This window comes from Bubalus kerabau, chromosome 6, assembly GCF_029407905.1.
Source record: "Bubalus kerabau isolate K-KA32 ecotype Philippines breed swamp buffalo chromosome 6, PCC_UOA_SB_1v2, whole genome shotgun sequence".
In the NCBI taxonomy this organism is placed as follows: domain Eukaryota; kingdom Metazoa; phylum Chordata; class Mammalia; order Artiodactyla; family Bovidae; genus Bubalus; species Bubalus kerabau.
The window spans coordinates 61,246,090-61,318,178 of record NC_073629.1 but is presented as its reverse complement, the minus strand read 5'-3'; positions in this window follow the sequence as shown (position 1 = coordinate 61,318,178).

Genomic DNA, 72,089 nt, shown 5'->3' with positions numbered 1-72,089 from the left:
AAGTGACATATGTTTATCTCACTTTCCATTCAAGCATCACAATTGTTGTTTTACTTATACATTCCCATCTAATCATTAAATAACCACTGAGGTGGTTATTATGAACCCTATGTTATATATCAGAAATGTGAAATTCAAGAAGTTCTACTAATGAGGCCATTTACTTATATGACATTATTTACTGAGTGTTTATTATGTTCTAGGCATTAAGCCAAGAGCCATGGACACAAAATATAACTGTGCTGGAATTTCTGCCCTCTATGAAGTCTCAGTCTCTAAGAGAGAAGGTCACTACACAGAGTTAATAGACACTAATAGAAGCCAAGTTCAGGAGAGGCAAAACTCTCTGGCAAGTTTATTATAGCAGCCTGACTCATATTTGGTGGTAGACTATCGACCTCACTGGCATCCACCTTTATAATATAACTAAGATCCAACATTTTCCTCTGGATTTGTAGACTCCTTATTTGGAGATATATCTCTTCATGATAATACCATCCCCAGACCATAGTGTTACACTTTCCATACAATATGGTTTCATCTCTTTGCTTGGACTCACCCACTCAGTCCAAATATACATCAAGAACTTCCTATGTATCAGGTCTTATGCTATGCTCTGAGGAGAAAACTATATTCATAAGGATAAAAAAGAATAAAAAGATATCTTTATAATCACCACTTTTGAGAAGGTTAAGACAAAATAAAGGAAGACTGTTACTGAACAGATAAGAATGAAACATTGTACGTGCTGGGATAGAACTATAAAAGACAAAGTGAAAGAGATAAAGTCTGGTCTATATTGCTTGCTTAGTATTAGGGTGGGTTAACCAGACCACCTGACCTGCCTCTTGAGAAACCTGCATGCAGGTCAGGAAGCAACAGTTAGAACTGGACATGGAACAACAGACTGGTTCCAAATAGGAAAAGGAGTACGTCAAGGCTATATATTTTCACCCTGTTTGTTTAACTTATTGCCGAGTACATCATGAGAAACGCTGGGCTGCAAGAAGCACAAGCTGGAATCAAGATTGCTGGAAGAAATATCAATAACCTCAGATATGCAGATGACACCACCTTTATGGCAGAAAGTGAAGAGGAACTAAAAAGCCTCTTGATGAAAGTGAAAGTGGAGAGTGAAAAAGTTGGCTTAAAGCTCAACATTCAGAAAATGAAGATCAAAGCATCTGGTCCCATCACTTCATGGGAAATAGATGGGGAAACAGTGGAAACAGTATCAGACTTTATTTTTTGTGGCTCCATAATCACTGCAGATGGTGACTGCAGCCATGAAATTAAAAGACACTTACTCCTTGGAAGGAAATTTATGACCAACCTGGATACCATATTGAAAAGCAGAGACATTACTTTGCCAACAAAGGTCTGTCTAGTCAAGGGTACGGTTTTTCCAGTGGTCTTGTATGGATGTGAGAGTTGGACTGTGAAGAAGGCTGAGCACCGAAGAATTGATGCTTTTGAACTGGTGTTGGAGAAGACTCTTGAGAGTCCCTTGGACTGCAAGGAGATCCAACCAGTCCATTCTGAAAGAGATCAGCCTTGGGATTTCTTTAGAAGGAATGATGCTAAAGCTGAAACTCCAGTACCTTGGTCACCTCATGCGAAGAGTTGACTCATTGGAAAAGACTCTGATGCTGAGAGGGATTGGGGGCAGGAGGAGAAGGGGACGACAGAGGATGAGATGGGTGGATGGCATCACTGAGTCGATGGACGTGAGTCTGAGTGAACTCCGGGAGTTGGTGATGGACAGGGAGGCCTGGTGTGCTGTGATTCATGGAGTCGCAAAGAGTCGGACACGACTGAGCAACTGAATTAAACTGAACTGAAGGTAACATATGAAGGGTTCAATTTCAATATGTTGTGATTGTGGCATAGGGAAGGGTCATGCCCAGGTGGATATTTAGACCTTGAGCTCAAGGGAAACATCTTATTTATAGATACACTTTTTAGAGTCCATCCTAAGTGAATATCTCTTGAAGTCATGGGAAGCTAGATTTCCCAGAGAGATGTCTAGAGTGAAAAATAAAAGGTCCCAAAAAGGCAGAGCTGGAGGAAAAGCAGTGTTAAGGAAGAGTAAGGGATGAGTGGGACTTGGATGCCAGTTCCTGTGGAGGACTGCCTCCTCATCTACTATTGAGAGAATAGATTTCATCAAAAGTCTCCCAGTTTTGCAAGCAGTTTTTTGTTAAAAAATCAAACCACACACCAGAAAAGACTTGGGTAAAATCTATTCACAATACTGTGTAAAAACCTCACTGAACTGAAAATCTGATCAGGAAATTTTTATAGAACTTTTATTAAAGCAAATGAGAAAAAATAGATGAATGAAAAATAAATATCGTTCAGTGGATAATGGATGAAGAAAATGTGGCATATATACAAAGAAATACTATTCAGCCATAAAAAAGAAATTCTTCCATTTATAAACAACATAGTGAACCTGAGGGTATCATTATACCAAATCAATAAGCCAGATAAAGAAAGACAAATATTGTATGGTATCACTTATATGTGGAATCTTAAATAGAAGAAGCTGATTTCATAAAATCAGAGACTAGAATGGTGGTTGTCAGGACTGGGAGAAGGGAGAAAAGGGGAGATATAGATCAAAGGGAACAAATTTTATGTTATAAGAAAAATAAGTTCTAAGGTGCTAATATACAGAATGATTGCTATAGTTAAAAATACTGTACTGTCTACCTGAAAGTTTCTGAGATTAGATCTCAAGTATCTCACCACAAAAGTTAATTATCTTGATCTTGGTAATCATTTCAAAATGTGTGTGTGTGTGTATATATATATATATATATATCAAATTGCCATGCTGTGCACTTTACAAATATACAATTATATTTGTCAATTATTCCTCAGAAGAGTTTAAAAAAAAAGAAGAAAATGGAATAAACTCACAAATTAAACACCTTATCTTAATATCCCACAAGAGCTTTATTTTGTGTGATAATTAGCAATATTTTATCTCAAGGAGTATCTTCAAAAATTTTAGAAATATTATTAGATTCAACTACCTACATGATTCTATAGTTGCTATTCAACTAGCTTTCTCATACAATGAATCTTTTTCTTCCCTCATATCATCAGCATATTAGAATACTATAGTGATTACTGATCTATCTAGTTCTGTTCTCAATTTATTTTAAATAAATATGCTAATCTTAAAAGACAAAATGATACATTATAATTCTCAACTTTCAGTAATTAAAACAAATAGTTATATTTCTGCTCTATAATTTTTTTTTAATTTGAAAACTCATTCCTAAGGAGGAAAAATGGTCTTGTTTCAATTTTTTTTTTTTACAAAGACCCAGCTCATGAGAGAGAATTATAAGAAAGAAGCCAGCAGGTGTTTGTAAAGATTGTTCAATGAAGCAATTCCTATAAAGTGATACTCTGACAATATCAAGAGACAGTGTTAGGGGAATGTGGAAGCACAGTTCATGGCCAAATAATTTTGGAAAACCCTTCTTTAAATTGAGTTCAAGAGAGTTTTTTCTTACTATAAGACTTATAAGAGCCTTTATTGAACTTGTTTTCATGCTTAATGCTTTAGGGGGAAAAAAAATACCTTAAATGCATTAACGCAAGGAGCACAAAAGACACAGGACAAAATATGTCAGCGATCAGGATGGAGGTGATGCAGAGTGCCCTAGCTGTGCTAACTACATCACACCAGTCAGAAAAAGTGAAAGTGAGAACAGAATGAAAACTCTAGCTCAGGTATGCAGCTGGAGGGAAAGAAAATAAGTGAGGGGGAAGATAATGTTCTTTTGTATTACAAATAGAGCCTACTATTGATTTTCTGGGAAATTGCTACTTGCCTCACCAAAATTTCTCTTGGTGTCTGTTTCCATTTCCAAGTAGCGGGATCTGGTCTCTTGCCTGTCACTGTATCTCCAGTGTGTCAAGCAGTGTCTTGTCTGTCTTCGAGAAAGTGCTCAAAACTTATTTATCAAATAGTAAATCAGTGATGGTAGAACCACAATAACTAAACTTATATCATTTGGAAATTTCCCAATGGTTGGCTTATGTGCAGAAGCCCAGATTTCCAGATGTTTCCTAACCCTGCCTCGATGTTGAGAGATTACACCTGAGGGGTTCCCACAGGAAAAGTTTGCACAGCCTCGGCAACCTGCCGCTGCACAGGAAGGCACAGCCGGGGGTGGTATTAACGAAAGACAATACAATTTAAAAGGCTGTGTCCTTTGTGCAATATCTTCTTGCTTATTATAGAATGTTTATTATAAATCTAACCCTAAAACTTGGATTTTTATATGAATAAGGCCTCATACTTATAAAACAGTTTTCAACTCTTCTAAACTGATTAACTGCATTAATCCTGAAAGCGATGACAAGTAGCCCTGTGTAGAAAGAAAGGAAAAAAAAAAAAAAAATGAAGCATATCAGATGAATTTATTGTCGAAGTTCAAATTACTTTACGGAAGACTCAAAGTTAAAACCTAGGTCTTCAAACTTCTATTCCTTATAACACAGAGAAGAGTAACCATTAATTCTATCTGGTCTGAGAAATTCCCTGACTTGTAATGGAGTGGAAATTTTCTTTTAAAAATAACCTCTAAAGAAAAAAAAAAAGTAGACATGACTAATTCTCCTAAAATAATAAAACAATTATAAGACCACATAAAAGTCATCTAAAAAGCCGGGTGAAAAGAAGATCAAAGATGCTTATGTAAGGACAAGATAGAAGCCAAGCTTCAGAATTCAAAGCTTTTGTGAGCTCTAATCATTTCTCTTGCATTCATAAAATCTTAAACATTTTCTCTCCACTTTTTGATGTATAATATTCAATCAATTGTAATGGAATATAAGTGGATAGTGCTTGCAATGGCCCCTGAGCATGAAAGTGAAAAGTGTGACGGATGTACAGCACCGCCGCCTACAGGGGAAAGTGGGCTTTTTTCTTCACGGTCAGATGCTTTCAGAAAAGAAAAGAGAAATAAATGGCTGAGCGTGGTGCCATTTTTAGTCTTTTTCTTCCACGTTAATTAAAATAGAAGAATTTTTGTTTTTCCTCTTTTCTACTCTAAAGTCAAAGGCAATGACTAGAATTATTGCTACAAAATATATGTATATCTCCTTTTCCAATTGATTAATAAGCTCTGCTGCTGCTGCTGCTGCTAAGTCGCTTCAGTCGTGTCCGACTCTGTCCGACCCCATAGACGGCAGCCCACCAGGCTCCCCCGTCCCTAGCATTCTCCAGGCAAGAACACTGGAGTGGGTTGCCATTTCCTTCTCCAATGCATGAAAGTGAAAAGTGAAAGTGAAGTTGCTCAGTCATGTCTTACTCTTAGCGACCCCATGGTACTGCGGCCCACCAGGGTCCTCCGTCCATGGGATTTTCCAGGCAAGAGTACTACTTTAAATAAATATAACAGATATAGATATAAAAGGAATCGAGGCTCCTGCCATATCTTCTTAGGGAAGGGCATTTTCCTAATTTATTGAGATTTTGAATTGTAGGTGGGGCTAAAACTTCATCACTGACCCAATTCTCATGCTACCGCACACCAGCGCAGAGTTAGCATTAAAACTCCAGGTGATTAAAAAATTCATAAGTGCTTTAAAATTGTATATTTTGACAGATGAAAAGAATACAAAAATATTCACACACTACTTAGCTAGTGAGCTTTTAACAGGAAAAGAAAATCAAAGGCAGCATTTTTCAAAGGATTAGTTGTATGCAACCACTTTCTCAATTTTTCTGTTGTATATTTATGAGATTAAATATATAAAAGATGAACTCATGTTTGGTGGTCTTCAAATAGTTAAACAACAAGATTATGTTGAGAAAACATTTTGTAGCAGCAAAAGAGCTTTTAATCCCCAATTCTGTAAATGGGTGTGTGTAAGCAGCATTTTGGGTGGTAAGAAACGGGTCAAAGACAGAAGGAACATTTAAATAATAGTACAGAGTATATAGCATAGCGCCCAGCCTAGAAGATATTCATTTCTACCCTTAAATGTAAGGAAAGCCATAAAAACCCTGTCATTGAAGTCTCAGAAAATTCTCAGAAAGAGCATGGGGTTTTCATAAAGAACAAAATGAGTCACATCTCCTACATTTCCTTCCTTGTAATATTTATATTACAGCAGTTAAGAATAAACATCAAAATAGTTTCTAAGTTGCAAATAGTTTAGGCAGAAAGCTTCTATATTAATGCAACTTAACAGTGAATCACTGCTGAGAACATCCTGTAAAGAGTAGGACTCCTTGTCACAAATAAAATGTTGGTTCATCCTGTGCCACCATGGGATCGAGAACTAGCACATTTAAATAAGAGAATATGCAGAACGAGGAGAGTGGAAGAAAAAGGCAAGAGCAGAGAGACAATCTCGCCAGTCATCAAAAAATGGGGGATGGTAATTGGCTTCAATTTTAGAAAAGGCAGAGGAACCAGAGATCAAATTGCCAACATCCGCTGGATCATGGAAAAAGCAAGAGAGTTCCAGAAAAATATCTATTTCTGCTTTATTGACTATGCCAAAGCCTTTGACTATGTGGATCACAATAGACTGTGGAAAATTCTGAAAGAGATGGGAATACCAGACCACCTGACCTGCCTCTTGAGAAATCTGTATGCAGGTCAGGAAGCAACAGTTAGAACTGGACATGGAACAACAGACTGGTTCCAAATAGGAAAAGGAGTATGTCAAGGCTGTATATTGTCACCCTGCTTATTTAACTTATATGCAGAGTACATCATGAGAAACGCTGGACTGGAAGAAGCACAAGCTGGAATCAAGATTGCCGGGAGAAATATCAATAACCTCAGATATGCAGATGACACCACCCTTATGGCAGAATGTGAAGAGGAACTAAAAAGCCTCTTGGTGAAAGTGAAAGTGGAGAGTGAAAAAGTTGGCTTAAAGCTCAACATTCAGAAAACGAAGATCATGGCATCTGGTCCCATCACTTCATGGGAAATAGATGGAGAAACAGTGGAAACAGTGTCAGACTTTATTTTTCTGGGCTCCAAAATCAGTGCAGATGGTGACTGCAGCCATGAAATTAAAAGATGCTTACTCCTTGGAAGGAAAGTTATGTCCAACCTAGATAGCATATTCAAAAGCAGAGACATTACTTTGCCAACAAAGGTCCGTCTAGTCAAGGCTATGGTTTTTCCTGTGGTCATGTATGGATATGAGAGTTGGACTGTGAAGAAGGCTGAGTGCCGAAGAATTGATGCTTTTGAACTGTGGTGTTGGAGAAGACTCTTGAGAGTCCCTGGGACTGCAAGGAGATCCAACCAGTTCATTCTGAAGGAGATCAGCCCTGGGATTTCTTTGGAAGAAATGATGCTAAAGCTGAAACTCCAGGACTTTGGCCATCTCATGGGAAGAGTTGATTCATTGGAAAAGACTCTGATGCCAGGAGGGATTGGAGGCAGGAGGAGACAGAGACAACAGAGGATGAGATGGCTGGGTGTCATCACTGAGTCAATGGACGTGAGTCTGGGTGAACTCCGGGAGTTGGTGATGGACAGGGAGGCCTGGGATGCTGCGATTCATGGGGTCGCAAAGAGTCAGACACGACTGAGCGACTGAACTGAACTGAACTGAACTGAATTGGCTTCAAAATTAATAATAGTTGTACTACATTTCATATTCAGCTCTTCTTGATTAATCTCCTGTTGTGTCTTAAAGCTCCTATTTTAAAAAATGCCCTGTGAATGTTTATTAAAGAAAGGTATTGCTTATTAAAAAAGGTGGACCTGGCCAACATTTGTGATTTCTATCCTAGTACCTTGAGTGAAAAATCACATAAGCATATCACTTAGAGAAAGATGTCTACACAGAGTCTATTATTACTTGAATGACTTCAGTCCAAAGTACCTCGGGAACTGTACACAGTCATAAATTCTGTTTCTTCATAAAGCAGAGCACTACAGGGGAGATACTTCTTGCTCTATGGGAGAAGTCACGACTTCTGCTTCTGCCACCCTTTGACCAGCTATGTCTCTATGGGATGGTCACTTGTAATCTGAAGCTTTTCTTTTCTTATACAGAAGAAACAGAAAATAATTATTGTCTTCTAGAACTACACACAGAGACTGAAATCATACATGTGATTATTATTTTTCCTATTAACATAAATTTATAATAACATATTTCATAGTAGTTATAATTTGAAAGTACCATAAACAATTTTATGCCATTTAATTCTCACCACTCTCTGAAGCAGAAAAATGTCTCCATTTTTCTTATGAGGAAAAGGTCAGCACCTATGTCAAATGATCAGGAAAATGAAGTGCCAGGAATACAATTCCTATTTTCTGATGTTCAACAACAGTGTCTGCTGAGCAACTGTCTGCTATACCAAGCAATTTCATCATAAATATTCTTGTTTCACTTATGAATAATTCCAGCAATGAGGAAGTTCTCACATCCAAGGAAATCTATTTTATTTTTCAATACTCTCATTTTTAGAAAGATCTTCTCTTTGATTCATAATTAACCTCTTCATAACTTCCTTTTATTATCTTTATCTCTGTAAAAAATTCAAAATAAATGAAATTCTTAAACTAAAGGACTCAAAACTATTTCATAGTATTATCTGTTCTAGAAACTGTCTTTCCAAAATATTCAAAATTTTCAGTTTCTAGTCTCCTCACCATCATGATTTTCCTAACCCCAGAAATACAAAAACTGCCAAAGATATCTTTTTTCTTGTGTCTGGTTCAGTGCTTCTAATATGGCATTTGATTTTATGTTTACTTAACTATCTTTTCTATTAGATTAAGTACTCATGTGTGTGTGTGTGTGCATGTGTGTTGAGGAGAAGGTGTTCATGACAATTTTCTTGCTTGTTTGTTTCTTTGAGAACTAATATAGATCTTGGAATATAAAAATACTAGTATATAACTTGTTAAACTCCAAAACTACATCTGGTCCCATCACTTCATGGGAAATAGATGGGGAAACAATGGCAACAGTGACAGACTTAATTTTCTTGGGCTCCAAAATCACTGATTGCAGCCATGAAATTAAAAGACGCTTGCTCTTTGGAAGGAAAACTATGACCAACCTAGACAGCATATTAAAAAGGAGAGACATTACTTTGCCAATGGACGTCCATCTAGTTAAAGCTATGGCTTTTCCAGTAGTCATGTATGGATGTGAGAGTTGGACTTTAAAGAAAACTGAGCACTGAACAATTGATTCTTTTGAAGTGTGGTGTTGGAGAAGGGTCTTGAAAGTCCCTTGGACTGCAAGGAGTTCCAACCAGTCCATCCTAAAGGAAATCAGTCCTGAATATTCATTGGAAGGACTGATGCTGAAGCTGAAACTCCTAATCCTTTGGCCACCTGATGTGAAGAACTGATTCATTGGAAAAGACCCTGATGCTGGGAAAGATTGAAGGCAGGAGGAGAAGGGGATGACAGAGGATGAGATGGTAAGATGGTATCATCGATTCGATGCATATGAGTTTGGGTAAGCTTCGGGAGTTGGTGATGGACAGGAAAGCCTGGCATGCTGCAGTCCAAGGGGTCACAAAGAGTCAGACAGAACTGAGTGACTGAACTGAGAATATTAATTGAATTTGACACTGTTAAACAGCTTTCAAAAAGTTGATCTTTAACAATAGAAATTAAATTTCCAGAGTAAAATGGTTATAGTTCAACTTGACCATTTATTCTGTCAGTGTTCTTGTATAAGGAAGGACTCTTAAATTACAGAGGAGAGGGAGACACTTACTTCTAACCTGATGTAGAATTCAAATAGATGTCACCTGAGAGGAAACAGGTCATCAGTTTTCAAGTCTGGAATTGGGAGAACAAGTATGTTTCCATACAAAGCAGAAGTGGTAAGAAAAATCCAACAAAATACATCAGGATATGTTATGGAAGATTTGGGATATCACAAGAGGTCAGGATTTCAACCACCAGACAATAGTGGCCAACAAGTTTTCTAAGCAGAAAAGTTGAATGAACGTATCTATAGTTTGGAAAAGGACGCTGAAGGGGTGTGTGTGTGTGTGCGTGTGTATGTTTAGTCCCTAAGTGGTCTGACTCTTTGCCACCCCACGGACTGTAGCTCACCAGGCTCCTCTGTCCATGGGATTTTCCAGGCAAGAATTTGGAGTTCGTTGTCATTTCCTTCTTCAAGGGATCTTCCCTACCCAAAGGAAGATCAACCCGTGACTCCTGTGTCTCCTGCACTGCAGGCATATTCTTTTACTGCTGAGTCACTGGGGAAGCCCATACTAAAAGGTAGTAAACCTATTATAAGTGTTTTCCAGTTGTCTCCAAAAAAAGCTATGAGCACCTGAACTAGAGCATTGATGTTCTGAGTGGGGAAACAGAAGTAAAGACAGCTGGCATAAACAAAGAGGAAAGAGGAAGTGCAGGGCCCTAATACATCTTACCTGGATTAGGGGTAAGAACTAAATACCAGAGGGCTTCATTAATCCATTTACTCACTCTACAAATATTCTTAAGTGTATATTGTAGATATGGTTCCTGTTCTTATGCAGCTTACAGTCTGGGGCAGGACGGGGTGGGAAGAGGGGGGATTCAATTCAATGGGAATAAAAATAAAGTAGGATAAATTATAAACAGAGCCAGCTTCATAGGAATGAGGCCAGTACAGTGACACAGGGTCATTTGCTCAGACAGCCAAGCTCCCAAAGTTTAAAGCTCTGCAGTGGCTTCCTGAAATGTTTAATACTTTTACCTTGGATTTGATGTTGTGTAAATTAAGTCCAAGGGGACAATAGGGTTTGTGCCAGTTCATCTGCAGTTTGATGCCTCACTGCTTCTCGCACCTCCCTAGGAAGGTTCTTAGTTCCCAGCTTTCTTTTCTCTGATGCCCCAAATCACTGCTGCCCTCTATGGAGATTCTAACAGGGCTCAAGGTGCTTCACATCCACCCTACATCAAGACGTGTCCAAGGGCAGAGAATCCAGTTGTTTGCAGGCTACCTATCTACCTTGTGTGGAGATGGCAGCTCATGAGAAAGGGAGCTTGATTTCCCCTGATGCTTCTGGGGCCCTGCATTTTCATTTTACACAAGGACCTGCTAATGAAAAAGCATGTATGCTGTGCTAAGTCACTTCAGTAGTGTCAGACTCTCTGGTCCCAAGGACTGTAGCCCACCAGGCTCCTCTGTGCATGGGATTCTCCAGGCAAGAATACTGGAGTGGGTTGCCATGCCCTCCTCCAAAATGATAAAGCAGGCCTTGGTTATAAAATGACTGAGCTGTGGACATTCTGTGAGAAATGGAATATTTCCTGCCACCAGGAAGTAAAGGATGCAGCCCTCCGAGGCTAGCTGGAGAGCCCTGAGGAAAAGGATTGGGAAGGAAAAGAATACCTGCTATCTAGAAGCCATCAAACTACAACTACTCCCTGCAGCCAGTCCCCTGGTGAGCCTTGAGGAAACTCAGGATGTGAAAATCTGTATATTGGCCCCAGGTAGCTGAGATGCATATCAAAGGAATTCAGTGAGCCCAAATTCTTGCATCTTCCCCAAAAAAAGCAAAGAGCTAAATTCCTTTACTGGATATATCTGGTTTTCTTTAATTTACAATAATCTTTCAGTGTTCAGACTACTTACCCTTTGTTGCAAAACATCTATATAACCTGAAGCATTTCTCTCAGGTTTACTTGAGATACTGCCTCCCAGATTTGAAGTCCTAAAATTCCCTGCCAAATAAAACATAACTCTCAACTTTTAGGTTTTGTGAATATTTTTTTAAGTCTACATCTCTAGGCACATAACCTGGTGGGGGTGTAGAGACCTGGTAGCTTTCTCTGGCATTTAATCTGAGACTTTGACCAAGTATCTCTTGCAAAAGAACAGGATGCAGAAAGTTTCAGGAAGAGGAAATAACCAGACAAGGTCCATGGTCAAATCAGAGCACAGAAAATGTTCCAGAAAGTAAGAATGTAAATGTGGGTGTTATGACAGTGGGACCAGAAATAGCAAAATATTGAGTCACTGAGAGGAGGTCAGGAGCTCTGTTCAGCAACAGAGGGCTGGAGAAGTATCTGGAAGAGTTATACAGTAAAGCAGGTATTTTCTCCAGACATATCTTTATTACACTGTACATGTAGAGTCAAATTTTGACCTTTGATTACAAGATGTTGCATCATTGTTTGTAAAATTTTACCTCATAAAGAGGTAAAATTAACACACAAAAAAGCTAAAATTAACACAAATGCTATTGCCTCCTTGCCACCATCTAGGGAGAGAAACAGGATTTCCAGGTAGCTCAAGTGGTAAAGAATCCACCTGCAATGAAGGAGACACTGGCTAGAGGAGGTAATGATAACCTATCCAATATTCTTGCTGGGAAAATTCCATGGTGGGCTACAGTCCATGGAGAGTTAGACGTGGCTGAGTGACTGAGCACATGTACACATGCACGAAGAGAAACGCTGTGGCTGCTCCACTCAAACTCTCCTGGAAATTCATACGAAAACAAGTGAGTGAGTGGATCCCAAGGGCATACAATATAGCCTCTCGGAGCTGAAGCAAAGCACATTTTTCAGAACTGGCAAGAAGTAGATTTTTTTTTTCCTTTTTCTTTAGTAAGGATTCTTTTTTTTTTTTTAATCACATTGACATTTAGTTTATTAGAGCTAAGTTTAAAAGACCAGTTCCTGTTTACCTAAATCAGTTGCCATTTTATATAGGTAAGATGAGAAAATGCTGAAAAATATGGTTTTTCTTCCTTAAAGCTTATTCAAAATAAAATCACATCAATTTTTTACTACCAGGAAGCAGTATATTTTATATCAGACTTTCAGGGAAGCAGGTATGCCTTGCAATAGGTTTCATCCAGGCTAAAAGCTATGTTTTCTTGTCCAAAATTACAGTTTATGTTCTCTTTCCTTGAAGTCTTTGTGTGTGTGTGTGAGAGAGAGAGAGAGATAAAAGTGGGAAAGAACATGTTTCCATATGAACTCTTCAAAATATAACTGAAAAACAATTAGTAAGATTTTTATAAATGGATTGGGAAAGAAAATATATATTTATACATATTTTATATAAAAACGTATCCAATAAATGCTAATGGTTTAGTAACCAATGAGTGTGATTAAAAAATAGAACTAACTTTTGAGCATTTTACTGTGCACCAGGCAAGTTGAGTATGATTACTTCAATTGGTAGGTATTATATTTCCCTATTCAAACCCAAAAGAAACTGAGCTCTAAAGGGCTCATGTAACCTGCCAGTTTCACATAATGGTTGCTGACAGAGTCAGGACTTCTACTCAAACGTGTCTTATTGCAAACTCCTCACCTCTTCTGTCCTTCTTCTGTCTTCTTCTGTATTAAAAGAGGAACAGTGTTATGTGAACGGTGTGAAGTTTACAAGAGTAATCATTCATTTTGTCTAAGCCAATTAGGAAGACTTTAAACTTATTTGCTTTGGTTCAATAAGAATTTGTTGGATAGTTTTTAACTCACCATATCAATATCTTATACTTTGGTTAGCTCATCCCATGCCAGTCATATCCATCATGCAGAAGTATTTGACCATCACTCAATCAAGATAAGAACAATTTCCATTTACTAAGTCCTGGTCATCATATTGGGCTCCATTCAGGTGGTGCTAGTGGTAAAGAATCTGCCTGCCAATGCAGGAGATGTAAGAGACGTGGGTTTGATCTCTGGGTTGGGAAGATCTCTCGGAGTAGAAAATGGCAACCCACTCCAGTATTCTTGCCTAGAAAATTCCATGGGCAGGGGAGCCTCATGGGATACAGTCCATGGGGTTGCAGAGTTGGACACAATTGAGCACATGGGGAGGGGGGGATTCACGATGATGTCTATTGTGGAAACCAATAGAGAAGTTCAAATACATTCAATGCCATGTGGGGAAAAAGGGATATGGAGTGGGGCTTGGGAAGGAGAAAGAATTAGGAAAGTGAAAATGGCTGGAGAGGTTCAAGCTCAAGTGTAGCCTTCAAGAGACATATGCAAAAATGAAAGTATGTGTGAGCAAGGTCAAGTGATGAATTTAATATAAATAATCAAAATTGCAGTAGCAACATTACCAAAAACATAACCTATAAGTATGCATGTGATTAGTCCTAATTCACTCTGTGATGCGTAGGGAAACCAAACTTCCTCTCTCCCTGTGAAACAACTGCCTCAAATCATTTATCTGCTATAAATTAGATGCTGAAGGATAAAGAAGAAAGAAGAAAGGGATTGTATCATAGCAGAGTTTTAGCTTAAGCACAACACAAAAAGCATATATGGCTGCTTACTACTTGCTGTGTTCTTGTGATAAAAAGAAGCAGTAGGAGGAAAATCACAGTAGGGAAAGAGACTGTAGGGTTGAAAGGAAACCTCTTAGAATCAAGCTAAATGCATGTTTCATATTATTTGTATTGCATACTCCCACTTTAAGTCATAGATTTCTCAGTACCAGGTGTGTCATAGACTCTGCAAATGTTAACTTTATCAACAAATTGAATGAATGAGAGAGTGGGAAAATGCAATTAATTTCAGAAGAAGGACTAAGTGGGGAAATTACTTTTGCATAGATAAGAGGTTGGTTTAGAACTCTTTAAACTGACCAAAAAGGGGGGAAAAAAAACCTCCTAAAGGAAGAAGACTTGCCAACCACACAAATGTAAATATTCAAAGATATATGAGATTTGAAGTGGAAGATATATGATGGTATACATGATTTCCTGAGTAAGAGGAAATATCAGATTTATGAATATACTATGTTCCATCCCAACCCATGAGAGAAATTTGAGAAGGAAACATTATTTGGAGTCATGACATATCTCCTGCATATAAGAAGAATGGCTGGAAGGAGACTTTGACTGACTAACTGAAAAAGATAGAAGGGAATTTGAAAGAGGAAAAGACCCCCAAATTAATATGTGGACAAATTTGATTGCAAATAAAGTCAAGAATATAAGAATAAAGACTGTTTATCCCTTGCTTTGTGACCTAAGTGGCTTAATGTACCTTTTCCAGGCCTCAGCATCATCATCCACAAAATGAGAGGGTTAAATTAGATGCTCTCCAAAATCAATTCCAATTTTAAAAAATATTTAGAAAAATAGAGTAGTAGTCTGGAGTGTCCTTAAAAGGAAAGGAAGTGAACCAGTCAGATTGACAAGATCCATGAAAAGAATTATTGTTGTGCTATATAAAGAAAAATATTGTCTTTTTATGTAAGACTAGAGCAGTGACCAAAATTAATTTTTACGAAGGTTGGAATATGGCAAAGGCATATGGAGGATAAGTTAACTGCTGCTATAATAGGATGAAGCAGAAGATATTAAGAAGAGGTGGCAAGAATACACAGAAGAACTGTACGAAAAAGATCTTCACGACCCAGATAATCACGATGGTCTGCTCACTCACCTAGAGCCAGACATCCTGGAATGTGAAGTCAAGTGGGCCTTAGAAAGCATCACTACGAACAAAGCTAGTGGAGGTGATGGAATTCCAGTTGAGCTATTCCAAATCCTGAAAGATGATGCTATGAAAGTGCTGCACTCAATATGCCAGCAAATTTGGAAAACACAGCAATGGCCACAGGACTGGAAAGGGTCAGTTTCATTCCAATCCCAAAGAAAGGCAATGCCAAAGAATGCTCAAACTACTGCACAATTGCACTCATCTCACATGCTAGCAAAGTAATGCTCAAAATTCTCCAAGCCAGGCTTCAGTAATACATGAACCGTGAACTTCCTGATGTTCAAGCTGGTTTTAAAAAAGGCAGAGGAACCAGAGATCAAATTGCCAAAATCTGCTGGATCATCAAAACAGCAAGAGAGTTCCTGAAAAGCATCTATTTCTGCTTTATTGACTATGCCAAAGCCTTTGACTGTGTGGGTCACAATAAACTGTGGAAAATTCTGAAAGAGATGGGAATACCAGACCACCTGACCTGCCTCTTGAGAAACCTGTATGCAGGTCAGGAAGCAATAGTTAGAACTGGACATGGAACAACAGACTGGTTCCAAATAGGAAAAGGAGTATGTCAAGGCTGTATATTGTCACCCTGCTTATTTAACTTATACGCATAGTACATCATGAGAAACGCTGGGCTGGGCTAGAAGAAGCACAAGCTGGAATCAAGATTGCCGGGAGAAATATCAATAACCTCAGATATGCAGATGACACCACCCTTATGGCAGAAAGTGAAGAGGAACTAAAATGCCTCTTGATGAAAGTGAAAGTGGAGAGTGAAAAAGTTGGCTTAAAGTTCAACATTCAGAAAACGAAGGTCATGGCATCTGGTCCCATCACTTCATGGGAAATAGATGGGGAAACAGTGGAGACAGTGTCAGACTTTATTTTTGGGGGCTCCAAAATCACTGCAGATGGTGATTGCAGCAATGAAATTAAAAGACGCATACTCCTTGGAAGGAAAGTTATGACCAATCTAGACAGCATATTAAAAAGCAGAGATATTACTTTGCCAACAAAGGTCCATCCATCAATGCTAGTTTTTCCAGTGGTCATGTAAGGATGTGAGAGTTGCACTGTGAAGAAAGCTGAGCAGCTAAGAATTGATGCTTTTGAATTGTGGTGTTGGAGAAGACTCTTGAAAGTCCCTTGGACTGCAAGGAGGTCCAACCAGTCCATCCTAAAGAAGATCAGCCCTGGATGTTCATTGGAAGGACTGATGCTAAAGCTGAAACTCCAATACTTTGGCCACCTCATGGGAAGAGTTGACTTATTGGAAAAGACTCTGATGCTAGGAGGGATTGAGGGCAGGAAGAGAAGGGGACGACAGAGGATGAGATGGCTGGATGGCATCACCGACTCAATGGACATGAGTTTGAGTGAACTCCAGGAGTTGGTGATGGACAGGGAGGCCTGGCGTGCTGCAGTTCATGAGATCACAAAGAGTTGGACATGACTGAGCGACTGAACAGAACTGAACTGATGATATAAGGATGATAAAAAGTTGAGAATGTTTTCTGTTCTTTCAAGATATAGAATCTTAACAGAATATATTTTTTAAAGGAAAATGAAAATCTCATGTAAAATTTTCTGGTAGAGATTGTTAATTGCAGAACTCTAATACCTATGATCCGGAGAAGGCGATGGCACCCCACTCCAGTGCTCTTGCCTGGAAAATCCCATGGACGGAGGAGCCTGGTAGGCTGCAGTCCATGGGGTTGCTAAGAGTCAGACATGACTGAGTGACTTCACTTTCACTTTTCACTTTTCACTTTCATGCATTGGAGATGGAAATGGCAACCCACTCCAGTACTCTTGCCTGGAGAATCCCAGGGACAGGGGAGCCTGGTGGGCTGCTGTTTATGGGGTCGCACAGAGTCGGACATGACTGAAGCGACTTAGCAGCAGCAATACCTATGATCATCTTCTTCCTTAATAGTCAAAGCCCGGTTGTATTCAATGCACAAATAAAATACTACATTTCCCATAATCTCTTGTAGCGAGGTGAAATTATATGTTTATGTCCTGCCAGTGAGATATAAGCTTATGATTTTACAGAGGTCTCTGAAAAGGCTACTTTTCAGAGTTAATTGAGTTAATTCATTCAAGATAGAGAGATAGTTTGACCTCTCTCCAACTCTTCCTGTTACCACAGAAGTGACATCTAAAGTGACAACAGTCATTTTAAACTATGAAGTTATCTCAAAGAAGGAAGCTTCATGCTAAAAAGAAAAGTAACAGGAAGAAGAAAGGTTGGACCCTGATAGCATTCTGGTGGTGCCAGGGTAATTTCAGTTGGTTTATCTTCAAACTTATCTTTCGCAAGAGAGAGAAATTAATTCTCTGTTGGCTAAGCGACTATCATTTCCACTATTTTTTTTTTTCTGATTAGATTGATTCCAACCTTAATCCAACTGATTTAGAACCCAGAAGTGAGGTGCTTCAACAAATAGAAACTGGATTGGATGAAGAACCAGGTAAGTGCAAAATAATGACTCAACTAATGAAAACTGAAAATCTCAGAACCATCATCATTACTAGCACCTGCCATACGTTGATACATGTGATATTAGGAGACTTGGTAAAATATATGCAGAATGTTAACATGGTTTGTCAGCAAAATCCTGAAAGAATGATAAATTCAAGGTGGAACTAGTGGGCCGGACTTAAGAGTTCAATTAGAAAGAGAGGCATCTTTGTTGAGGGAAATACTCTTTGCCTACAACCTACAATCTCAGCTGACTGAGAGTGTGGAAATTTAAAAAGGGTAGAAAAGGCCAAGTGCTTATACCCCAAATTGAAACAGTTAAAAGAAGTGTCTGCAAATCCCAGTCTTAGCAAAAAATATGACTGGTGCCCCACCATACAGAAGTTGTGAGCCTGCTGGCCAAGGTATTGCATTATTTCAGATGTTTTCAATGCAGCAGACAGTAGCAGGCTGAGAATTATTTGGATGGGCAAAGCATGGAGCTCTATAAATAAAAGACCAGAGGCTTTGAGCTTAAAAATTCCATTTATCCAAGAACTTTGACTCTGTGTACTCACATTTAAAATAACCGAAAAGCCACTGTGTTGAAAGCATACCACATTTTTGAGGGCAATTTACTATCCCCAAATAATCCACTGGATCCTAAACCCATACTAACAAGAAGTGGTTTGTTCTATAGGTGCTAGCCTTAGAAAATATATGCCCCTGAATGTCCACTTCAGATGGGGCCACAGGATGATAGGAAAAGAAGACTCTTGCATAGGGCAAAGTCAGGGACTAGCAAAGAAAAGAAACAAGGGAGTTCCTCCTGAAGAACAGAACCTGGGGCTACCAGATGAACAAATTAAAGAGCTCAGTCCACAGCCAGTGGGTGAAGTTTTCAGCATTTCTGTTCAGCAAGATCTGTTGATTGTTGTACACCAGAGAGACCTTCAGTTCAGTTCAGTCACTCAGTGGTGTCTGACTCTTTGCGACCTCATGAATCGCAGCACACCAGGCCTCCCTGTCCATCACCAACTCCCGGAGTTCACTCAGACTCATGTCCATCGAGTCAGTGATGCCATCCAGCCATCTCATCCTCTGTCGTCCCCTTCTCATCCTGCCCCCAATCCCTCCCAGCATCAGAGTCTTTTCCAATGAGTCAACTCTTCGCATGAGGTGGCCAAAGTACTGGAGTTTCAGCTTTAGAATCACTCCTTCCAAAGAAATCCCAGGGCTGATCTCCTTCAGAATGGACTGGTTGGGTCTCCTTGCAGTCCAAGGGACTCTCAAGAGTCTTCTCCAACACCACAGTTCAAAAGCATCAATTCTTCGGTGCTCAGCCTTCTTCACAGTCCAACTCTCACATCCATACATGACCACAGGAAAAACCATAGCCTTTCGTGTCTTTAAATTAATAAAAGTATCTAGTTAACTAAACCATGAGGAGCCAAATATCAAACTGTGAGTAGAATGCCACAATTTCCAGGGTAACATAAGGGTTTTTTTCTATTTAAAGAAGAAGAAGGGGTGCATAGAGAGAAGGTATCCAAAGGAGAGGACCATACAAAACTTTGGTGGATTGCATACTTGTTCTCAGTTCTACACTCCTTCCTGTGCAGTGGAGCAGAGGAAAGCGGGTATATCTGTGATTGAAAAGTGAGAGAAGGGGGCTTTAAATTTGTTTGCATGGGCCTTTCGGGCCTCGCTATGTGAAGGGCTTGACCAGCAACTATGGGTTCAAAGAAATGAGATGTGGAGCAAACCCAAAATCAATGCCAAAGTTTGGCCCAACACTCAGCTTAATACAGAAATGTTCTACTGACCTACAGGCACATGACAGAGTGGAAACATGTCTTTAAAACAATAAAGGCTTGTTTTAAAAACCATTGCATTTTAAGGTGGTTTGCCATATAGCATCGTGGCCATTATAGCAGCCAGACCTCAGGTCACAACTGAAACAGAAGTTTTAGAGATCTTATCAACAGTCATGATTACTAAAGAAATAGAAAACAAATGATGAGAAAAGTGTAAGCAAACTTTTGAAAACCCAAAGAACAAATGAGACTAGAAAGACAGAGAAACTTCTAGAAACCTCCAAGAGTTGTCAGGGTGTCTGGAGCACTGAGCCAGAGAGATAAAAAAGAAAGACAGATCCAGATAAGTTGCAAAGAGAAACTGCAAATTGTCAAAGAGCTTTTGGGGTTTGTTGTGGATTTTGTTTATGTGTTTGTTTCTTGGGAAATTATTTTGAAATTAATATATTAAATTGATAAAAGTACAAAGTTGTTAACTCACCATAAACAGATCAAAAACTGAGGGAAAAAAAAAATGAATCACTCCTGAAATGAGCATAGTGTGATCATATTTTTGAGGAGTGGAGTACCCCCACTTTTAGAGAATTTAGGAGAAAGGAAAAAGTCTCAGAAAATGAAAATAGAAATGTAAATAATACTAATAAATAGAGCTAAACAGAAAAGGCCAACTTTTCAAAAGAATATATTAAATGCACCAGAAAGAGGAATACAGGATGAGATCCTTAAAAAAGAAGTCAGGAAAGTATTACATAGAATAATTGCAAAGGCCTTTTCTCCTTATAACAAGGAAATTGATGGATTTGAGAATAAGGATATTAAAAAAGATCTTTAAGAGTCTGCAGGAAATAGAAGAGCTAGGACAAAGCATGGATGTCATGTAGAATATTTTATGACAAACTGCTGGCCTAAGCCAATAATTCTTGGGCTGGAGAAGGAATTGTTGCTTTAAAGAAACTGGGTAGGGGTGGGGGTGGGCAGGAGAAACTGCAACACATATTTTCTAAATACATTTCAAAGGAATACCTGAAGGACACAAAGATAACTAGTTGAAGTACAGTTGCTAAAAAAAATAGAATATTTTTGTAAATAAAAAGAAAACAGAGAGAAAAAGAACAATAAATCATAAAAGTGGCAATAAGAGAGTGGTAAGTCATTAATGCCTAAAAGTAAAGAGAAAAACTGCTCAGAAGGGTGAAAGGCATACAGAAGAGAGAACTGTAAAGCAAGCAGGAAAAAGCAACGAGAGGTAAATATAGAGTATATAAAAGTTGCAATTGTTGTAGGGGAACCCATCATTGAATTGTAGGATATAATTTAAACATGCACATAAGCAAAACTTACAAGTACCTTTGTAACTTGAAAAACTTTGAGGAGCAAATAAGACCATGGATCAAAAATGTTCATGAATAATACAGTGCTTTCTAAAAATAAAAATAATTAACAGCTGCATTGTTAAAAGTTATTCTTTGAGGGTGAATAGCAAAAAATACTGTTCAACTTAACGAATATTTACTGAGTCACTACAATGTTGTTGTTCAGTCGATAAGTCATGTCCAGCTCTTTGCAACCCCATTAACTGTAGCATTTCAGGCTCCCCTGTCCTTCACCATCTTCCTGAGTGTGCTCAAATTCATGTCCATTGTGTTAATGGTGCCATCTGACCATCTCATCCTCTGCTGTCCCCTTCTCCTCTTGCCCTCAATCTTTCCCAGAATCAGGGTTTTTTCCAATGAGTCGGCTCTTCACTTCAGATGGCCAAACTATTGGAGCTTCAGCATCAGCACCAGTCCTTCAATGAGTATTCAGGACTGATTTCCGCTAGGATGGACTGGTTTGATCACCTTGCTGTTGAAGGAACTCTCAAGAGTCTTCTCCAGCATCACAGTTTGAAAGCATCAATTCTTCAGTGCTCAGCCTTAGTTATGGTCCAACTCTCACATCTGTACATGACTACTGGAAAAATCACAGCTTTGACTACACACTACAATGTACTAAGCACATATTAGGCTCTGAGGGGAAACATGAATAATGATGACAGACATGCATCAACTATTAACCTGGACAGTGCCATTAAGAGAGAATGTATACAGCTTTTCAAAAAGAAACCTGCTGCCTTCCTAAAGGCAGCCACTATTATCTTGTGAACTTTCCAGAAACAGGTGTATGTGAAATATATGTGTGTTTTTATGCCAAGTTGTATATATGTTTATGTATATACATACCATTTTTATGTACATTTAATTTTACACAGTTGAGTACATGTTATTACACTATTCACGACCTTGTGACTTTCTTTTAACACAGCAATTTGGAGATTACTCCTTATTAGAATAAACAAACCTACCTCATTTTTCTTAACAGCATATTTTATTGCATTGTTCTGCAATAATTCATTGACTCACTGACCGTTAATGGACGTTTATGCAGTTTCCAGTCTTTCCTTATTACATACAATACTTATAATGTGTTTTATACATGAATTAGTATACCTGTTATACAAATTAATGGAATTGAAATTTCTTTTAAGTGGCAAGTGGATTTTTAATTTTGATAGTTATTGCCAAGTAGCCTTCAAAGTAATTACATCCATTTGTATTCTGACCTACAGTGCAGAAAAATGCTTTTGTCCTCATACCTCCTGCCAATGCCATTTATTATCACACCATTTTGATCTCTCTAAAAATATATTTCATTGTAGTTTGAATTGTGCTGGTCTTATAAAAAATATGAGCATACTTTCTCATTTTTAAAAGGATTTTATGTTTCCCTTTCTCTGAGTCCATAATCTTGGCCTGATTCTCTACTTTTTAAAACATGAGTATGTTACAAATGATGAGCCATTGCCATATGTCTTGTCATGTTTTTTTTTTTACCTTGTCTTTTTCAATTTTATTCTTTTAGCCATGGTAATTTTCTACTTTGAGTTTATTGTGGGATCATATACATTTCTATAAAATGTAACATTTTGTATATCTATATATCATTCAGTTTCGCTCACTGGTAATATTTTTCATAGCTGTAGCACAGTATCACAGCTGGGAAGCTGACACAGATAAACTTCATCAACCTTATTCAGATATCACCATTTTTACATTCACCTGAATATGTGTTTCAGTTCAGTCTCTCAGTCCTATCCAACTCTTTGCAACCCTATGGACTGCAGCACGCCAGGCTTCCCTGTCCAACACTAACTCCTGGAGCTTTCTCAAACTCACGTCCATTGAGTCGGTGATGCCATCCAACCATCTCATCCTCTGTCGTCCCCTTCTCCTCCTGCCCTCAATCTTTCCCAGCATCAGGGTCTTTTCAAATGAGTCAGCTCTTCTCATCAGGTGGCCAAAGTACTGGAATTTCAGCTTCAGCATCCGTCCTTCCAATGAATATTCAGGATTATTTTCCTTTAGAATGGACTGGCTGGATCTCCCTGCAGTCCAAGGGACTCTCACAGTCTTCTCCAACACCACAGATCAAAATCATCAACTTTTCGGTGCTCAGCTTTCTTCATAGTCCGACTCTTACAACAATACATGACTACTAAAAAAACCATACCTTTAACTCGATGGACTTTTGTTGGCAAAGTAATGTCTCTGCTTTTTAATATGCATCTAGGTTGGTTATAGCTTTTCTTTCAAGGAGCAAGGGTCTTTTAATTCCATGGGCTGCAGCCACCATTTGCAGTGATTTTGGAACCCAAAAAAATAAAGTCTCTCTGTTTTCATTTTTTCCCATCTATTTGCCATGAAGTAATGGGACTGGATGCCATGATCTTAGTTTTCTGAATGTTGAGTTTTAAGCCAACTTTTCACTCTCCTCTTTCACTTTCACTAAGAGGCTCTTTAGTCTTCGTTTTCTGCCATAAGGGTGGTGTCATCTGTGTATCTGAGGTTACTGATATTTCTTCTGGCAATTATTTAATTCTATACAATTGGATCATTGTATCACATGTATAGATTTATGTGACCATCACTACAGAAGAGTTTTACCATAAATCTCTTTTATCAGTTTTATCATAAAAAATTGTTTTTAAAATTGTTTTTTAGATCCACTGGAGAAGGGGTAGGCTACCCACTCCAGTATTCTGGCTAAAGAATTCCATGGACTCTATTGTCCATAGGATCTCAAAGAGTCAGACGTGACTGAGCAACTTCCATTTTTACATGGATTATTTATGTTATTGTGTTAGTTTCAGGATCTATAGAAACAGACTCACAAATACGAAAATAAACTTGTGGTTACAAAAGAGGAGAGAAGGGGAAACAGATAAATTAGGGGTATGAAATTAACAGATATAAACTACTATGTATAACATAGATAAGCAAAAAGATATACTGCATGAACAAGGAATTATACCCATTATCTTGTAATAACCAAAGGTCCGTCTAGTCAAGGCTATGGTTTTTCCTGTGGTCATGTATGGATGTGAGAGTTGGACTGTGAAGAAGGCTGAGCGCGGAAGAATTGTCGCTTTTGAACTGTGGTGTTGGAGAAGACTCTTGAGAGTCCCTTGGACTGCAAGGAGATCCAACCAGTCCATTCTGAAAGAGATCAGCCCTGGGATTTCTTTGGAAGGAATGATGCCAAAGCTGAAACTCCAGGACTTTGGCCACCTCATGCGAAGAGTTGACTCATTGGAAAAGACTCTGATGCTGGGAGGGATTGGGGGCAAGAGGAGAAGGGGATGACAGAGGATGAGATGGCTGGATGGCATCACTGACTCGATGGGCGTGAGTCTGAGTGAACTCTGGGAGTTGGTGATGGACAGGGAGGCCTGGCGTGCTGTGATTCATGGGCTCACAAAGAGTCGGACACGACTGAGTGACTGAACTGACTGACTAACTGATACAGTATACAGTCTTATAAGAATGGATTTTTTTCACACAGCATAATTCCCTTGAGATACGTCCAAGTATATATCAACAGTCCTTTGTTTTATATTGGTGAATAATATTCTACGGTATGGGGATGATCACCTACTGAAAGACATTTGAATTGTTTTTAGTTTGGATCTATTACAAATAAAGTTGATAAAGCAATTATGTCCAGAATTTTGCATGAGCATGTTTCTACAACTCTCTGCGATAAACACTCACAATGCTCAACGGAGCTGAGTCATATGATATTTTTGGTTACATTTTTATTTTTGAATTTTAATGTTTGTAGTGGAGAAGGCAATGGCACCCCACTCCAGTACTCTTGCTTGGAAAATCCCATGGACGGAGGAGCCTGTTAGGCTGCAATCCATGGGGTCGCTAAGAGTCGGAAACAACTGGGCGACTTCACTTTCAATTTTCACTTTCATGCATTGGAGAAGGAAATGGCAACCCACTCCAGTGTTCTTGCCTGGAGAATCCCAGGGATGGGGGAGCCTGGTGGGCTGCCGTCTATGGGGTTGCACAGAGTTGGACACGACTGAAGTGACTTAGCATAGCATAGCATAGCATAGTGATATCTCATTATGGTTTTAATTTGCATCTCCCTCGTGGTTGATTTTGAACATCTTTTCATGTATCTATATCCTCTTCAGTGAAAAAAATGCTCAAAAGCTATAATCACTAGACGCATATTAAAAAGCAGAGACATTACTTTGCCAACAAAGTCCATCGAGTTAAAGGTATGGTTTTTTCAGTATTCATGTATGGTTGTAAGAGTTAGACTATAAAGAAAGCTGAGCACTGAAAAATTGATGACTTTAATTTGTAGTGTTGGAGAAGACTCTCGAGAGTCCCTTTTAATTTAATTTAAATGATATAATTTACTGACTCTTCCTTTCATAAATCAAATTTTTGGTGTCAAGTCTAAGAATCTTTACCAAGCCAGAGATTCTGAGGATTTTCTCCTATAATTTTTTTTAGAGGTTGTTTTTTTTTTTTGTTAGTCAGTTTTATGTTGTACACTTAAATCTTTATCCATTTTAAGTTAGTTTTTGTATAAAGGGTGAGGTTTAGATTGAGGTTCATTTTTTTGCCTATGGAGGTCCAATTGCTCAAGTTATCCTCTTTCAGTTGAATTGCTTGTGCATCTGTGTCAAATATAAGTTGGATCTATTAGTGTCCATCTACTCTGAATTATCCATTTTGTTCCACTGATCCATGTAGTTGTCCCCCTGCCAATACAATACCATTCTGACAGGTACTTATAATAAAATTGAGTCTTTCAGTGATGTTCCTTATCAAACGGTATTCTTTCTCAAAGTGATTTTGGATATTCAGTTCTTTTGCGTTTCTACATATTTTTTAGAATGATCTTGTCTACATTATGAAATCTTTGTTAGAATTTTTATAGTAATTATATTGAAATTATACATCAATCTGGAAAGAAATGACATCTATCATTGTTGAGTCTTCCCTTCCTGGACACAGTATATTTATTTAGGTTTTCTCTGACTTCTTTCATCAGCATTCTCTATTTTTCAAGACATAGATCCTATACATATTTTCTGAAGTTTTTTTTAAGGATTTCATTGTCATTAATTTCATTGCAAACAGTATTGTGGTTTTATATTTTTTTCTTTTCACATAATTATTGTTAATACAATAAATGAGATTGATTGTTGTGTGTTGGCCTTGTATACTGAGAACTTACTGAACTCACATTAGTTCTAGAATTCTCTTTTAATTTTGTAGATTCCTCATGGTTTTCCATATAGATAATCTTGCAAATAAGAGCAGTTTTATTTTTTCATTTCTTATCTGTGTGTCTTTTATTTATTTTCCTTGCCTCATTTTTGTTGGCTAGAACTTCCTGTATTATAATTTCTTTTGTACAAGAGTGGTGATATGGAAATGGATATTCCATCAGTCTTAGAGGGAAAGCATTATATCTTCCACTATTAATTATTAATATAATGCTAGTTTCAAGATGTTTATAGACTCTCTTTTTCAAGTCAGGGTAGTTCACCTCTGTCTTTAGCTTGAGAATTTTTATCATGAATGGGTGTTGGATTTTTTCAGATATGTTTGCTGCATAAGGGTATGATTCCTTGCTATTTGAATACTTGAATTTATTAACTTGGTCTTTCATGATTCTGGATTTTGTTTTTGTCTTGAATTTTAGTGGGAATTTTTCTAGTGTTTCATCAATAAGGGTGATGCTGGCTTGTGTTTTTGTGTGTATTTATGTGTGTTAAGGATATTTTCATTGTCAACTAGTATTTTATTATAATTTTAAAATTTATTTTAAAATTTTAATGCATTTTATAATGCTTCATAGTCTTTAGAAATAACTGTTTTTTTTCTCTTTTACTGTATATTAGATGTAAATATTTCCCATTATTGAACTATCTTGTTTTCCTAAGGAAATCCATTTTTTGGTCATATATATGATTCTTCTTTCACAGCATCATCTTTCAGGATTTGAAATAGCTCAACTGGAATTCCATCACCTCCACTAGCTTTGTTCGTAGTGATGCTTTCTAAGGCCCACTTGACTTCACATTCCAGGATATCTGGCTCTAGGTCAGTGATCACACCATCGTGATTATCTGGGTCGTGAAGATCTTTTTTGTACAGTTCTTCTGTGTATTCTTGCCATCTCTTCTTAATATCTTCTGCTTCTGTTAGGTCCATACCATTTCTGTCCTTTATCGAGCCCATCTTTGCATGAACTGTTCCTTTGGTATCTCTAATTTTCTTGAAGAGATCTTTAGTCTTTCCCATTCTGTTGTTTTCCTCTATCTCTTTGCATTGATCGCTGAGGAAAGCTTTCTTATCTCTTCTTGCTATTCTTTGGAACTCTGTATTCAAATGTATTCATTTGAATTCTGTATTCAAATGAATGGAATGTATTCAAATGGAACTCTGTATTCAAACTCCTTTCTGCTGTATAATCATAAGGGATTTGATTTAGGTCATACCTGAATGGTCTAGTGGTTTTCCCTATTTTCTTCAATTTAAGTAGGATTTTGGAAATAAGGAGCTCATGATCTGAGCCACAGTCAGCTCCCAGTCTTGTTTTTTGCTGATCGTACACAGTTTCTCTTTCTACTGAAGTGGCAAACCACTTCAGTATTCTTGCCTTGAGAACCCCATGAACAGTATGAAAAGGCAAAATGATAGGATACTGAAAGAGAAACTCCCCAGGTCAGTAGGTGCCCAGTATGCTACTGGAGATCAGTGGAGAAATAACTCCAGAAAGAATGAAGGGATGGAGCCAAAGCAAAAGCAATACACAGCTGTGGATGTGACTGGTGATAGAAGCAAGGGCCGATGCTATAAAGAGCAATATTGCATAGGAACCTGGAATGTCAGGTCCATGAATCAAGGCAAATTGGAAGTGGTCAAACAAGAGATGGCAAGAGTGAATGTCGACATTCTAGGAATCAGCGAACTGAAATGGAATGGAATGGGTGAATGTAACTCAGATGACCATTATATCTACTACTATGGGCAGGAATCCCTCAGAAGAAATGGAGTAGCCATCATGGTCAACAAAAGAGTCTGAAATGCAGTACTTGGATGCAATCTCAAAAATGACAGAATGATCTCTGTTCATTTCCAAGGCAAACCATTCAATATCACAGTAATCCAAGTCTATGCCCCAACCAGTAACACTGAAGAAGCTGAAGTTGAACAGTTCTATGAAGACCTACAAAACCTTTTAGAACTAACATCCAAAAAAGATGTCCTTTTCATTATAGGGGACTGGAATGCAAAAGTAGGAAGTCAAGAAATACCTGGAGTAACAGGCAAATTTGGCCTTGGAATATGGAATGAAGCAGGGCAAAGGCTAATAGAGTTTTGCCAAGAAAATGCACTGGTCATAACCAACACCGTCTTCCAACAACACAAGAGAAGACTCTACACGTGGACATCACCAGATGGTCAACATCGAAATCAGATTGATTATATTCTTTGCAGCCAAAGATGGAGAAGCTCAATACAGTCAGCAAAAACAAGACCAGGAGCTGACTGTGGCTCAGACCATGAACTCCTTATTGCCAAATTCAGACTTAAATTGAAGAAAGTAAGGAAAACCACTAGACCATTCAGGTAGGACCTAAATCAAATCCCTTATGATTATACAGTGGAAGTGAGAAATAGATTTAAGGGCCTAGATCTGATAGAGTGCCTGATGAACTATGGAATGAGGTTCGTGACATTGTACAGGAGACAGGGATCAAGACCATCACCAAGGAAAAGAAATGCAAAAAAGCAAAATGGCTGTCTGGGGAGGCCTTACATATAGCTGTGAAAAAAGAGAAGCAAAAAGCAAAGGAGAAAAGGAAAGAGATAAACATCTGAATGCAGAGTTCCAAAGAATAGCAAGAAGAGATAAGAAAGCTTTCTTCAACGATCAATGCAAATAAGTAGAGGAAAACAACAGAATGGGAAAGACTAGAGATCTCTTCAAGAAAATCAGATACCAAAGGAACATTTCATGCAAAGATGGGCTCGATAAAGGACAGAAATGGTATGGACCTAACAGAAGCAGAAGATATTAAGAAGAGATGGCAAGAATACACAGAAGAACTGTACAAAAAAGATCTTCACGACCCAGATAATCACGATGGTGTGATCACTGACCTAGAGCCAGATATCCTGGAATGTGAAGTCAAGTGGGCCTTGGAAAGCATCACTACGAACAAAGCTAGTGGAGGTGATGGAATTCCAGTTGAGCTGTTCCAAATCCTGAAAGATGATGCTATGAAAGTGCTGCACTCAATATGCCAGCAAATTTGGAAAACTCAGCAGTGGCCACAGGACTGGAAAAGATCAGTTTTCATTCCAATCCCAAAGAAAGGCAATGCCAAAGAATGTTCAAACTATTGCACAATTGCACTCATCTCACCTGCTAGTAAAGTAATGCTCAAAATTCTCCAAGCCAGGCTTCAGCAATATGTGAACCGTGAACTTCCAGATGTTCAAGCTGGTTTTAGAAAAGGCAGAAGAACCAGAGATCAAATTGTGAACATCCACTGGATTATGGAAAAAGCAAGAGAGGTCCAGAAAAACATCTATTTCTGCTTTATTGACTATGCCAAAGCCTTTGACTCTGTGGATCACAATAAACTGTGGAAAATTCTGAAAGAGATGGGAATACCAGACCACCTGACCTGCCTCTTGAGAAATCTGTATGCAGGTCAGGAAGCAACAGTTAGAACTGGACATGGAACAACAGACTGGTTCCAAATAGGAAAAGGAGTATGTCAAGGCTGTATATCGTCACCCTGTTTTTTTAACTTATAGCAAGAGTACATCATGAGAAATGCTGGACTGGAAGAAACACAAGCTGGAATCAAGATTGCCGGGAGAAATATCAATAACCTCAGATATGCAGATGACGCCACCCTTATGGCAGAAAGTGAAGAGGAACTAAAAAGCCTCTTGATGAAAGTGAAAGTGGAGAGTGAAAAAGTTGGCTTAAAGCTCAACATTCAGAAACCGAAGATCATGGCATCCGGTTCCATCACTTCATGGGAAATAGATGGGGAAACAGTGTCAGACTTTATTTTTCTGGGCTCCAAAATCAGTGCAGATGGTGACTGCAGCCATGAAATTAAAAGACGCTTACTCCTTGGAAGGAAAGTTATGACCAACCTAGATAGCATATTCTAAAGCAGAGACATTACTTTGCCAACAAAGGTCCGTCTAGTCAAGGCTATGGTTTTTCCTGTGGTCATGTATGGATGTGAGAGTTGGACTGTGAGGAAGGCTGAGTGCTGAAGAATTGATGCTTTTTCACTGTGGTGTTGGCGAAGACTCTTGAGAATCCCTTGGACTGCAAGGAGATCCAACCAGTCCATTCTGAAGGAGATCAGCCCTGGGATTTCTTTGGAAGGAATGATGCTGAAGTTGAAACTCCAGTACTTTGGCCACCTCATGCGAACAGTTGACTCATTGGGAAAGACTCTGATGCTGGGAGGGATTGGGGGCAAGAGGAGAAAGGGACGACAGAGGATGAGATGGCTGGATGGCATCACTGACTCAATGGACGTGAGTCTGAGTCGACTCTGGGAGTTGGTGATGGACAGGGTGTCCTGGAGTGCTGCAATTCATGGGATCGCAAAAAGTCAGACGCGACTGTGTGACTGAACTGAACTGATGATTCTTCTAAAGTGCTTTTGGCTTCTATTTGACAATGAAGTTTTAAGATTCTTGAGGCATTGTTCATATGTACTATTAGTTAGTTTTTTGTGTGTCTACTCTCCTAAGTCTTAGCATCAATATGCTTTTCCTTTCTCTCATGCTCTTTTTGCTCTCTCTCCCCTCTAATAGAATAGTTTTCCTTCTCCTTGATGAATATTCTCATAGAATTTCCCTATGAAGCTTTATGGTTTGGTGGTCTTTTCCAGAATAATAAGCCTTTTTAGATTTTATAAATCCTCTGGTATCAGTTTTGGTAATTTTTATTTTCCCAAAAGATCATTTCTTTCATTCAGGTTTTATAAATTATTTACATAGAGTTTAGAAATATATTATTTTGTGATTATTTTTCTGTGATCAAATAGCCATTTTCAGTTTGTATTTTGAGTATCCTTATTCCTTTTACTCATAATTAACTTATCTAATGGATAATTGTATTTTTGTTATTAAGTTTCTCATACCAAAAAACAGCTCTTCATTTTATGTATTAGTTTACAATATTTCCTTAGTAAATATTTGTTTGCTATAGTTCCAATTTATTGTCTTACCCTATATACTTCCATATATTCTTTCTGATTATTTAGTGCTTTTTTGGACTTTATTTCACTTATACTAAAATTTTAATTCATTTATATATTTAATAACAAGCATTTACTGCATTACACTTGAGCACTGAAACTACACCTGTTTTATAAGATCTGATAGAGTTACAGAGATTTACAATTAATATTCTTACTTTTTCTATAATATGACTTTGATTCTTTACCCAAGTGTTGTTTTAATATGTATTTTTTTATTTTATTCATTTTAATTGGATGCTAATTACTTTACAATATTGTATTTAATATGTATTTTAATTTCCTGTAGTTTAGGGTTTGTTTTCTACACTGTATTTGCTATTGGTTTCTGATACTATTTTGTTATGATTTAAGAATGTGGTGTATATATTATCTACTTGGAATTTATTAAGGTATTTTTGTGGGATGAAACATTATGTTTAATGGCAGTTGAAAAAGGTTCTGTTCTAATTACAGGGATAAATTTTATTGTATATTAAGAATAATTATTTGAACTAGGTTTGATTTCCTCTAAACATAACTTTATCTTTGTTTTATATATCTATAATTGTTTAATACGTCTTTGTTCAATTATATCTATTAAAGGCTGAAAGAGGTTAATTAAAGCCTTTCTTGTTATTGTATTTTTGCTTACTGCTTATATTTGCTGAAATTTGGGCATTTTGATGCTATGCTATTTAACATAAAATTTCAAACAAAGCATAATTTGGGGTTTTTATCTTTTTGTTTTTATCATATATAACACCTGTGGTGTTTTTTTTTACTCTAATTGAGTCTTTTATTTTTAATGAGAAATTTTATCACATTTGCATTTACTGATATAATAATTAGCTCTCACATTTTATTTAATGATATGATTTTTATAGTTCAGTGCTATTTATTTGTTTTGCTATATGTCTGTGTTTCTTGTGTGTTCATGTTTTATTGTTATCATTTGGAAAGCATATTTTCCACCATTAAATTTTTCTGATGGTTACCTTGACTGTATACATTTCAGAGGACTATGTATTTTAGATTATCTTTTAATTCTCAGGGAAAAGACTTTCATAATTGTCATGTGTTTTATGACAAAATAGTTTTTATGTGTTTTTACCTTTTTTCTATTTTTTCTTCCAGAAACTTGTGTGCATCACTCATTTGCTTTCTTTTTGTACTTGCTGTTTTTTCATCCAGCTAACTATGCACAAGGAGATCATGTTAGAAAGGACACCAGTGGAGTGAGTTAGATATTTTAAGTAGCTTGAATTCTGAACCTTTGTCTTGACGTGTTTCCCAACTAATGATTGTCCTAGAGTTTTGATTACTCTCTGGGCTAGCATAAATTTCTCTCTCAACAAAATATGCCACCAGCTTTTGAGTGGTGATTTGGAGTTTATATTATCTTTGTATACTAAATAATTAGATATAAGATTTCCCATCAGCCATGTTTTCCCTTCTTTTCTTTATTTTTTTGCTAAGCTGATATGTAGTCACTTTATTTAGTTCTGCCTTCCCTATCATTCTATTGTGACCAATAAAGTTAGTGATGGACAAACATCTCACAAAGCAACTGAGTCTTTCTGTTGCAGAGATTTGCGCTGATTTGAGCTTTCAGAAGGTGCAGTTTACCTTTGGATTCTGCATACTTCCTGCAAACATGGAGGTATACACTTACTGCTGCCTTCCTCATTTCACTTAGATATAAATTTCACAACATTTTGGCAGCCTTCCAAAGCTTGCGTTTTGCTTCTTGGTTCTGTGTTTTGGTTTTAAGTTGGTTTCAAAGAACAGAGCAGAAAAGGTTTTTTTTCCCTCTGCCATCTTTAAGCATTATCTGTAAAAACCAGAGCAAGAACAATTAAACTTCCATACTATCACCAGTAAAAGCTCCAGTTCCTTGTGTAGCCAGACTCTGCATTTTGGAGACATTCAATAAACTTTTAGCAAGACATTACTGTTCTCTCCACAAATCTGAAATAGATAGCCCTACTGGGTTGCATGGAATTCTACTCAGCAATGTGAGAGTCCACACCAAAAAAACCATAAGGTTGCACATTGTTCCTTCTACAATTTTTAAAATGTTTTATTATAATACTGAATGGTTGTGAATAAATAACATGTTTATGTTCACAGTTTGTTAGAACATTTGCTATGCATTTTGTTTTCAATCATAATCCTTACAGCCTTGAAACAAATGAATCATATATACTGTATAGAATGGTATTGGCTTGATATTACTGCCCCGGGAAATAGTGTTCATCTTTGTGGCTTCATTTCAACTTACAGCAGGATTTCATAATGACACAGTCCCCTGCATAGTTCTAGTAATACAAAATGGAGCAGTGTGAAACTCCTAGCTTTGTTTGAACTCCCATGTCTGAAATCCATCATTTGGTGGTGTTTACTTTGCCCGGCATATTTGTTTGCCCACTGCCTATTGACTAGCTTCCAAATCCTCCTGATGAGGTGATTTTATAACAGCTGAAAATGATACTGCATTCCTCACCTATAACAGGTGGTCCCCAAGTGGCCGTCCATCTTCCCTTGTGGTCTCTACTGTGAATTGTAAATCATGTCAGGAAGTGACAGCCTGTTAGGCAATGTGATCTATCATCATTGCGAGACACCAGTCACAACATGCATAGACTTGATCCATCCTATGTGCAAGTAATGGATTTGGTCAAAAGACTGCCATTTCACATTTTGGAAAACATGAACTGATGTGCGCTCATAAATGAAATATTTTAACCTGTGATTTCATGTAGATGTCACTGTGCATCACCCCTGGAATTCAGCTGCCAAAATAAGGATGAAAAAGTAGTTCATGTCAGTTTGGATGGCAGTGCCCCATAAATACTGACTCTGAATCCCTAGTATCTATAGATATATTAATTCATTATTCCACAAATATTTTGAGGATTTACTTAGTGTCAAGCACTAGGTCTAAAGAAACCAAAAGTAATAATAATGGTAAACTCAGAGTCTAAGAAAGGGTGTGTGCATGCTCAGTCACTGAGTCATGTTTGACACTTTGCGACCCCATGGACTGTAGCCCACCAGGCTCCTCTGTCCATGGAATTTTCCAGGCAGGAGTACTGGAGTGAGTTGCCATTTCCTCCTTCAAGGGATCTTCCTCATGCCGGAAAAGAAGCAATCTCATAAATAAATAGCTATATAAATTTATGTTGTTCAGTAATTAGGAGGTATTATATGAGTATTAGAGAGAATAATTCCTTCTGAGTTTAGGGAGTTGGAAGGATAGCATGGAAATCAAGGTACGTTTCTTTGCAGATAGGTGAATGTCTGCCTGGTATGGGAGTTAGTGAGGAGTGGCATTTCATGTATAGGAGGAAATGATCAAAGGCTTAGGCTCAAGAAACAGCCTAAAAGGTGAAAGGAACTATCAGCAGTACCACAATGAGATACTAGGGGAGAGGCAGGCAAGAGACAAGAGTGAAGAACATCCTGTGAATAACATATAGGAACCTAGACTAGATCCTGAGGTCAGGATATTCTCAAGAGTTTCTTGTTGAATTTTGTATTTTTTTTAGATAGTTTTCCTTTTTTCTTAATTTCTCAAGTGACTTTGTTTTATTTTCTTCAAAAAAATTCACCATATTCCTTTTTATTTTATGCTTTTTCTTTAACTAGAATTTTTTTTTAGGTTCAGAGTAAAATTAAAGAAGGCTGAGTCTCAAAGAATTGTTGCTTTTGAACTGTGGAGTTGGAGAAAACTCTTGAGAGTCCCTTGGACTGCAAGGATATCAGACCAGTCAATCCTAAAGGAAATCAACCCTGAATATTCATTGGGAGGACTTATGCTGAAGCTGAAGCTCCAATACTTTGGCCACCTGATGTTAAGAGCCAACTCATTGGAAAAGACCCTGATGCTGGGAAAGATAGAAGGGAGGAGAAGGGGATGACAGAGGACAAGATGGCTGGATGGTATCACTGACTTAATGGACATGCGTTTGAGCAAGCTCTAGGAGGTGATGAAGGACAGGGAATCCTGTGTGCTGCATCCATGGGGTCTCAAAGAGTCAGACATGACTGAGCTACTGAACAACAAAACTTAACAGGCAGACACAGAGAATTCTCATATGCCTGTTGGCCCCATTTATGCCTAGACTCTCTCTTGCTGGTTTTGTTATATAGTTTTATTGAGGTATCATCTATATGCCTGAAAATTCACTTTTAAGTGTATAATTAAATGAGTTTTATTAAATTTTATAGAGTTGTGGAATCATCAATGCAATCCTATTTTTAGACTATTTCCAAGATGTCTAAGAAAGAAACATCTTTCTGATGTTTCTTCCAAAACATCTTCTCATGCCAATCTGCTGTCAGTTTCCATTCCTGCCTCCAAACCCAGGAAAACACTAATGTGCTGTGTGATTCTATTCTTTATCCAGACACGTCATTTCTAGACATTTCACACAAATGAAATCATACAATATTTGGTCATTTGTATCTGGCTTCATTCATTTGGCATAAGGTTTTTGAAGTTCATCTATGTTGTAGGATGTGCCTGTAGTTTATTCCTTTGCATTGTCAAGTAGTATTCCATAATATGGGTATAAAAGTCTGTAAAAGGACTTCCCAAGTAGCTCAGATGGTAAAGCCTCTGTCTACAATGTGGGGTTTGATCCCTGGGTGGGGAAGATCCCCTGAAGAAGGAAATGGCAACCCACTCCAATACTCTTGCCTAGAAAATCCCATGGATGGGGGACCCTGATAGGTTACAGTCCATGGGGTCACAAAGAGTTGGACTCGACTGAGTGACTTCACTCACTCAATACGGATATATCATAATTGATGGATTTATCTGTTTACCAGTTGATGGACATTTGTTTTGTTTCTATTTTTTGGTTATTATGACTAATGCTTCTAGAATCATTCACATCTAAGTCTTTGCATAGACCATATGTTTTCATTTCACTTGGGTGGACACTTAGGGATAAAATTCTTGGGTCATCTAGTAAATTTATACTTATCTCTTTAGGAAACTGTCAAACCATTTTCCAAAGTAGTTACATCATTTTGCACTTTTTCCTGATGAATTTGAATTAAGGGGATGTTTTGGCTGTATCTGGACTTCCCTGGTGGCTCAAACAGTAAAGACTCTGCCTGCAATGCAGGATACCCAGGTTTGATTTCTGGGTCAGGAAGATCCCCTGGAAGAGGGCATGGCAAACTATTCCAACATTCTTGCCTGAAGAACTCCATGGACAGAGGAGCCTGGCAGGCTACAATCCATAAAGTCCAAAGAGTTGGACGCAACTGAGCATGTACACATGCACCAATGTGTCTATAACTCTAAATTTACAAAATTATAGATTGGAAGAAAAATCTCAAAATGACAATTCTTATATCATAGTTTTTGACAGTGAAAATTTACATTTCTTTTATAATTCAGTAGACTTTTCATACAAAAACAAATATCTTGAAATGATTTTGAGAGTAGAGAAAGTTTTGGAGAATTATTAAGTCAGAAAGTAAATGACAGTAATTAACCAGTAAGCTTAATTTAATTAGTAAATTCAAACTAAACTGCTGCTAACTACTTTGGTCTACTTTGAAAATACATGAAACCTTAGGTTTTTTCTTATTATTGTTACTTAATTTAATCAAAAGTTTAGTTGAAAGAAACAATAGCCAGTTAACACAGCCAAGTATACTTAATTCTGAAGAACAAGTCTATGTAATTGCTGTTAGAAATATTTCTATGACATATTCAAAAATCATTAACTTTACACAAATGTCTATGATAATATTTGCCTGACTTATAATCCAATTTGTTTTAGCATTCTCTGGTATGTCAGGCAGCATAAAAAAGCACTTTTGGTCTTATAGAATATAGTTGACAGATTAAATTTTAAGCTGCTTAAAGTAAAAGTAAGCTTTCTAGATAGCATAAAAAATCTAGTGGGATAAAATACACACAATCTGGTGATTTGAAGTTTTTTTCTGTACAGCATGTAAACATTTAAAAATAATTGGACTTAGTACCTAGTTTCCTTATGTTCAAGAGACAGTGTAATGTAGTGTTTAATAGAGGTGGGTAGGAAGCCAGACTACCTGACCTAAATTCTGCTCTGACACTTGGTAATTGTACGTTATTTAACTTTGTTCTTCAGTTTTCTCATCAGTAAACTGAGGAGAATAATTGCAGTGACTTTAAAAAGTAACTTTAGGATTTGTTTTGAGGATTCACTGAGTTAATAAAATGTAAAGCCCATGAAAGAGTATCTAGAATGTGGTAAGGGCTTAATTAATCTCACATTAATTATTGATCATTCAGTCTACACTCATTTCTTTCACAGCAAATCTTTTTGAATGAATAGTCTATACTAATAGATTCTTTTCATTCATTCAAAAAGCATCTGTTAATTACTTAATTATATCTGTAATTTGTAATTTTGAAAGCAGATCTTGGACTAAGCCCTGAGATAAACAAAAGGAAATGCAACTTACTGTAACTTAAAGTTATGCATAGTTTCAAGATGGAAAGAAGGACCATACAGCCAAAAGGAAAAAAAAAAAAAAAGTTATGGCAGTACAGAAACGCACTAGCTGCAGCAGGAGCACAGAGCTGGACCACTGAGACAGGCTGGGACCTGGGACCCTTGGCTACAGTGCTGCAATGCTTGAAATTCTCTTTGAACCCCAAAATACAGAGGAACTGTACAGGATTAGAGGTAACTGAGTGCATGTGCAGTTAGGACAAATTATTGGCAAGAAAATGAAAAAAGATCAAGAAAAAAAAGAAAAGCCCAGCTGCCACTTCTGAATGGCTGGGAGAAAAACAAGGAGTAAAAGCAAGGTGCTTTGCATGCCCCCTGAACTCAATACCACCAAAGGAATGGGCAAACCACCTTAGCCACTTTATCCTCACTCCATGTTAGGAACCAGTTCACCCCATCCTCGAAGAGCAAGCAAGGGAATCTGTCACTTGTTCTTGTTCTCCCCTGCTGTAGCAGGGGTCTCAATAAAGTCTTGCCTGAATTTCTTGTCTGGACTCTAATCAATTTCTATTGATTTGGAAAGGTCAAGAATGCTGGTCTGTATCAGCATCATCAGATCCAGGCTAGAGTCAGGATTAGGGAGGGCTGGGCTTTGGGAAGGTCATTCATATGATGGGATTTAAAGAATGCATAGGATTTCTTGAGAATAAGAAGAAAGATTTACAAAGTGAATGGAGTATTCAAAGACATAGATGGAAAAGAGACTATGATATGTATGAGGAAATAGGTGAGGATGTATAGCATATACTGAAGATCAAAGACAGCAAAGTGTCTCAGCCCTGACAGAGGAATGAATTCCTTGGTCAATTGACCAGACTGTAGTTTGGCTCCATGGAAGGCTTCTGCTTATCCTTTGCTCACTATTGCCCATGAAACATGCGAAATGGCGAGTATGTTCCTTTGGGAGACTTTTCTGTTTTAACAGATCAATTTCTGATGGTTGGATTTGGGAACCAGGAAATGTGTGGTATAAGCATTGAGTAAACACAAGCCTCTATGTGGCAGGTTTGGGGATTCCCTGGCTATATAAACTTCATTATGATTTTACACAACTGTGGGTTATTTGTATTTTTGTGACTCCTGGTTTAGTAATCAAACTCAAGAATTTTTGATAAGTCAAGATTTATGAACCAAAGTGCTATCCTGTACATGCCTCCAGGGTAAAACTACTAAGTAATAAGCAGTGATTGTAAAACATTCTCAATCTAATACTCCCACTTGCCACTAGGACAAACACTACTAGATTTCTTTCTTTCATATTAGTGATGATAATTTGTATTTATCAAGCAGAAGGAAGTTTGTGGTAGAAAAACTAGGTGGTCAGTTTCTCTCCATTACCTTCTTTTGGTCCTTTTTGTTCCCAGATTTATCTACCACCAAATCTCCCTGCTCCTGTTTAGGTTCACATTAATTTTAGTGAAGAAACAGAATCTGGCGTTTCCATTCAACAAGGGAAATGGTTAGCAAACATTCAACCACCTTGGATTGCTAGCCGAAGTCATAAATGACCTCCCTTGGGCAAACTACATGGCCATACTTCTCTGCTTTCACATGATCCAGTTCAGACTAACATATTTCTCTTCTTTTGGAGAACCATATTGAAGACTACACAAAGAAGCCCATACATTCCAACACCCTGACTTTTTCATGCCAGCTCTACTAAAGCACATATGCTAATTCATAGAACACAGCAGACAATAGGTTTATCAGATGCTTTGTGGCCATTTTAAGAAGTCTGAAGATGTCTCTGTTTGGGAGAAGAAGCTTAATTGTCCTCTACTCCACTTCCACAGGGCTTCCCAGGTGGTGCTAGTGGAAAAGAACCTGCCTGCCATTGCAGGAGATATAAGGGAATCAGGTTCGATCCAAGGGTCAAGAAGATCCCCTGGAGTTGGAAGTAACAACCCACTCCAGTATTCTTGCCTGGAGAATTCCATGGACAGAGGAACCTGGCAAGCTTCAGTCCTGTTACATGTGATACTCTATATCTGGTTACTAATTTTTAGCATGCTTTGGAGTTCTTTGATTGCAAGTAGTAGAAACCAGTTCTAGATGAATTAAGCCCCCCCCCAAAAAGGTGTTTTTAAGGTTACTAGTTAAGTCACAGAACCTAGGGAAACACAAAATAAACAGAGCTTAAGAAGTATAGGAATCGACACTAAGCCATATATCTCAGTCAGGAGCTTGTGGACAGTCTCTTTTGTATTCTGATATAGGAATGACTCACCTCTCACTACCATTGTCTCCATGTACCAACTAAGTCAAGATTAAAATTCCTGGGAAAAATAGATTTAAGTCATAAGACTGCCCTTAAATCAGTTATTATTACTTGGGAGGAATGGTAATAATCAGATCAGATCAGATCAGATCAGTCTCTCAGTCGTGTCCGACTCTTTGCGACCCCATGAATCACAGCATGCCAGGCCTCCCTGCTGACATCAAATAATCACCCCTGGTGTTGAATGTATGTGTGTATGTGTGTGTGTGTGAGAGAGAGAGAGAGAGAGAGAGAGAGAGAGAGTCAGAGAGCACAGGATGAAGTTCTCACAGATAAGGAAGCTCTGTTACCAGATAACTGGAATAGACATCTAGACAAAACTAAAGATATCCTTCTAACATCCATCCTGAAATCATTCTCATCTTTTCTTCCATTATATCTCTTTTCATTTGGCTTCTTCATGCCTCTGACTACTTTTTCAGTTTCCTGTATAGGATCTCTGTTTGGGATTCTCTTCTTTTACATAACACATCATTTTTGTTATTCATAAAAATTCTTTCTTTGGTTATCTTCTCTTGCTGTGTATAGTTAGACAAGAAAGAAAAAATAGCCCTCCCCACAGCTTCAACTTCCATTTTATTGTAATGATTCCCAAATGTTTATCTTCGTGCTGAACATCTCTGTTGTTTTTTTTTTTGTAATTCACATTTCTAATTTCTATAGACATAGCTACTCAGATTTCCTACAAACATCTCAAACTCAACATGTCTAAAGCATAATTCATTTCCTCTCCCTGAAAGCCTGTTCCTTCTTCTATACTTTTTAATCACAGTGAAAGTAATCGCCATTAGTAGCACATCAGAAGCCTGGGGATGGTCTTATGCTCTGAATTCTCACTCATCACCCCCAGAAGTTCAGCCACTCTATACTGCTCACTTTGTCAAATAAATTACTCTGCTGTTAAAAAGAATGAAATAATGCCATTTCAGCAATGGATCTAGATGGATCTAGGAGTTGTCATACTAAATGAAGGAAGTTAGACAGAGAAGGAGAAATATCATATGACAGTCCTTATAAGCAGAATCTAAAAAGAAATGATAGAAATGAACTTATTTATAAAACAGAAACACAGACTTAGAGAGTGATTCTATGGTTGTCTGGGGGCCAGGGGATGAGGAGAAGGAATAGCTAGGGAGTTTGGAATAGACATGAACACACTGCTATATTTAAAATGGATAGCCAACAAGGACCTATGGTATGGCACAGGGAAATCTGCTCACTGTTATGTAGCAGCCTGAATGGGAGAAAAGTTTGGGAGAGAAAGGATACATATACATGTAGGGCTTTGTCCCTTTGCTGTCCACCTGAAACTATCACAACACTGTTAATTGGGTATGCTCCAATATGAAACAAAAAGTTTTGTTTTTGTTTTTGTTTTTGTTTTCAAAAAAAAAAATTTTTTGAATGCATTCCAATTGGACCAGGGTGGCTATGTACCTTAGTTTAACCAAAACAGTTCTCATTCATACCTGTTGAAAGTGAAAAGTGAAAGTGTTAGTTGCCCAGTCGTGTCCAACTCTTTGCATCCCCTTGGACTGTAGCCCACCAAGCTCCTCTGTCAATGGAATTCTCCAGTTAAGAATACTGGAGTGGGTTGCCATTTCCTTCTTCAAGGGAGCTTCCTGACCCAGGGGTTGAACCCGGATCTCCCACATTGCAGGCAGATTTTTTACCATGTGAGCTATCAGGGAAGCCCCTTTATACCTGTTATTTATGATTATTGATTGTGCTCCCTTTCACTCTAAAAAGTCATTCCAGTTTGGATGATACATTTAATGAGTTAAATAGTCACCCTATCAATCAGCTATTTCCAATGTCCATTCCCTACTGCCCTAATGTAGGTCCTCATTATTTTCCCCCTGTTTACAGTCTGGCTCCTACCTACATCTCCAGCTTATATTGCTGCCATACTTCCAAGTGGAGGATAGGATCTAGCTACCTTAGCTATTTGCAGTTCCTTAAGTGCATTCTTTAAGATTCAGAACAAGTGCTTCCTTATCTGAAGAACTTCTTTTCTCTAACCCACCCGTAATCCACTTCCATCAATTCTGAGACAGTTAGGCCTCCCTGGACAAACTGCCTGGCACATCCTTATTTAGCACTTATGGCTATACATTGCAACTGTTCAGTTACTTGTCCACCAATTGCCATCTGCTTGTGGTGGCCACTCTGTGGACAAAGATTATGTTGTATCCCCTTTAATGTGCCTTAAGTATATATTTAACAGTCACACACACACAAATGATTCCATACATGTATTTATTTTTAAAAATCTCTTCTAAAGTATTGATATACTTTGATTGAATGTAGTTTAGTGCATGTGCATAGCAAAATATTCCATTTTGTCTTTTGCATATTTTTATTTCTTCCTAGTTGCACTTGCCTTCTATGCCGGCAACGCAATTGAGTAAAAGGGAATCATTTTGGATTGGTTTTTCATCCAACTTCATATGGTGAAATTAGCTTTATTGCCCTTCTTCTGCTTTGTATGTTTGGACAGTCAGACATTTCTGGATTAAGATGCCTTTGAAGTTAAATAATCCATAGCGTCTTTGAGTGTCTCATATATGCCCAGTAACTATGGCATTTGTCACAAATCAAGAATTGGTATCCAAAGCTGGGCCCAAAAAGAGAACTTAAATTTCATCTAACACCCTTCAATATGACTGTAAGGTGTATATGTAATTAAAATTTCATATTAGGAGGAAGGAAAAACACTACAAGAAAAAATACTTTTTTGTGAGGAATAATAATTCTTTGTGAGGAATCCCATTAAAATACTTTTTACATTTCTTTCTGGAAAAAAATCAGAAAATTCAACACCAAGTTACCAAGAAGTAAGTAGCATTTATTATTTCACATAATTCAAAGTCAGAAGGTAACGTGGCTTGTGAGTGGAATAATTTAGTTGTGTATTGACTTCATCGATGATTTTTTTTCTCTCTTTATGATCTGTCATCCTCAGTGAATTGGTTTGCCTTTTACGGACCCACAATGGCTACAAAATGTAGAGAGGCATAAAATGGAGTCTTTCCTTCAGCGTTTCTTTTTAATGGACTCTATCTAGATGGTTCCCAGCAGATGTCTCTTCTCAGTCTATTTGCCAGAACTGCAAGACAGATCTGACTCTGCACTGTCAGGGAGAAGAGGCTTGTCCTGGTTCTTTAGATCAATGATGATTTACTTCCTGAAACCAGGGAAATCCAGGAGTGAGTATGAGATACCTGAACAAAAACTGTTTTTTTTTTTTAAATAACTAAGAAGGTGGGAAATGGTGATTAATATACAAACACCAGTGTCTGCCACATTTTATATTCATTCTGTATCATAAACCAGTACCTTAGGTCAGAAGCAGTCAGGTCTAGATCCACACCAGTCAAGATGCAGCTTTGCAGAACTGTGCCTCTAAGCATCAGAAATGCATTTTTGGCGATGACTATGGACATGGTATAATAACAATTTTAAAAGGAAAAGTGATAGAACGATTTGAGTTTGAATACAGACTATTCCTCGTATTGATCATTGTCTTCTAGTTGCTTATGTTTCTCTTTAAGCCTCAGTATCTTCATCTATTAGATGAGGATTAAAGTGTAAAGTAAATGTGAAAGACGCATCTGACTCCTGGCAACCCCATGGACTATACAGTCCATGGAATTCTCCAGGCCAGAATACTGGAGTGGGTAGCCTTACCCTTCTCCAAGGGATTTTCCCAACCCAGGGATCGAACCCAGGTCTCCTGCATTGCAGGTGGATTCTTTACCAGATAAGCCACAAGGGAAGCCCAGGAATCCTGGAATGCATAGCCTGTCCTTTCTCCAGGGGATCTTCCTGACCCAAGAATTGAACTGGGGTCCCTTGCATTGCAGGTGGATTCTTTACCAACTGAGGTATCAGGAGGATGCACACACGCTAAGTCACTTGAGCTGTGTCCGACTCTGTGCGACTCTATGGATTGTAGCCTGCCAGGCTCCCCTGTCCATGAGATTCTCCAGGCAGTAAAACTAGAGTAAGTTGCCATCCCTTCCTCCAGGGGATCCTTGCAACCCAGGGATCAACCCACATTTCTTATAATCTCCTGCATTGCTGGCAGGTTCTTCACCACTAGCACCACTTGGGAAGCATTAGATGAGGATAACAAGATAAAATTCATTGTCATGACACACTGTATTATTCTGCAGAGGTATGATTATTTGTGCTTTTCTCTGTGATCCTGTAAGTTCTTTATGCTGAGAAATGCATCTTCCTCAGAAGATCTTTGGTAGCTAATGACTGAAGGATTATATTATAAAAAAATGTATTAAAGCCTACTACAAAGTATTTGGCATGTAATAGACATTTAATAATAATTAGGTCAGCAGTGATGACATTTGACAAAATTGACAAATTGCTAATTATATTTGCACAATGCTAATTAGAATGGCGGGCTTCCCTGGTGGTTCAGTGGTAAAGTATCTGCCTGCCAATGAAGGGGGGTTCATTGGTTCACTCCCTGGGTCCAGAAGATCCCCGGAGAAAGAAATGGCTACCCACTCCAGTATTCTTGCCTGGGAAATCCTAAGGACAGAGGAGCCTGACAGTCTACAGTCCATGGGGTTGCAAAAGAGTTGGAGATGACTTAATGACTAAAACAACAAAAACAGAATAAGAGGCTATTGGAGAGCATATGTGAAAGTTAATACACAAGTCCAGTCTTGCCCCTTTCCCAGTTGATTTTCCCTAAATAATCACTTTAATTCTGAATTTCAATTTCCTCACTTGTAACATAGACACCATACTACAAACCTCATAGTAGTGTTAAGATGATGTAATGACTAAATGTCTGTTATAATTACTAAATAATCTCATAGTTACTTCAATAAAACTATGTGCTGAGGCTTTGCTAATAATGATAGATTGAGAATCACCAAAAATTTTCATTGCTTCCTAACCAATCAATAATTTACAAATTATCTGAGATCTTTTAAGACTTGCTTCATCCATTCCAATTAACAAATTTAGCAATTTAGCAAAAATTTGATTTATTTGAAGCCCATTAAAATACCATTAGCTAGCATTTCTTGAATAGTTGCTTTGTAGTGGGCTTTTTTCTAAGTATCCCATGAAGGAACTCATGAAAATCCCTTTTTATTACTCCATTTCTCAAATGGCAGAACTGAATTTTACATAGAACAAAATTATTTTCCCACAATTATACAGTTCATGAAAGGCAAAGGTGGGTTTTATACCATGGTTTACCTGAGTCCAGGTTTGAGTTAGTTATACATTTTATTATGAGGCCATTCAAACAAGGTTTACATGTCTGGGTAATGTAAAAATGTCCTGAAAAGAAATCAGGTAATAGGTCATATTTTATTTTCTCAGTGAAGTAGTAATTAGACATTTTAGCTAGTGATTTCTACTTGCTGCAGTATAAAATGGTTTCCCGGGTGGCTCAATGGTACAGAATCCATCTGCCAAGCAGGAGATGTGAGCTTGATCCTTGGGTTGGGAAGATCCCCAGGAGGAGAAAATGGCAAGCCACCTCAACATTCTTGCCTGAAAAACCCCATGGTCTGAGGAGCCTAGTGGGCTACAGTCCATGGGGTCACAAGAGTCAGATAACTACTAAGCAACCGAGCACACGGGCATAGAATAAAATGCTATTTGATAAAGCATATGTTAAAGCTAGTTTAGTTTCACTGTGGAGCAATAACCTCCATTTCATACCTTATTATAATGTCTTGTCATATTAAAAGTGGTCATTTAGTTTATCTTATTATACGACAGAAATAGTATTTTAATATGCAACTAAAAACTAAAAACTAATCAAATCACTGAAGACATCATAGAAAAACAGAAGCCATGGGAAATGATTCAGAGGTTTCATTTTCAGTGCATAAAGTAATGATTTCCTTGGAACAGAAAAAAAAAATACAAAATGGTAGCCATCAAGACTAAGATGTCAACTAGAAATTACACAATTTAAATGTCTGGTACTATAGATACAAATTATAATATGAAAATATGTCAGTAGAGCATGCTGGTCAACTCAATTTATAGTAAGTTTTTCTTAGAGTTCTCACTGTGTTGAAACAATAAGTATCTTAACCAGAAGAATGTATTCAAGTGCTCCTATGAGCCAGCATGGAGCAGACTATTTTAAACATAGTAGTTACTCACTAAATACTTGATAAATGAGTAAATGACTAGATGACATAGGGAATGCAAATTTTCCCCTATTTTGAAGGACACATAGTCTATCGGGACACAGCATAGACATAAAAAGATTTTTTTAAGAAATCAAAGTGCATGTGTGAATATTTAGATGATCTGCAAAGTGAAATTTTGGGCTAAAGCTATTGATGAAAGCCATTTTACAAATCAAATTCTATATGGCAGGATAATTCTCAAACGACTTGTTACCCATTTACAAAATAGCCTCTTCCACCGGTGAAGAGAGAAGTTAGGAACACACCCTATAGAAACATAAAGTAGGAATTAATGCTCAGGAAAATTTCACCTGGCCCATGATCCCTGACCTAGAAATCATTTCAAAGTACTACTGGAAAGATGAGTATAGCAGAGAAACCACAGTCATACGTAGCTTGCTCCAAAATTTTAAAATGTACATCAAAAGATAAGCTCTTGCAACTAGGTTTTTAAAATTCTAGTCATCCCTGGCTTCATGAAAACTGTGTCAGCCTCCTGCGAAGTTACTGTTCTATCTGCTTCAGATTGGGTAAAACAATACCCAAGGTACCAAGGTGCTGAAAGGCTTAGTTATTGCTGGTTAAAGGAGTTGACAATTGTGGATAAAAAGTGCTCTTAGTGCAAAGTAGAAATGTAATCAATGTCATTGTCATTTGAACCACATTGTTTGCAGTGTAACCAATTGTGAAACCAACATAAATTCAAAAACTAAATTAGAAAAACAGATGCTTCTTTGTTTGGAAATTTTAGTCCTATCTAGCCATATTGTATATCATTTTCTTTGACTTACACCACACAGAAAGAAAAATCACAGAGCATAATACAAAAATGCATAAGCATATTTAGCAAATTTGTGGATTTCATAAGTCATTTATAAACTTTGGATTTACAAACAATTTCAAAGGCTTTTGAAAATATTTATAAACACAAGAGCCTCTATAATGCTACATATAATTATGGCATGTCTTTTCAAAAGCATATTCCAGAGATGGAGTTTATGCAAAATATCAAGTTTCCTATTTGGGGTTTGTCTTGGAGACAGTGAACAATTTATTTTTCAATCTCTGTCTCCACTGATGCTCATGATTAAGCTAACTACATTGGTGCAATGAAAGGAAAGAGATTTATCTTGTGTATAATTTCTAAATTGACTTGTGACATTAGGAAGTCAATCTATACAGAGTGGAATTTATTTCCTCAGTTCAGTAAAGTCCAACCAATTTTTGTTTCCTCTGCAGTCTTGACTATTTTCAAAGGGAATCAGGAATTTCACTTTTAATGTTTCTGAACTATTAGACTACCTACTATTTAAAAGCTAGCATCTTTAACTTTGCTTAAGTCACTGGCATGGTGTATTCAAGTACAGCTTCAATCATGGGCCTACATATAGTGCTGATTTATACAGAGAAAGATTCCTTAAAGCATTGGTATTTTTTAAAAGTAGATACTCTACTAACATATCACTATGAGGAAATAGAAGCTCCAGACACACACGTACACACACATACACACACACACATACACACACACACACACATATACACATACACACACACATATACCCGCACACACATATACACACATACACACACACACCAGCCTGATAAGCACTAAGGAGAGAAAGCACACTTGTATTTATGAAATTAATAAATCATAAACAATAAACGATTTGCTGCATTTATAGCATATAATTGTGAGTATAAACAGGTATTTAAGTCTTGTTTTGAATCTAAGAGTCTGAGGTGGTTCCATTTTGTTTATACCAACAACATTTTACTTCCAGTAACTTAAAAAAAAATCATCTGACTTGCAGTTCAAAAAGCTCTTGACAAAACATTAGACATCTTTATGAGTACAATATACATGAATCAGAACGACAAGGAATAAATTTCCTGTTGCTTACAAGAGAACTAAAAACTGCCATACTTGGACTATGAGGGGAGTTAACAAGGCCTTGGAAACTTCAACCTGCTGTTCCAAAAGCATTTGTCTTAAAATAGAAATAAAGTTAGGTGACAGGAAGGCGGGTGTGTTTCTGGAGAGAACTTGGACTTTGGAATCTATCTGCATGCTTATGTGCTCAGTTGCTCAATTGTGTCCAGCTCTTTGCGACCCCATGGACTATAGCCCACCCAGGCTCCTCTGTCCACAGGACTTCCCAGACAAGCATACAGGAATGGGTTGCCATTTCCTTCTCCAGGGGATCTTCCTGACCCAAGGACTGAACCCAGGTCTCCTGCAAAGCAGGTGGATTGTTTACCACTGAGCCACCAGGGAAGTGGAATGTGTCTGTTTCCTGGTAAAAAAGCATCCTGTTGTTTAGTCATACAATTTTCAACAAATAATCTCTCCAAGTTTGTTTTCTTATCTATGAAATGGGTAAAATAATGCATTTTTATGAGATTATATTGAAGAGTTGCTGATATACAACATGTAGAATTATTGGCATAGAATATATGCTTGATGGATCTTAAAATTCTCTTTCATTTTTCTGTCTTCATTTTCTTATTTCCCACAAAATAAAAGTTAAACATTTAAACTATATTATGAAAGCAAGTAAAATAAATTTTATTTGTTTCGTCATTCTAAGGTAAGTCAACAGAAAAGAAAAAAAATATACCATCATACCAATGTATCATTTTGTGCAGTGCACTCACTTGATCCACAGATTTAAAACTTGTAAATTCACCTGTCTCACACAGAAAAAGAGAGTAAGCAAGTCAAGGAGAGACAAAAGAACAATTTTATAGCTGCAGAAGATTCTTGCTATCATTTTGATAAAGTAGCATGAATCTCCTAGCAAGCAAGAAAGGGAGACATGATTAGACTGTCTATTCAGTCATTGCCTATTACTGAGTGAAGTACAATTTTATCATTTAAAGATACTTATTTTCACTACAATACTCCTCTTAAATTCAGGCCAACCATTTCATCTGAAAGTCAATGAAGGAAACAATAATGTTGAAGGAAAATATTTTTTGCAATATTCAACATGACCTTTCACTAATTCTCAGTGGCTCTATGTGGGTGTGTCTGTGTGTGTAATTTTACTCTCCATGATTTTAGAGCTCAACTCACATTTACTATTTCACTCTGCTGTAAGATTAAAGTCCATGACAGAAAATAACATTTTGTCCTTCTTAAAGTCCACATAGGAAAGGGAAAAATGCTACATATGCAGTATAAATATATTTAGATAGTTTTTATTTATTGTTATGTTTTAGAGAGGGTGGAAGATAATTTGTACTGATGAGCTGCCAAATTTGTGCAGCTAAATATTTTTAGATTTTGTGGTTTGGAATTGAAATTGAGGAGAGTGTAGACATTGAAAATAAATATTAATGAAAATGTTGAACTAATTAAGGAGCTATTGATTAGCTGGAAAATTTATAAAGCAAAAATCAAGTTTATTTACTACATTTGTAGGGTAATAGGAAAGCAAAATAATAGTTATGAGTTTCAGAATGAATAGGTAAAGAGGAAAGCACAGAAATATACTTGGAAAAACATGATAATCAAATAAAATAATCCTATATATTCATTTGTAAGTGCCATACCCACTCACCAATAAAGTTTTCAGAACTGAAGCAACTAGACAATTTAAAGAATACTGGTAATGAAAAGTAGATACTATTAGAATAGACCAGGGATTAATTAGGGCTTCCCTGGTGGCTCAGACAGTAAAGCGTCTGCCTGCAATGCGGGAGACTGGGTTTTGATCCCTGTGTCGAGAAGATCCCCAGGAGAAGGAAATGGGAACCCACTCCAGTACTCTTGCCTGGAAAATGCCATGGACAGAGGACCCTGGTAGGCTACAGTCCATGGGGTTGCAAAGAGTCGGACACAACTGAGTGACTTCATTTTCTTTTCACTTTAAGGATTATTGAGATGCTTGAACTCAATAATCATTCTTTGGGATTATCTGGAGAATCAGACAAACCCCTCGACCTACCTGAGACCTAGGAACAAAATGGCCATTTAAGGCTAATACCATTAGATATATTCTTAGCCCATCATGCTTGATATAACCAAAATTCCATAAACCAGTAGCTTAAACAACAGACATTATTTCTCAAAATTCTGAAGACTGGAAAGTCCAAGATCAAAGAGCCAGCAGATCCGGCGTCTAGTGAAAATTGGCTTCCTTGTTGTCTTCTTGTTGAGCTCTCTACTGTCTCCTATAAAGGCACTGTTACTCATGACTATGGCACATATTAATCTTTAATATTTATTAGCATAAATTATCAGTCATTTTCAAGCCAAATTGTTCCAAGAAGGACGTACTGTATAGCACAGGGAACTATACTCAGTATTTTGTACTAATCTATCAGGGAAAACAATCTGAATCATTTATTCTGTACATCAGAAACTAGCACAACATTGTGAATCAGCAACAGTTCAATAACAATTTTTAATCATATTTTAAACATATATCTACATAATTTCCATTAAAACTACCAATAGGAAGGAGACATTTTATTGCTTACTAAGGTTACTGTTGGCCAGATATGTACATGATATCCAAAATATACTGTCCTTCACTTTACATTTGAGTCTAAATCCCATCCCCAAATGAGTTCATAACAAGATATGGATACATAGACCCAGCAGAAGAGGAGAAGCCATGAAAGAGACTGAGCAAGAATGACTAGTGTTTTCAGAAGAAGAACTGGGAGAACATGGGAGCACTCCTCTTTGATGATCATCTATTCAAGGGTTTACTTCTTCTTGGAGAGGGTTTATGTGATTTTGTAGACTTCTTAGGCTTACCAGGCACCCCACTCCAGTACTCTTGCCTGGAAAATCCCATGGACAGAGGAACCTGGTAGGCTCCAGTCCATGGGGTCGCTAAGAGTTGGACACGACTGAGCGACTTCACTTTCACTTTTCACTTTCATGCATTGAAGAAGGAAATGGCAACCCACTCCAGTACTCTTGCCTGGAGAATCCCAGAGACAGAGGAGCCTGGTGGGCTGCCATCTCTGGGGTCGCACAGAGTTGGACATGACTGAAGCGACTTAGCAGCAGCAGCAAGGCTTACCAGACACTCTATCATCTAATATTTCTTATTGATGCAAACAAGGAAAACCAACAAAAGAGGATTAGCAAAATGCTTTCAGGGATATAATAATAAAGGATTTGGGGCCCTGGATAACAACTCTATCTTTTCATTCATTTAAAGGCTGGGATTCTGAAAGATAAATGGGATATGGATAGTGAAAAACTTTCTGTACCAAAAGGTACCATCTACAGGTGAGTATTAGACCTTGGCTCAAGATAATGCAGTGATGGACTAAGATAACTGTCCAAAGAATGGCTAGTACAGAGCCATTCAAGCTGAAGCAAATGTAGAGGAAGAAATGGAAGAAATCTTTAATATTAGTTAGAGAGGACAAAAACACAAATGAGAAAGTGAATAACAGAGAAGAAAGCAAATGAGAAAAGAGGTCATTATCAATGTGAAGTGAAGTGATGTTGCTCAGTCGTGTCCAACTCTTTGCGACCCTGTGGACTGTAGCCCACCAGGCTCCTCCATCCATAGGATTCTCCAGGCAAGAATACTGGAGTGGGTTGCCATTTCCTTCTCCAGGGGAATCTTCCTGACCCAGGAATTGAATCCAGGTCTCCTGCATTGCAGGCGGATGCTTTAACCTCTGAGCCACCAGGGAAGCCTATGTCATAATCAATACTTGAGGTCAATCAGCATAAAAATACTAGGATTTGGGTAATTAACAGAGTAAACTTACACTCTTTGTAGGAAAAGGTAAATAGTTATTATAAATAATTATGTCAAGTCTCATCTTACAATCTAGAATTGGAAGGGCAATATCTTAACTAAAAGTCCTAAGAAAGTAAAAAAAAAAAAAAGAAAAAATGGGTGGGGTGGGGGGGTGGGGGGGTGGAGACCCATCTCTATGTCCATAATATATGAATTTGTGTGGAAATTCATGAATCAGAGAATGGCTGCAAGCTAGCGACATCTTACTGAAGGCAAAGAAAAGGAGGCATGAAAAAATATTTATTTATGTAAAATACTTAAGGCTGTTCAGACAGAGAAAATGGAAAATGCATTACTAACATTTATCACAAATCACATATAAAAACAAAATATGGTAATTAGTTTGTATTAGTTTTACTTTTTAGATGTATTAGTTTTCTATTGCTGTGTAACAAATTACTACAAACTTAGAGTCTTAAAAATATCCATTTATTTGCTCACAGTTCTAACTCTGATGGGGCTTCCCTGATGGCTCACTTGGTAAAGAATCCTACTGCAGTACAGGAGACCCTGGTTAGATTCCTGGGTTAGGAAGATCCAATGGAGAAGGGATAGGCTACCCACTCCAGTATTTTTGGGCTTTCCCTTATGCCTCAGCTAGTAAAGTATCTGCCTGCAATGCAAGAGACCTGGATTTGATCCATGGGTTGGGAAGAACCCCTGGAGAAGGGAAAGGTGATCCCTTCCAGTATTCTGGCCTGGAGAATTCCAGGGACTACAGTCCATGGGGTTGCAAAGAGTCATACAGGACTGAAGGACTTTCACTTGCACCTAACTCAGAAATCAGTCACAGTGTTATTTTGTTCTCAGCTCAGGGTCCTGCAGTGCCAAAATCAAGGAGTTAGCCTGACTGAGTTTTCTCTTGAAGTACTAAAAATGTATCCATAATTAAGATCACTCATGTTTTTTGGCCAGTTTCTTGCGGTTTTAGGACTACGGTTCCTGTTGGCTTGCTATCTATCATCCAGTGGCTGCTCTCAACAACTAATAATCACCAACATCCATGCCATGTGGCCACCTCCATCATCAAGCCACCAACAGCTCTTTGAATCCTTCTCCTGCTTTGGATCTCTGCCTTCCTGGTGTGGGAGCAGACAGACCAAACTCTGCTTTTAAAAAGCTTTGTGTGGCTATGTCAGATCCACCCTAATTGCAGGTCAAATATGCCACATGGTAATCAAATTATGAGCATAAAATCATATTCACAGTCCCAGGCACAAAGGATATCTGTTACAAGTCATTTTTAGCAAAAGCAAAGCAAATAATCTGAACCACATAAATTATTGACTGCTCCAAAGAGGAGGTGATAGTCTCCTCTGTCCTGCTCTGTTCTAGCTCCTGGGACACTGTATCCTTCTTTAGTGCTGCTGGTAATAGGAGTAGTAATAAATTGGAACATATTCAGAGATGGGGAATGTTCCTAAAATTCAGGCATAGAAGGAATGTCTGAATGACTGAGGATTTTTGTTGTGCAGGAGAAGAGTCATAGAAATAAAATTAATTATTCTCTTGACATATTTGGAATACTGCTTTAAGGCTGATATTCACTGTATGTCTATATGGTGCACAGTAACAATCAGTAGGTGAAGGCAACAAGTATCCAGTTAAATACAAGAAAGAATTTACTAAATAAGAATCACATTTTTCCTAGAAAACCCTGTGGTGTTGATACAGAGGATGCCTACCTTCTCTATTAAAGCCTTCATTCTTTAGAATACAAGTAAATAGGGTCAAAGAAAAAAAAATTATGACCAAATTCGTGTAGGAAAACACTAAATTAAGCAAATAACGCTTGTCTCTTACAAGCATTCTCAAAGACTTGGACAAAGATTTCTCAAAGACTTGATTATAGTCTGTGATTCCCTAATGGAAGGGTATAGCACATATTTCCTAAATTAGTTGAACACTAAACATTTTTTTTGGAAACACTTTTGAAACTAATGTTTTATAAACTTTATTGGTAAACTGCTCTGTTTTACCACAAATTCATGCATGTACCAAAGAGTGGTTTGAAACAACCACCACAGTCTCTTCCATGATGTCATGATACATTTGAGTACTTTCCTAGAACTGGATCATCTTCACCAATGTGAGATGAACATCGACACAGCAGCCATAGAAAATAAAAGATGTTTATTTGAGTGCCTATGAGACTTAACTGGATTATACATATTTTCATAGATATCAGTTGGAGTTGGTACCTTGTCCCCGAAAAGCCTAGCTAAATAGGTGGCTCAGTGGTAAAAAATCCACCTGCCAATGCAGGAGATGTGGTTTCAATCCCTGGGTGGAGAAGATCCCTTGGAGAAGGAAATGGCAACTCACTCCAGTATTCATGCCTGGAAAATCCCATGGACAGAGGAGCCTGGTGGGCTACAGTCCATGGGGTCACAAAAGATTCAGATACAACTTAGTGACTGAGCATGCATGCATAAGTTATTGAATGAAAGAGCACCTGCACAAAATAAATTGCAAAATTCTATTTTTTTTTTTCAGAACAGTGTGTAGATTCCCTTAAAAAACTGGAAATAGAACTTCCATGTGAGCCAGCAGTCCCATTGCTGGACATACACACTGAGGAAACCAGAATTGAAAAAGACACATGTACCCCAGTGTTCATCACAGCACTGTTTATAATAGCCAGGACATGGAAGCAACCTAGATGCCCATCAGCAGACAAATGGATAAGAAAGCTGTGGTACATATACACAATGGAATATTACTCATCCATTAAAAAGAATACATTTGAATCAGTTCTAATGAGGTGGATAAAACTGCAGCCTATTATACAGAGTGAAGTAAGCCAGAAAGAAAAACACCAATACAGTATACTAAAGCATATATATGGAATTTAGAAAGAAAGTAACAATAACCCTGTATGCAAGACAGCAAAAGAAACACAGATGTATTTAACAGTCTTTTGAACTCTGTGGGAGAGGGCGAGAGTGGGATGATATGGGAGAATGGCATTGAAACATGTAAAATATCATATGTGAAATTAATCGCCAATCCAGATTTGATGCATGATACAGGGTGCTCAGGGCTGGTGCACTGGGATGACCCAAAGGGATGGGATGGGGAGGGAGGTGGGAGGGGGGTTCAGGATGGGGAACACATGTACACTCATGGTGGATTCAAGTCAATGTATGCCAAAACCAATTCAATATTATAAAGTAAAATAAATAAATTAATTAATTAAAAAAAATAAACTGTAAAATTCTAGCCCCAATTCAACAAAAAAAGTTATTAACAATGAATGTGGAAGATAAGAAATTATTGTGATCTGCAACTCTCAGTAACTAATTTAAGACAAAATGCAATCTTTCTAATGTGTAAGTGAATGGAAATTTGTGCACTATATCAACTCAGGTATCACATCTTTGTAGTCCTGATTCTGTGTTGAGAAAATTCATTTTTGTAAAAATGTTAGAAGTCTCTCAATACTACTCAACAAGCCCCTTACCTCTTATCTAGCTTTGTAGCCAATGAAATACAACTATCCATATGTCTGGTTTTTTTTGAATAAGGAGTTTTCAGAAATTCATTTTTAAAATTTTGAAATCTAATACATTCAATAGGTTTTGTCAGTTTAGAATTTTTGTTAAAAATCTCCAAGATAAAACATAATTGACTTCTCATGTCCCAGTACACCAAAAGTAGATATTAGTAGAAAGAAACTAGTAAAGAAATATTTTCTAAGGAAATTCACAATCCCTAAGCTAAAAAGAGATCTTGCTGCTGCTGCTGCTAAGTTGCTTCAGTTGTGTCCAACTCTGTGCGACCCCAGAGATGGCAGCCCACCAGGCTCCCCCGTCCCTGGGATTCTCCAGGCAAGAACACTGGAGTGGGTTGCCATTTCCTTCTCCAATGCATGAAAGTGAAACGTAAAAGTGAAAGTGAAGTAGTGTCCGACTCTTGGTGACCTCATGGACTGCAGCCTACCAGGCTCCCCCATCCATGGGATTTTCCAGGCAAGAGTACTGGAGTGGGGTGCCATTGCCTTCTCCGAAAAGAGATCTTATATATCCTTATTTCCAGACTTGCAGGTTAAAAAAAAAAAAAAAAGAGGACCTAAGTGATAATAGTGATATATCTAGAGCCCAACTCTTTTCTTAGTCCAGTTTCTTCTGTATTAGATTTCATTTTTCATAACTTTGTTCTATTGTCTATGGCCCCTTTTAGCTTTTTGTGTGTGTGCCAAAATTATAGTAAATTTATGTTGCAATACTCTGTATCATGTTTTTCTTCATAGCCAAATGTTTGAGACAGACATAGTTAAAATATCAGGTCTAGTAGCAAATGTAAAAGCCTCCAATCATATTTTCTTAATATTTATATCCCTTCACTGATTTTGAATTTGTCTACTACTTTCAATACCACAATCTATGGAAAACCTGTTATCTCAAAAACCAATGGGAGAAGGCAATGGCACCCCACTCCAGTACTCTTGCCTGGAAAAATCCCATGGATGGAGGAGCCTGGTGGGCTGCAGTCCATGGGGTCACTAAGAGTCAGACACGATTGAGCGACTTCCCTTTCACTTTTCACATTCATGCATTGGAGAAGGAAATGGCAACCCACTCCAGTGTTCTTGCCTGGAGAATTCCAGGGACGGGGGAGTCTGGTGGGCTGCCGTCTCTTGGGTCGCACATAGTCGGACACGACTGAAGTGACTTAGCATGCAAGCATTGAAGAAGGAAATGGCAACCCATTCTAGTATTCTTGCCTGGAGAATCCCAGGGACAGAGGAACCTGATGGGCTGCCATGTATGGGGTCACACAGAGTTGGACATGACTTAAGCGACTTAGCAGCAGCAGCAGCAAAAACCAATTTCAGACCAATTTTCAATAGAAAAGTACTCAAATAATGCTCTCATATACATTTATATGAATACTCAAGAAATCTGTTCATCTCTGTAGAAGTTCCCATCATATCCATCAAAGTAACAAGGCTATAACCCTGTTAATTTTAGTGAATAAAAAATTCTCTTTTAACCTAGGCCTTACTTTTGGGTGGCATCAATGTCTGTAATTCAGTTTTCTAATTTTGATATGATAAAATTTCTTATTTTTCTGTTAATTTTTGTAGATTTGGGAGAGCATCTATAGAGAGAGCAGGGGAAAAAGAGGAGAAATATATTTTAATAAGAAAGTCCTTAAAAAAAGAACTTGCCACCAACATGGAATTCTTAAATACAGAACATTTCAATTTGTCCAAAGACAGGTAATATCTGTATGAAACTCTCATATTAACCCACCAATGTCCTTCAGCTCATACTGGGAAGCACCAGCATTCAGGCTGGGGGAATAGCTTGGTCTCCCAGGTCCACTCAATTCTTGGCCTATAGGCTAAGATTGCCACCAAGGGAGCCAATTAGTGCCAATATGTTGGTGGTTTTTTGATGTAGGAAAATCTCCCCTAAGAACCGGACTGAGACGAGCCATCAAATGATAGTGATTTTCAGTCACTAATGATCTGGGATTTGAATAGCGACTTTTAATTGGGTTACCAAGCAACCTGCAAATATTTTGGTGATACCTGCTGAGTCAATCGGGTAGTTTGTAAGCCACTCTCCTCTGATTATGTTATCTTTGATATGAGTATATACATATTACACATGATAAACGTGGGTCTTTTCTTTTGTCATTAGCCAAGAAAAGACATCATTGAGTTTTCTGTTTTATTCCTTCCATTAAATGTCCATATGTCCAAGAGAGGGTAAGCAGAGTAAAGAGAGGCTATAGGGAATATAGAACAAATATTCATTAAGCTCTCTTCTTGTGCCCTGGGCTTATTCTAAGTGGAGTAAGACTCCATGAAAATATGAAAAGCTACAAAGGATTGTTTTGTAAATCACAATTATACTTAATTAACAAAACCAAAATTTTTATGTTTGCTTCTTAGATCAGTTTTTAAAACCCAAAAAGTAAAATGTTAAGGATATTGTTATTATGGTTTGCATTCCACTGGCGAGTTATTTTCAAAGAAAACTTCTAGAGAAAAATAAATTCTGCCTTTCATTGTTTCCAGATGCCTCTGTCAGTCCCTGAGGCCAAGCATACTAACTTCTTTCTGACTGCTACCATCATTCCCTTTAGCCCTTCTTGCCCAACTGCCCGCAAGGGTCTCCCTTGGTTTGGTTCCTTAAATGGCATCCTTCAGTCAGCTTGCTCCATTTTGGTGTTGGCCATTATTTTTCCAAGTGTTACTATTCTGCCCCTCTGGCTTTTAGGTAACTTTTCACATTGCCTTTCAACTCCCATGAAGTGGAAGTACATGGTGGGCCCTTCAGAAAGGCTGCATTCTCCCTTTGACACGTGTTTGGTGTCCCTCCCTACTGTAGATGAAGAGGTCTCCAGACCTTTGCTTCTCCAAGCTCTTCTTCCACTGACAGCTTTGCCTTTTTCCTCAGTCATTTATTTGAACTCTTTTTGAGGAGATATTCCTAAGAGAATGTGTGCTTTATTTGTCTGGCTTTGCTTCTTTGAGTATCCTTTCTTCTCTCTTTGAGAATTTGTCTACACAAGAAATAACATCAAGTAACCTCACTTTTCCATTCCTAGTTCTATTCCAAATGCAAGCCCTCAAGCAAATGCTAACAGAAATCATGGTGCTGTTTCAAGGATCACATTGAAAGGACCCTTACAGCTCTCTCTTGCATTTTACCAGTGAGGAAACCAAGGAGCCAACATGTGAAAAGTCAGACCAATGTTACATAAATAGTACAAAGGGCTAGGAATTAAATCCTGTCTGGTCTCTCCTTATCACCTGCCTTGTGCAGCACATCATGGTGTCTGTCCCTTGATCACTGTATTCCTGATCCAGTTTCACTCGCCACAGGAAGTCAAAATAGAAGTCAAAATGATAAGAGATTCTAATGCTTTATTATATAGAGATATTTCGCACAAAATGTAAAGTAAAGGATAATAATTAGAAAAGCAATTGAAATGGGGAGACTGAGAAAAAATTATGAGAACTATTTACTTATAAGTTGAAGATCTAAATGCTTATACAAGAGGAACGAATGTTCCATGCCACGTTGTCTAGCAAACACTCTCTCTCGTCCTCTGGTGAATCAATGCCCTTCTACCCACCAAAGGGTCAGAAATTAGATGAAAGCAAAAGCAAAACTACAAATACCTACCTGACAGGATACACTTTCAAAGGATTATTATATAATACTAAGAAGTTTGAGGTTGGTAGAATATCTTTCTGTCATTTCTTGATTTAGCTATGAGGCTTAGAAAGATATCTAGGGAAATCATGTATTTTTATACAAACAAATGTGGTTATTATGTTTCCCTTCTTAAAAGATCATTTCTGAGTTCATTTTGAGCTGAATGTTCAGCTGGGCTGTCACTACAAGGCTCAAGTGTGAGGTGTGATTTCTAGTTGATTTTTTCATTTACATTGTATTAGGTTCCCTGTTCTTTTTCTTCTCTGACCAGCCTGCAGTTGATTCAGAGCAGTCTGGAAAATTCAAGCTCACCATAAAGCAATACTTTAATTATATTCCTTTTTGCCAGGGTTCTTTCTGACAAGTATCAACTTGATTTAAAATGGTTGACTGCTGGGTATCCTTTCTTTCTTTTTTCCCCTCTTCTACCTGTAATTGCTTAAAGTTGGGTTAAGTGCTGACATCCCTTTGCACTTAACTAGAGATAAGTATCAAAGAAACGTATAAATTACAACTCCAGTTCCACCAACAAGGCCTAGGAGACTCATCTACCACTAATGACAAAATGCACAGCTAACCTTGGCTATTTTTTTCACGAACAGAGTTGTGAAGTTTGGTTTCCAAAAGCCTCAGGTTCCACACAGTTCCTAGTCATTCTTTCAGATACTTTTACAAGTGGGATATCCTAGTTAGTTATTCTCTCTTTTTATCTCTTGCATGAATAAATTACAGAGTTCTACTTCTTATCAAAGAAAACATTCGACTTATCATCTAGGGACACACAAAATATTTTTTTAGACCATAAATTATTCTTAAAGAACATCTTAGATGAGTCGGATATTCTTTGTGGTGTGTGTATATGTGTATGTCAGAAAGAGAGGGAGAGAATGTGTTTGTTTGGTGGCATTAGTCCTAAATGGTCACAGACAGACTCTCTGATTATCATGGTATCTATCAGTCCTTAAAGCAAATGAGCCCAAAAAAACAAACAAGCAAGCGAGCACCAAAAATAACCTTTCTGACTCCTTGACCAACAACTGTGAATGACAAAATATACCCAGTTCTTCTGCTACAGTATTTTCTTCCTGCTTATTGGCAGAGAGTGTGATTTTGTGGTAGAAGGTTGGAAAATGACCTCTTGTAATGATGGAATTTACATAAGTAAATGCTGATAGCACAAAACAGATAATATGCTATGGGTATCATCACAATACGTTGTCTCCTACTGACACACAGTCTAAGTTGGAAGCACACAATTATGCAAATCAAACTAATGCCAGTTGCTCATTACTGTCATGGTGGTAAAGGCAAAAACATATCCTCCATGGACAGCTCGAGGCTGGGCCATAAGCCAAAATGTTTGGTTTTGCTGACATAGTAACTGAGTCAACAAAAATAGGATATAATCGTAATACATCAGAGGAATCCACATCAGGGCAGACCTGAAGCTTAATGGACTGTGAAGCCTGTATCTGTGCAGAGAGTCTTTTCACTGGTATTGACCCATAAGACGACTGCTCCCACGTTTGCCAAATCTATGGAAATAGATTATAGAAGCAATCTGGGGAGACCTGAAATGTCTAACAAGACATTCTATTAGCTTTTCTTAAAACAGATGATTTGACATTTATAAATACTTAAATAATGTCATCCATCTTAGGTTTAAACACTTCCCAGAATATTTCGGAGTGCCTGCTACAGTTTGATCTAGGTTAGTCCTGAGTTCTCATTATTGTATCAGAGAAATATTTAAACAATAGAATGTTTATTTGCCATATATATATATACATACACAGACATATATAATATTTTTTTAAAAATAGAATCTTTTATTACCAGGGAAATATTTAACCCTAGAGTAGCTAATACATTTTTTTACACAGGCAAATGTGAGACCAAATGTGGCCCAGCTGTAGGAGATAATGAAGCGATGGTCACTGACCTACCAATTTAATCCATTTAATCCACTATTTAATCTTCTAATAATAATGTAATATATGTGGAAGACCAATGCCCTGAATGGCTTGGATGCTTCCACCTCATGATTTTCATGTCCTTTTCCATGAGACTTTGTAGTTTTTCCCATTAAGAAGTAAGCTTATTTCCTTGCCTTTGGGTTTTGAGTGTAACCATATGACTTGCTTTTCCCAGTGAAATATAAGCAGTTGTACTAGAAACAAAGGCACTTCACCACCTCTACTTAAGATATTCAGCCACTTTCTGGGAAGAACATATCTACTTTAGGAAGTAGGAGACACATGGAAGAAATCAGACTTGTCCTGTCAAGGCCAGCCTAGATGAGCCAGTCATCGGCAACCTCCAGACACCTGAGTAAGCTCAGATCGGACCCACCTAGCTGAACCCAGCCTAAATCACAGATTCATAAACTAATAGATACTGATTGTTTGAAGCCTCTATGTTTTATACTATTTGTTACAAATAGTACTAGAGAGTTTTCACAAAGCTTTACAAGATTTTTTTTGTAATGTGAAATATATCCTAAATAAAGAGATTGATTCAACAGATTTAAAATATAAACATATAGGAAAATGCAAATCAATACCACAATGAGATACCACTTCATTCCCAACAGGATGACTACAGTCAAAGATAGACAGTAACAATGTTACCTTGAACGCAGAGAAATTAGAGCCCTTGCATGTTGCTAGTAGGAATGTAAAATGGAGCAGCCACATTGAAAAACATTTTAGCAGTTCATTGAAATGTTAATCATAGCAATACCACTCTTAGATATATATCAAAGAAAAATAAAAGCCTGCTGCTGCTGCTGCTGCTAAGTCACTTCAGTCATGTCCAACTCTGTGCGACCCCATAGACGGCAGCTCACCAGGCTGCCCCGTCCCTGGGATTCTCCAGGCAAGAACACTGGAGTGGGTTGCCATTTCCTTCTCCAAATAAAAGCCTAGATCCATGCAAAAGTGTGTGCACAAATGTTCATAAGAGCATTATACAAGTGGCTTAAAAGTGGAACCAACTCAAAATATTCATCAACTGATGAATGAATAAGAATATTGGTACATTTGTACAATGGAATATTATTTAGCAACAAAAAGGAGTGAAGTACAAATACATGTGACACCATAGGGGTCTTGAAAACATTATGCTAAGTGAAAGAAGATAATCACAAAAGACCACATACTGTATGATTCCATTCATATAAAATGCTCAGAACAGGCAAATCTAGAGTTTGTCTAGAGCGAGGACAGAGCATGGAGAATAACTGCTAATGAATGCAAAAGTCTCTTTTTGAGTGATAACGGTGTAAAATTAGATCATGGTGTGGTGATGTTTGCAAATTCTGTGTATATTCTAAAATCACTTGACTGTAAATGTTAAATGGGTGACCTGGCTATGTGAATTTTATCTCAGTAGAGCTGTTTTAAAAATATTCAAATATGAATTCCATCTCTGACCAGAGCATGACTTAGTCTTTATTTTGACCTCTTTTTCTAGTCCTCTTAAATTTCTGGATCTCAGTGGTTCTTTATTTCATAGAAATGTTGGTACTGATTAGAAGATCTTTATAGCCAAAATAAAGCAAAACTCTTAGTATAACTTTTTCTTAGAACCACATGCTTACTTACCATATTTGACACATTAAAAAAAATGAAATAATGGAGAATTTGTGAAATTCATTACTAGACACTGGTTTTCACTGAGCTCCAGCTCTGCCTTCTTTTATCTCGTTTTTTGTGATATTCAATCATGCTCCACCTGCTCTTAAAACTGATCCTTGTGTGAAAAAGAAAGGAAGCTACTAGTCATTTCTTAGCATTTACATATGGAAGCCAGCTTTTGAATGTAAACTACAGTTAAACCGAGTATGCTCTGAGCTGCTTCTGACTGAATATTCATGGCCTTTCCTCAAGCAGCAGGTGTGACGTTTAACTTTTCTGAAACTGAATAAATGGATGGTTCACAGTCCTGTCACCTGCCCGGCTCCCTCTAGCCTTCCTTCTCACCTGAAAGCCTGTCATACCACCCCTCCCCCACCCCCACCAAGGCCCTTTTTATTTTTATCTCAATTACCACTTTTTCAGACTAGTTCACTTACCTCTAGGTTCCCCCTTCTCTGGTTGGCCCTCCTAATTGTCCCTGGAGTGATGGCTGTAAAATGAATATCTTGAATATCTCATATCCTTACACACACACACACAAATGTCATTGGCTTCCTTTTATTCCAGATCAATCAAATTTTCTCAGTGTAATTTGTAAGGTCTTTGATGATCTGACAATCACGTGAAATCTTGGCAGCTCAGCCCTTTGATGTTGTAAACTACTTGCTGTTCTCCAACCTGCCTTTGAATAAGAGTTCCTTAGTGGGAGCTGGAGGTAGAGACAGTAAAGTTGATAATAGATACATATACCGAGAGGAGGGGAAATGGAGTTGCTGTTCAGTGGGCATGAAGTTATAGTTGTGCAAAAAGAAAAGGTCTAGAAAAGTTCAGCTGGGTAACATTGAACTTTGTGTGAACGATACTGAGCTTTGTTAAGGACATGGATCTTGTGTTATTTTTTTTTTTTTAACCATAATAAAAGATAAATATCTCAGTGCTTACATAGACACATATATCTCCACTGACAATTCTTTACCTTGCTCATCCTCTGGAAAGTCCTTGAGAGCTGGCTCTGCCAGGAGGACTTCCCTAAACCCATGCGGGTTAAGTGCCCCCTCTATGTTGTGAGTAGCATTGTGTACAGACTGTTGCTGCTGCTGCTGCTAAGTCGCTTCAGTAGTGTCTGACTCTGTGCGACCCCATAGACGGCGGCCCACCAGGCTCCCCCATCCCTGGGATTCTCCAGGCAAGAACACTGGAGTGGGTTGCCATTTCCTTCTCCAATGCATGAAAGGGAAAAGTGAAAGTGAAGTCGCTCAGTCGTCTCCGACTCTTCGCGACCCCATGGTCTGCAGCCTACCAGGCTCCTCCGTCCATGGGATTTTCCAGGCAAGAGTACTGGAGTGGGGTGCCATTGTACAGACACCCACGGCCTAATCATTCCTGGGGTTTCTTTGTTTTTCTCCAAGCTCAGTCCACAGTGGAATATTAGCAGTCTGCAGTCCATGCAATGCTTTTCTTTTTCACTATCTTTTATCACATTCATTTATTTTTTCCTTTCACTCATTTATTTTTTCTCTTCATTCATTTATGTTTTCCTTATCCTCATTTCTTCTTGCCACATCCTCCCCCAACCGTCTTAGACAATTGCTATAATGTGTTCTCTGGGTCCATAAATGTGTATGGATGTTGGATATGAAAAGACTCTTGTTGTTGTTCAGTCCCTTAAATCCAAAGCTGAGACACTAAGTTAATGAATTAAAAGGTCTACATTTTAGTTGAATTTCTAATGACCTTTGAGGGGCTTTTCAAGTTTCACATCCTTTGTCAAGAATCTAACCATGAGAGCTTGCAATAAGAGCTAAAATTCTTAAAATATGAAACCATTTGAATCTCATCCTCTTTGCCACAAATTTGTTCAACCTTTGAGGTGTGGCTGGAGTCTTCTTCCTCCTGATGCTGGGACATATGATAAATCATCTTGTGGACAGTGTATTCAATGTTGGGCAGATTTATACTTTTCTCAAAATGATTGCTAATTAATAGTTGAAGTGAACAGCCCCAGAGAGAACCTGAGATTTCCAACCAACCCTAAGCCAGTTTCCTCATTCCCATGACCCACTAGAGGACTGCAAAGCTTCTTCTCTTGACTTTGAACCATTGCTTGGTTTTACAGTCCAATTGCTTGTGGTTTAAAAACCAAGCATGTCAGCATTCCTTTTTACTGCCTCAGTGTAGCAGCAAATGTGTTTTGTTCTCTCCTTTCAAAAGTGAAGATTGTATTTTAAACTCACTCTCTCCCCTAGGGAACCACTCACTCCTAACTCCCTGACAGGCCATGAGGACCTCAAAATTAAGAAAGATGTCAAGAAATGTGATTTTGTACAAAAAGGACTAGAAAACCACCAAGACACGTACCAACTCAGTTATGTGCCTGCCTTCTGTCAGGAGATATGTGTGTCTGAATTTTCAGGCTCATAATAGACATGTGCAGCTAACTGACTTTTATCTTACCTCTGTCATATTGATCTATCAGTGAATCTATAATAGAAGATGGGAGCCTGGAACAGTAAAAAGTAATAACCATTGAGATGGATAGCCTGAGCAAAAATGTAGTTTCATGGGGACAGTTAGTGCAAAGAACTGTAGATTCATGTCAAGGGGGCATAAGTATCCCCTTCAAAGCCAACTGTTAAAAACACCGAGCGCACAGATGACCTGCCTTCAGAATATGATATGTTTCTGTATTGATTTTCAGAGTTTCAAAACAACAGGAAATAGCCAAGTGAAAGTTTCTTTGCCGAGCACTAAAAGTAATTTACCTTCTTCCTTTGATTTCAGCTTCAGATTTTGTTTTATAGTTCGAAGTACAAGTGCTTATTTTAAAAAATTCATTTCTAACTTAGGGTTGGAAGCAGCACTGGAGACCAAGGCAGGGTGGAGCAAGAAATGAGCCACGAAATGAAAAAAACAACTCACCCCCCAAAATGCATTAATGGAGTTAGTGGCAAGTCATTACACGATAAAGCTTGTATTTTAAGCACTGGCTTATTTAGGGAAGGGCTGGCTTTGTCGTCCTCAGAGTGTTTGGAAGAGATTGAAGAGACTCCAAAATGATCAATTCTGTGGCTTTGAAGCCATCTGGAGTTGGCTTCTGATATTCCAATTTTTGTACATCTCTTTGCATGAAAATGTTGATATATAGGAAAAAATACTGGTTTTACAGGAAGAAAAATAATTTATTTTCAGTGCAAATTGGTACCTTTTGCATATTATTAATGTACAGCAAATGCTTAACATGGTGTAATACTAATAATTTATGATTCCTAACCAGACCTCTTTTTCTCAGAGATCATGTACTTCATATTCACATATATTTGTTATATGCTGTCTACTCAGATTCAGGCAAACAAATGTTAGTTCATTTGGTGCCTAAATTTGATATTTATTTCCACTGTCTTCTTTATTTGGGGCTTTAGGAAGTTATATCATTCAGAGTTCTGGCAAGAAACAGATGGTACACCAAAACAAGTGATTAAAAAGAGCTCTAATGAAAATCCAAATGGTGGGCAGAGTTATGGGAAGCCAACTAGGGGGAGTGAACTAGGCACCCCCAAGCTTCCCAACCACCACCAGGGCTGAAGCAATGTCAAGATGGAATGTTTGGAGTAGGGTGAGGCTCTGAAATGAGGGTTGCCCAATAGCAGTTGTGACCAGTAGAAGAGGAACTTGGACACCCACTGCCAATCCATGAACCAGTGGGAGAAGCCAGTGGAACAAATACTCCAACTTTATTTCCTCATGTCCTCAGTTTCCTACCAGGGCCTTCCATTTGAAAGGCAGAGAAAAAGAAAATCATTCCATGATCCCTTCAAATCAACCTCCAAGGACATAGAGCAAGGAGAAAACAACCTAGAGAATGATGTGGAGGGGCAAACAGAAATACCTCATCACAAGGGTATGTCAAGGTCTATATTATTTTAGACATAAGCCATGTGTTTATGGACATGTAATTTGAAATTTTATGGACATATAATTGAAGTTTTTCAGGCACATACAATACTTTTGCTGTATAAATAACATGCTCTGAGAAAGTTAAGAGGAATGCTTGGCTTTGGGAGTTATGCATATGAAATAAGAATATCTATAAGCATCTATGGGAAAATATCTATGGGAAAAGCTGTTAAGATCTTGAGGAGTAGAAATTAAACAAGATTAAAGGAAGCAGTTCAAAAAAGATGGGAATCTATTGACCTCTGCCTTCACCTTCTTCACAAATACAACGTTACATGAAGTGACAGTGTTCCCAGGAGCCATGGGAATGACTAACCTCTTTATCACCTCCCCACAAGACCTCAATCAAAAAAAAAAACCTTTACATTTGAACTATGAAAATATTCTCTAGTTTATAAGAAAAACAACAGGAAATAGGAATTTGCTTTAAAGACATCAAATTCTAGACCATGTTTTAAAATAATGCATTGTATCCATAAGGAATGAAATATCAGTGTCATATGTTTGTCAGAACAAGGATAAAATGTGTATGAACTCTAGGCTATTTTTTCTAAATCACACCCTTACATGGAGCCCATCTACTATAAATATTTGAATCTGTTAGATATTAGAAATGGGCTAGGTTATTTTTGTCCTGTATATTTGCTAAGTCGCTTCAGTCGTGTCCGACTCTGTGTAACCCCGTAGATGGCAGCCTCCTCTGTCCTTGGGACTCTCCAGGCAAGAATGCTGGAGTGGGTTGCCATTTCCTTCTCCAATGCATGAAAGTGAAAAGTGAAAGTGAAGTCGCTCAGTTGTGTCTGACTCTTTGCGACCCCATGGACTGCAGCCTACCAGGCTCCTCCATCCATGGGACTTTCCAGGCAAGAGTACTGGAGTGGGTTGCCATTGCCTTCTCCATGTCCTGTATATTTATTTATTCTTTTTTCCTTCTTAGATACTTCATTGTGCCTTCTGCAAACAATGGCTTAGATTGGAAAATTAGAATAATGCAAGATCTCACATAAAATAGAAAATTTTACCTGTATTTGTTAGGCAAGTGACATTCTGGTCCAGACATTTTACATTGTTTACAGAATCCAGGTCTTATATTACATTTATTAGTTGTATTTTAAAAGACAAATGTAACAACTACTTCCTTATATAGATTTATTATCTATCTAGCAATCATTCACCTATTTATGAATCGAAGTGTATAATAATTCAAGTACAAAAAGTAGCATACTTGCTGAATTCTCTCTACAAATTGCCAGTCACTAGGGAAATATTTGCCGTTCTTAAGTCCATTAGGATGGTTGGTTCTCATTTCAGATAAAATGATAACTATTTGCTGACCAAGTTTGCTTTGCTTTCCCCTCTTTGCTTGTACTCTATCTCATCAAAGACAAGTTTTTAGAACATGAATATTTCACAAAAAGCTTCTAAGGGCTTGAATTGTTCTGTATTTAAAAGTACATATAGTGGTAAGTAAAAATATAGCTAAAGGCTTCTCTCAAAGTATGTTGACATTTAAGTTCCATTAGAATAAGATTATAATATGTATTCACATGTTAGCTATCAAAAAATAGTACCATCTCTAGAGTGGTAAAAATATATGAGAAGGACTCATTTCAACATATAACTACACACACACACACACACACGCTGATCTGGGAGGATATTGAGACAGAAAGGATAGGATTTGAATCAGAAAGTCTAAAAACAGAATGAAATAATGCCATTTGCAATAACATGGATGGACCTAGAGATTATTATGCTAAGTGGAATAAGCCAAACAGAGAAAGACAAATATCGTATGAGATCACTTATATGTGGATTATAAAAATAAAGGAATTTATTTACAAAACACAAGCATACCCACAGACATAGAATACAAACTTATGGTTACTAAAGGCCAAAGAGGTGAGGGAGGGAAAAATTAGGAGGTTGGAATTAATAACCAACAGGGATCTATTTTGTAGCACAGGGAACTCTATTCAATATTTTGTAATAACGTATAAAGGAAAAGAATCTGAAATAGAATATTGTCTTTCAAATTCATACATATATATGTATATGTATTCAGTAAAATATTATATAACTGAAACTAACATACTGTTTTTAATCAACTATACTTCAATTAAAAAATATTTTTAGAAGATCATTAGATCACAGGACCTGAAATTTAAAAAAATGAAAATCTGCATTCAAACCCTGACTTTGCTCCTTCCTGATTACTAAATTACCATTCTAAACCTCTCCTGCCCTTACTCCATCAACTATTTCTCAAACACTTCCCCAAAACTCTATGTTCTCATCTGTAACTCATATATTTATAATTCCCTGAATTCTTTTTATGTCATTCTGCCATTCCTCACTTGCTCCCTGAGTATTGCTGCCTTAGCCTCACATGTCATTTGATTTGGTTAACTTGTCCCTTCTTTCAAGACACAGCTTAATTTTCACTTTCTCCAGGATCTCTTCCTGAATGCCTGCAGGCTGAATCAGGTGACCTCCCTTCTGGCCTCTGTAGTAAATCACCTTGTACATGAAAGGGCTTATCTCATTGTCTTCTGATTTTCTGTTACCTTGACTATCTTCTCCACTGGATCAGAACTCTTTGGGGGACATAGGCAGCATCTGGTTTACCTCTGTGTTTCTAGCATCTTAAAATATGTGGCACAGAGTTGAATTTCAATGGGAGTTTGGTGAATGAGTGAGTCTTGAGCTCACTCAGTTTAAATCTTGACTCTGAGTCTCATCAAAACCTTGGGTACTATCAGTCAATAAGCAAATGAGGGAAACTAAATCTCCAAATGTTTCTATCAAATGCCAAAATAAAAGGAGAAACTGAGTGCCAAGCTTCCTGACTCCAAAAATCATGTTTTTCCTTCTGGGCCACATTTACTCTCCAAGAAACTTTCAAAATTTCTGTTTCACAAATAAAATAGTCCACTTCACAGGATTGATAAAAGAACAGGGGCGTTATGTCAGGGAATAATATGGAGCAGAGTAATAGAAAAGCCTAGCAAACTGCTTTCTGGGACAAAAAAATGTCTCTAAGTGAATTCTAAAGTTTAGCCAAACTATGCATCTTTCTCCCACCCCACACTGAAAGTTTCCTCTAGAACCAGTCAAACTCTACCGAGTCACCTTACCTTAGTCTCCCTTGCAAGCTAAGTCATTTCAGTTGTGTCTGATTCTTTGTGACCCTATGGACTGTAGCCCACCAGGCTCCTCTGTTCGTGGGATTCCAGGCAAGAATGCTGGAGTGCCATGCCATCCTCCAGGGGATTGCCTGACCCAGGGATTGAACCTGGGTCTCCTGCATCTGAGCCACCGCGGGGTCTGAGCCCTAATCTCCCTTAGCATTGTGTAATAAACACAGTTGCACTCCTAGAGTTTCTATACACCAATACTGGCAAGAAAATGTAGAATAGCAGTAGCATAATGAAAAGAGGACAAGGCTCAGGAAGGCTGCTCATGCTATTCGTCTGCAAAATGCCATCAACTTCCAGTTTAAAAAGAGAAAGACACAGGAAGAGTAAAGTTCAATTGCCCTCTAATTAGCCTTAAATTAGCGGAATGGAAGTTGATTGTATATATAACAAAAGATAATTATTTTTGTGGTTCAACAATTGAAATTAATAGTTCAAGGGCATGTAGCTATTAGAATAAAAAGTGATTTAGGGACAAGTACATACAATTTTCCTGGTGGCTCAGTGGTAAAGAACCCGCCTACCAATGCAGGAGGGGGTACAATCCCTGGGTCAGGAAGATTCCTTGGAAAATGAAATGGCAACCCATGCCCATATTCTTGCCTGGGAAACCCCATGGACAGAGGAGCCTGTCAGGCTACAGTCCATGGGGTCACACAGAGTTGGACACAATTTAGTGACTGAGCACACAGCATACATATATAATTTCAGCACTGTTTTATGGGACAGTTTCGAGAGTTTAGAGAGTTTTTTTGTTTTTGTTTTTGTTTTTTATCAATGGAATAATAAGAAAGAATTCAACAGATTACTCATAGCTGTCAAGAGGTAATAAAATCTAAGGCAATCTATAAAAATTAGCACAACCAACGGTTTTGAAAAACAATTTATGAATCAATTGTATTTTCCAAAAACCAGTTGAAAGGAGGCATTTTGGAAACCAAGGATGCATGAATTGCTATGGGTAATATCATATCTAGTGACAATTTAATTTCTAATGGCTCTTCTTGGAGTAGAAACACAATTTTCAAGCAAGGATGCTTTTGGAACATTTGATCATCCCTAAGTTGGGGCACGTCAGAAGCAGATTTCCCTGGGTGTGACGCAGGGTATTGTCTTCCCTCCTTCTTTTCCCAGCCACATCTGTAACTTAGGCAAAAAATGAAATTTTCAGAGACAAGGTGCTTGGATTGAAGATAGTATCTCGGGATGGAGTTCTGAAGTGAGGAGAAATAGAACATAAGCTGAGGGTAAGCAATGTGGATCGGGAATTACGTGCTTCCTTTTTCACTGTATAACCATCAACAGGTTTCACCTGATTCTCAGTTATTTTCTATCTCTTAACCCAATTCCAAGCCAACTCAGAATGTGCTGGTCTTGAATATCACTTTCTCTACTAAATTCTTTCTTTCTTAACCAACATTTTGTGGTTGAACAGATGAATCCCAGATGTGAAAAGAATAGTTCACATTCACAGCGAATGAAGTCCTGGCTCATTAAATGAAAGATAATGTTCCTTCCTGGCTCAAAATGCCAAAATAGCATTTCCTAGAGCTGAGAGGGAATTTAAAATGTTAACAAAAGCCAGAAGGAAAACTTCCTGGGTCACCAGAAAAGTCATAACAAGAGAGTACCATTGGATATCCTTCTCAGTTCAAGAGCTTCCTTCAGCACTTGCCCCTCTGGCCATTTCCCACATTCCCTATTCAGAGACTCTCAGACCTCATGCTGCCCGCTCTACACTCTTTTATGTTGTTCAAAAAGGCTGGCACAGAAAAAGTAGTATAAGAGCATCTACATCTTCAATGAACATTGAAAAAATAAAGATTAAGAGAAAGGAGAAATGGGTGCCTGCTAGCATCCATCAGGAGGTGATTACAGAGCTCAAGGGGGACAACATTAACCCTAACGTTACTTGAGGAAGAAAGTACCACCATACACTGCAAGAATTATCAGTTTTATAAAGGCTGAGAAGGGTCTGAGCTTATTCCTC